We start from the raw sequence: 72,089 nt of genomic DNA, 5'->3' as shown, positions 1-72,089 counted from the left end.
TATTATCAAAATGTCATTTACATATGTATGTGGGAGAAGACTGATATAGGCTAAGCCTGTTGTCAAATCCCTTTGTATTATAAGATCTTGTACAATAAAATTTGTTGAAATTGAAATTTACCTGTAATAGGTAACAATATCAGAGGTTATTCAGATCAACTAACAGACAATTAGAACGCGTGAGAACATAGGAAATACCTAAATAAGGTTGTTGTATAAAATTATGTAATATTTCTACAAATGAAGATTAATTACACACACGTTCCGCGGGAGGAAATGTACATTGTAAATTTATTACATCTAACTGTACCTCATTAGAGGGACCGGTTAGGGATATCTATTTCCTGTTATATCCCGTATCTCAATGTGTATTCTACATTGTATCGGGGAAAGTGACAGATACGAAAACATCATCCGAGTCAGTAGTTTTCCTCTTTGTCATCTTCATAATGGGACATTAAAATGACCGATTTTGATCTGCTGCCCTCATGGCCAACCAGATATACAGGGACACCAGCAGAGGAAACAATGAAAACATGAGGTATATTGTTGTCACCAATTACTACAAGGACTCTACTGACCGATCCCTACCTTTTGAGGGTGATACGAAACCTAGCAATAGGCGGAGTCATGTAGGCGGTAAACCCGTAACTTTAATATCACCGATATCGATGCTGGCTGTCGGGAGGGCGAAATAACACTATAAAAGAAAGTAGAAAAAGATAATAAATTCAATAATTGATGAGAGATAATAAGTCCTATAATTTTCAAAAGGTACATGTAATATATTTTTTACATATGTAATTGTACTCATTCACGATAAAGGACAGGGATGTCCCACTATGTACTATAGCAGTATTTGGGTGTACAATGTATATAGATGAAGGGTGCAGAATAATTGAACCTTGATTAAGTGTTTGAGTAGTTCTTTAGTACTGCTACTTGGGATTATATTTAATCACAAAATAACGTTTATTTCTAGAGGTGAATAAACGGTTTATGAACATCTTTATGGTGTTTTGATTTTATTGCGTGCAGATCAATCCCCTCTCCTTCCCCAATTCCCCTTTCATTTGTGCCATCCCCCTGTCCCACCCCCTCCCACTTCTCCTCCCCCATCGCCCTTCCCCTCTCCCTTCCCCTCCCCCCTCGCCCCCTCGGCCTTCCCCTCTCCCTTCCCCTCCCCCCTCGCCCTCCCCCTCCTCTTCCCCATTCCACTTCCCCTCTCCCCTTCCCCCTCCTCACCACTTCCCCTTCCACCCTCCCCTTCCCCTCTCCCCATTCCACTTCCCCCCTCCCCTTCCCCCTCCACTTCCCCTCTCCCCTTCCCCCTCCACTTCCCCCTCCTCATCCACTTCCCCTCCCCCTCCGGCTATAATATCTACATGCACAATCATACCTCTTTTTACCGCACTCTGCGAAAGTAGGTAAGAATCTTACAGATAAATTAACTACACTCTCTCACATTCGTGTCTTATAGCTGTATCTACACTGTAAGTTAGTTAAACGGGGACACTTCGTACACCATGCACGTCGTTTCCAACCACATAAGGCTTGACCCGTCCCTATGACCCAGAATGACAATTTACCCTGATCTCGGGGTCGGACCCTAGGGTTTATTTTCCTTTTTTCGTGCCAAGCCCCTTTATTTCCGACACACAATACTGTCGCCTTATATATTATGGTAACTAAACTATTTCGGAGAAAAAAATCGTCATAGAATCGCAATAAGAAGAGGTTTATTTAAGATTTCTAATCAATGTAAGAGTAGTAAAACATTGTTATTACCCTGTAGCGGATCAGCCCTTAAAGTATTTCAAAAAGATGTGAAAGCTATTTCACAACTCTAGAGAAATCTGCCATATTGCACAACTCTTACGATGTAAGCGTTATATCCAGTAATTACTATCAGTCTAATTCACCCTTAACTGAACCCCCGGTCGTTCTGACGAAACATAATGTAACCTGTCTACGTCACTCTGTGGTTAAGTGCATTGCCCCAGCAGCCTTGCTGTGATTTCTATAGAGTTGTGAAAGAGCTTACAATCTAATACACACCGGCATCGACATTATAAGTTAGGCGATAAATAAATTGGTTGGTAATTGTTGTGAAAATATATATATCATACGAAAATGTTTTGTAATATTTCATTCAACAAAACCCGGAAATATACTTTAACTTATTTACTCCATACATCCATGTAACATTCATCTTTTGTTTCATAAAATAAAACATTTTTATTTGTATATTTGTAAAGCACAGACTTTGAAAATGGCGTATGTGGAAACATACATCCATTTTAGGCAATGCATGTTAAGCATAAATGATTCATGAACAAACAATTGTATTTTTCTCATAAAATTCTTTTCTCTATAGTCCTCACCTAATCTATTTTCGTCTTATCAGTTTTGTCCCATCGGAAATAAGTTCCACACCAGTCGTGGTGTAATGGACACTCACTGGGGAATGATTCGATATAGGCTCTTGGCTTGCTGTATGTTTTGTGTGATTCGATATAGGCTCTTGGCTTGCTGTATGTTTTGTGTGATTCGATATAGGTTCTTTGTCTGCTGTATGTTTTGAGAGATTCGATATTGGCGCTTGGCTTGCTGTGTGTTTTGTGTGATTCGATATAGGTTCTTGGTTTGCTGTAGGCGTTGAGTGATTCGATATAGGGTCTTGGCTTGCAATGTTTTGTGTGATTCGATATAGGGTCTTGGCCTGCTGTATGTTTTGAGTGATTCGATATTGGCGCTTTGCCTGCTGTATGTCTTGAGTGATTCGATATAGGCGCTTAGCTTGCTGTATGTTTTGTTTGATTCGATATAGGCGCTTAGCTTGCTGTATGTTTTGAGTGATTCGATATAGGCGCTTAGCTTGCTGTATGTTTTGAGTGATTCGATATAGGCGCTGGGCTTGCTGTATGTTTTGAGTGATTCGACATAGGCGCTTGGCTTGCTGTATGTTTTGAGTGATTCGATATGGGCGCTTGGCTTGCTGTATGTTTTGTTTGATTCGATATAGGCTCTTGGCTTGCTGTATGTTTTGTTTGATTCGATATAGGCGCTTGGTTTGCTGTAGGCGTTGAGTGATTCGATATAGGGTCTTGGCTTGCAATGTTTTGTGTGATTCGATATAGGGTCTTGGCCTGCTGTATGTTTTGAGTGATTCGATATTGGCGCTTTGCCTGCTGTATGTCTTGAGTGATTCGATATAGGCGCTTAGCTTGCTGTATGTTTTGTTTGATTCGATATAGGCGCTTAGCTTGCTGTATGTTTTGAGTGATTCGATATAGGCGCTTAGCTTGCTGTATGTTTTGAGTGATTCGATATAGGCGCTGGGCTTGCTGTATGTTTTGAGTGATTCGACATAGGCGCTTGGCTTGCTGTATGTTTTGAGTGATTCGATATGGGCGCTTGGCTTGCTGTATGTTTTGTTTGATTCGATATAGGCTCTTGGCTTGCTGTATGTTTTGTTTGATTCGATATAGGCGCTTAGCTTGCTGTATGTTTTGTTTGATTCGATATAGGCGCTTAGCTTGCTGTATGTTTTGTTTGATTCGATATAGGCTCTTGGCTTGCTGTATGTTTTGTGTGATTCGATATAGGCTCTTGGCTTGCTGTGTGTTTTGTGTGATTCGATATAGGTTCTTGGTTTGCTGTAGGCGTTGAGTGATTCGATATAGGATCTTGGCTTGCTGTATATATTGAGTGATTCGATATAGGCGCTTGGCTTGCTGTATGTTTTGTGTGATCGATATAGGGTCTTGGCTTGCAATGTTTTGTGTGATTCGATATAGGATCTTGGCTTGCAGTATATATTGAGTGATTCGATATAGGCGCTTGGCTTGCTGTATGTTTTGTGTGATCGATATAGGGTCTTGGTTTGCTGTAGGTGTTGTTTAATTCGATATAGGATCTTGGCTTGCAATGTTTTGTGTGATCGATATAAGATCTTGGTTTGCTGTAGGTGTTGTTTAATTCTATATAGGATCTTGATTTGCTGTAGGTGTTGTGTGGAATGTTTTCCTAAGGGTATGTTTCCTCTCTCATGGTAAAGTTGATGACTATCCTGTGCTCCCAATCGTCCACTTAGTATTAATATCAATAAGCTGCACACAGGAATCCTTGTCTTGGTGGCATGACTTTGGTGACATGACCTTGGTGACACGAATTTTGTGACATGACCTTTGTGAAATTACCTTCGTGACATGACCTCGCTGACATGACCTTTATTTCGAACGTTCATTACGTGAAGCTGTAAAGATCCATAGATAATATACAACCTGTTGTATTAAATTGTCCTCCTTTGTTACGAGTAATATATGTGTAATATTAATAATATAATTGTATGCTTGTAGTGTAACATGGATACAACAGTGTCTGTTATTATACATTTCCTTATTTTACACTATATAAATATAGACAATAGAAAATGCTATTTGAGCCACATCCTCCAAAAATTGTATTAACCAGGTAATAGTCAAAAGTGCTATTTACCCGGAATGAGCGCATTCATATTTTCAATTTTTTTTTCTTTGCCTTCATTATGGTTGGACAATGCATTTGTCATACCCCTTCGGATCGTCTCTACGGTCATCCCTTGTAATATGATGAAGACCGAAAGCGCTTTCCAAGACGAAGCAGACACAGTTTGTTTACTTATATCGTTCGAGTGAATGCTGCAGGAACATTTCAGAAAGTGGCTTCATCTACAAATTTCGATAATTAATCCGGATGAAGAAGCGTTGCAGAGGATTTCTCTGAAATAGACTGCGCTAAAATACAGCAAGTAAAGTTTTTGTTGATTTTGATTTTACATCATTAAAATTTGATCATTGAAACAGACTTTGCTTTTATTACTTGCACGTAGTCTTGAGGAAAATGGAATAATTTAAATGTGGGTATAATAAAACAATTATTGTATGGGTATTTCTGGAAATATCCCTTTTATTGTCCCCCTTGGCATTAACTATTACCCTCGGCTTCGTTTAGGGAAACAGTCAATTCTCGGGGGATAATAAAAGTGTTATGTTCCATCTCACACATACAATAACTGTATACTATACCACTGTGTGGACGTATTGTATGTGTGAATGTAATACTGTGATAGTATCATGAGTGTAATACTGTATATCACTGTAGGATGCCTATCATATTTGTTATTATAACAATGTATGATATTACGTATGAACAATGTATGGATATTGTTTATTATAACAATGTATGCTATTACGTATTAACAATGTATGGATATGTTATTATAACAATGTATGATATTACGTATGAACAGTGTATGGATATGTTATTATAACAATGTATGATGATATTACGTATGAACAGTGTATGGATATTGGTTATTATAACAATGTATGATATTACGTATTAACAGTGTATGGATATGTTATTATAACAAGGTATGATATTACGTATGAACAGTGTATGGATATTGGTTATTATAACAATGTATGATATTACGTATTAACAGTGTATGGATATGTTATTATAACAAGGTATGATATTACGTATGAACAGTGTATGGATATTGGTTATTATAAAAAGGTATGATATTACGTATGAACAGTGTATGGATATTGTTTATTATAACAATGTATGATATTACGTATGAACAGTGTATGGATATTGGTTATTATAACAATGTATGATATTACGTATTAACAGTGTATGGATATTGGTTATAATAACAATGTATGATATTACGTATTAACAGTGTATGGATATTGGTTATAATAACAATGTATGATATTACGTATTAACAATATATGGATATGTTATTATAACAATGTATGATATTACGTATGAACAGTGTATTAGAGTATTGTGTCATTGTATGAGGAATGGGGCCGCGGTGGCCGAGTGGTTAAGGTATACCGACACTTTAACACTACCCTCCACCTTTGGGTTGCGAGTTCGAAACCTACGTGGGGCAGTTGCCAGGTACTGACCGTAGGCCGGTGGTTTTTCTCCGGGTACTCCGGCTTTCCTCCACCTCCAATACCTGGCACGTCCTTAAATGACCCTGGCTGTTAATAGGACGTTAAACAAAAACAAACCAAAACCAATTGTATGAGGAGTGTAATTGTTTCCACTATGTTACTGTACGCTTAAATAAGAAGATGAGTGATTTACTGTCAATCATGTACTTTATGCTGACCACGTGTTGCACACGCGGGTAAGTGCTAATAAAATTCTCTTTGAATACTCTCTTAGTATAATTTTGCTGTTTTTTGCCAGCAGATTAAGCAGTGGTTATGAGTTATCTTTAATACTTTACGTAATTATCAATTAGGGTCCAATGAAACACATTTGACTGGTAAGAGTACTATTTGACATAATTACATTTTGAACGAATACGTCTATCTGTCCAGTTGTTCTCTTTCTAACATATAACCCCGATTTTATGGGGGCATTCAATGCCTCACCAAAGTCATTGTTCTTTCATCATTTATATTGGGGATTCACCAAGGTCAGGGTTCTTTCGCCATTGGCTGTAGAGGTCACGGTTCTTTCATAATCTAATTAAAACTAGATGTTCATTATCCACAACGTAAACTCCGTATAAAGTAGATAATGAAATTAGATTGGGTTCTTTCACCAAATCACTAAAAAATTATTAAAAAAAAATCATTGTGGTACATCTACTATTTCTGGGAGTTATAAGTCATAACCCGCTCTCATGATTTATAGATGTAGCATAATTATGTAAATTTGTCTTTTCTGAAGAATATTCCACAACTTTTTTTGTTTGTATACATCTTAAAAATCATAATACAATAACGCTGTATCTATCGGTAATACTTTGGCACAGACATGCTCTTTTTGACAATATATGCTTTTGCCTGGTTACTTGGCAAAAGCACAGTATTACCATTGTGTTGCTTGGTAAGTTTCCCTTGCTGAACACGAGTGAATAAAAGACAGCTCACACACTAGATTCTGAAGTCAAGGCTGCATCTTTTCATAAACCTAAATTTGTACCATTTTATCCGTGTATATGAGCCGTCTGGCTTTCCCTCATATATTGACAAGTATACATGGCCCACTGTTTGATGTTCTATCTTGGCTATTTAGGTCGAATTGGCTGTCTTTGTATCCTCCCTCCTCGGGCCGATGTTGTGTCTCTCGCTGTTTCACGAGTGTGTATAGTAAGTGTGTAAGTCACTAGCATGCTGTAAACAGAGATGAGGAATGGCCAATATCACAGCCTATTATCGTTTTGGCTGCTTTGCTCATCCACTGAAGGGATGAAGAAATCACAGCTATAAAATACAATCAATTTACATCAAAATGGCTTCTAATCGTACATCTCTACCATAACAAGCAGTGCGGTAGATTTGGCAATTGATAAAACCGGTCATTGCCCCTTAAACAAGAATAACTCTGCCAATTACGAAATAAATTGTTCACATTTGATGACAACGAATGTTGACGAAAATTATGGAAGTTGTGTGGAAAGTGGTTGAATATCGATATTTCTGTTTGCCAGACATTACCGCAAAATATGTACAGTAAAAACTATAGATCTTCATTCTTTATACATCATCTTAATCATAGTTATATGGTGTTATCGGGAAAAGATTCACAAGAAACATGATATATGTACGGGGAAATGTTTTTGCGGCATTTTATTTGTATTCGCAGCAGGACGTTCAATAACAAGCAACACGTAGGCCTTGTGCGCGGAATGTATTGACGAAGCCATATACATTTAGGATTCTAAGGGGTCTGGCATGTTTGCTAGATGGCTTACGTCGAAGTATTCACCGGACAGATCGCACACAGAATGTAGTGTGCACGTAAAGCGCATATATTGAGTATTAATGGTAGAAAGTGGAGCTAAAATATCTGCAGCATTGGTATTACTACGAATGACTAAATGATGATGGAATGATTGAACTGTTTATCTCCATGCCAATAAGCAAGCTCACAATGTTTGCCAAGTACTAGGAACACACAAGATATACTGGTTTAATGTCATTAAGTGACATTTTCATTCTCGGTGTGTAACGCCCCTATGCTGCCTTCTTTTGAGGGCATTTTGGTCAAAGGCAATAATGCCCTCAAAATCAGGCAATATCTCTAGTACGTCACACTCACATTTTACTTTGCTAATTTTAATATTCAACTGAATATTTCACCACCGGAAGGCCTGTCAGCGTCAGTAATTTCGTCTTCGTCCAACACAGCAATGACGTCACAATAGATTCAAGTTTAATCCAATCTCGCGCCAGATTTAGAGGAGCGGGCATGCAGCATGTATGTAGCCAATGAGAAGTCAGTATTACCTCATGTGATGACCTAAATAGTAATAGTATAATTTGTTGTATTGTATTATACCTCGCTGTTATTATTGGGATATTGTGATACATCCGTTCTGCCATTGCTATTACATGTACATGGATATACTCACCAGAGATATTACACAAATACATTGCACATGTAAAAATGAACGAACTCACTCACACACCCACAACCAACCCCGCCATCACACAAACATTAACACCCAACCAAACACACTGATTTGTCTATAAAACAAAATGTAGGAACCAGTATAGATAACACAGCTACGAAGTAGTAGTGATATATATAATTGTATAGACATTGTACGCGTGATGATTAGTTGACGTAATTACGCGAGCCCTCTGTCAATACAATTATAACTTCCGAGATCTTATTACTACATCCTCACAAACGTTTGTATTCACTGCAATTATCACTAAATTACCCGAGATGTATACTTTACATTCTAGACACACACAGTAGACACCAATCAGCTACGTACTTGTTGTTTTTCTTTAGTTATACGCTTTATCACCAAGTTATGATAGTCCCGAAAATCTATTAACCGTTAACATGGCAATATGCTGGATGACATATGCATACATACAACATGTATTTGTGTAATAGATTTGAAAGAAACGGAGCCAGACATACACGTAAACCGTATTGACTTGAGTCCGCGTCAGTTTCCCAAAGTGCCGGAGTGAGTCACCATAAGCTGGATTGTAGTGCGTGCGTGTCCTGGGATTATGTACATTTGCATCAAATACAGCGAAGATTTTGTTTATCCAAGTCTGCCGTTTGACTGGCGAATAAGACAATCGGGTAGATATAACGTTACACTACCCAAGTAAGGAGAGCAGTAAACCAATAATATAATAATTTACGTAACAGTAAGCCAATAGATAGTTCCTGTGTTGTAATAGAACAGACATTCGCGAACACGTGGTACAATAGAATAATTCCAGTCAGATAGGCAGAATTACAATTTTATTTTTTATAGATGGAAACAAAAAACAACATCTATATAATCACCAAGGAGAACGATAGCAATATACGGTATGCATTTAAGGAACACCGTCAAATGCTTCGGAATAGGAGCCATAAAATTAATATGAAGTACTATTCCAAGACACCGCGTGTTATAGTTAAGTGAGTAAAGAAGGGATCAGAAAGAAAGAAAGAAAAAGAGAGAAAGAAAGAAAGAAAAAGAAAAAGAAAGAGAGAAAAAGATAGAAAGAAAATTACGGCAAAATCTTACATTTACATTGATCATCACTACAGTCAAAAACAGGTTTTATCAATTTGATAATTTTCTTTATTGCATTTTTGCCAGTGAAATATAGAAATTTATCAAACTAATAAAACTTATATTTTCACTGCAGTGGAAATTTAAGTTTTTCGTTTTTGACCAATCAGAGCGAACTTTTGTATTCACCTCATTGAAATTTGCCGATTTTTCCAATCGAACCAATGATAGAAAAATTGGTTATTTTGCTGTATTTCTGAAATATTCAGACTAGTTTTTGACAAAATACTCACTTGACGTTAGCTTTTCATGCGCAGATTATCCGACAACAGAAGAAAACGCTTAAGTTGTGTTGATCAGTCCGTTCAAAATGGCAGAGTTGACGTCATGAATTATGTTACTGATTCCCGCACTTTTTGACACTATTAATTTTCCGTTGTTTTAGATTTTGTTTTTTAAGTATATAGAATGCAATGAAAAGAAAATTGAAAGGTTTCCTATTTACTATAACATATATTTTACTCGTATGACAGATTATTTTGATGTTTTTCACTCGTGCTTTAATTTGCACTCGTGAAAATATCGATATTCTGTCATACTAGTGAAATATATGTTATATTAAACGGGAAACCACTCAATATCTTCTATGTATTTCACAAGTAAAATAAATGTTAAGATAGAAAAGTTAGGAAAAATAAAATGGTTAAAATAAATGTAAACAATACAGTAAATATTACTCAATTAATTCGGTAAAAAATGGAGATTAGATCAATTAGAGTCAACATGTAATACAGGATGATTACCATTTAGACATGTTATGCATGGCAAGGAAAAACCTCGAAATCTATATTATGTTGGCGACATTGGGAAAATGGTCATGCAAGCCGCAATGATTCCTATATATAGGTATAGGTATAGGATTCTGACGTTTATGTCAGAAAAGTCATTAAAGCTTGCATATATTGGGTCATCAACCTCATAAGGTCGGTATGACGAGACATGGTTTACGTTATTTCTCTCCTAGTGGACGATTAAAACAAATCACGTGATTCCTACATTCCTTATTCGTCACGATGATCACATGACTGGCTCTGTGACACTAAATGACTGAGGTAAGACGTATTTGAACAATTGTATATCAGTACAATACTCTCTCGAAATGTTGTTCCACTTTTGTAAAGGAAATGAACCACAAATGCGTAAACACATAGGACCCACGATATTTATATTGTAATATCTACACACAAACATCGTCCGTTTTAATCAATGTTGACTTATAATGTGTAGTGCAAAATCGTATGAAACTTTATTTCTTCTAGGAAATTACACGAAAAATGTTAATTTTGTCTATTGAAAACGCCGGTACCATAAAAAAATCACCATAATTTCGCCATCATCCATGCTTTTTTTTATACAAATATTTTATTTCCCTATCATTCATGTTAACTCGATATGACCCAATAGCTGCACGTGCGCTGTGACCTAAGATGTCAACAAAGAACCACGGGGTCGTGATTATAGCAGGTTATTGACCATTTCGTTGGTGACAAAGCCCCGCTATCCGATTTTGCGTCTAAATATATCAATTTGATACTACCGAGTCACAACACAGGAAATTCTCGTGTGTAAGTAAGGAAAAATCTTTCATTCGGAAATGTTCAGCTAACAACGTGTCATATGTATTTTTCAGCAGATAGGTTACACGTTTCCGAAAAATCATACGTCAGGTGAAAATGTTTATCCATTGTTTCAAAGCACATTTTAGTATACGTTACACACGTGGTTATACATCTCAATTTATGCATGTCTAGATAGGCTAGCTATTTAGGTCAGTGCTTTGGCTTCTGGGATACCATCGATACATAATTGATTAGGTTCGATTTTCAGTTGGCTGAAAACTATCATCAATTACGGTAATGACAGCGAAAATAAATTACTTTAAAGTATATTTGTTATTCATTTATTTAACACGAGGATATTTTCTTGGAAACCGGACAACATTTTTACACATAATATCGTTGATATTACGACTTTAGTAAATTCGTATTTTTTAGTGTCCCTCCCCCTAATGCTGAATCCCTCCACTGTCCATCCTATAGTATCATTTCTTTAGTTTAAAGTTTCTATATGTTGTATGTAAACACTATAGAAGTTTAGCAACGTTCCTTTTATATCACTGCTTTCTTATGGGGAAAAGTAAGTTAGGGATTTTTTATGGTAATGACCATGAATAAACCGGAGCCTTGTGCCATCGTCTAACGAACTATTGCTAACGACATCTGCAATGACAATGACAATGTCAGTTGTTTATTCTCGTAAACAGTACAGTGCAGAGAATTAGAACATTAATAAATGCGAAATAATAACTCATTATACGCAATATACGGCAGCCTTTTACAAATTCATGTCAACTCCGTTTTCAGCGCGCTCCGACCACGTCATGTGCCATTTAAAAGGTTCCACTTGAGAGCTAGCGTTAGCTGAAAAGGCTGTAGTCTAGTGGGCAGGACATCTCGGTAACAATTTCATTAATTGCATATTAGATGATGCATCCAAGTAGTTTTTCAATAATTCATGAGGCTGATGAAAGTATTGGTTTTAGCATACAATACTGGGCTGATGCGTCACTACAAGGGCGACACACGAGCGCACGTTCTCTGTAGCATTAGTACGTAACAAAAATACATAAACGTCATTACACCAGTGACATGAGTTCAGGATTTTATACATTAGTGAGATTATAAATGTGTTATTTTACGACATTCTCCGTTTTTATTTGCTACGATTTCACTCCCTCTCAATACATTATGGTCAATAAAGAACCTCCATGATAGTGTCATTTCACTAAAATGCCATGTCTCAGGCACATATAGACATAGCCTCTGTCTGTGTCTGAGGGCCCGTTAGATTTCTCGTGCTTCCCGTTTAATGCTAAAGGTCAAGCAGGGATAACAAAATACTATTTTAATGACTTTCATACATCATATATGTATTAATTCTCAAAGGGATGAGCGTCCGACACAAATACCAAAAGTCAAACAATGTCAAGGGGCATAAGGAAGAAAGCCAAAATTAGTCGCCTCCTATCGTATGGTTTAACTAGGTTTGTTGAGATAGGATTTACTTAACAGATTAACGAGACAAGATCATCGTATGGTATAACTAGGTTTGTTGAGATAGGATTTACCTAACACATTAATTAGACAAGATCATCGTATGGTATAACTAGGTTTGTGGAGATAGGATTTACCTAACACATTAACGAGACAAGATCATCGTATGGTATAACTAGGTTTGTGGAGATAGGATTTACCTAACACATTAACGAGACAAGATCATCGTATGGTATAACTAGGTTTGTGGAGATAGGATTTACCTAACACATTAACCAGACAAGATCATCGTACGGTATAACTAGGTTTGTGGAGATAGGATTTACCTAACACATTAACGAGACAAGATCATCGTATGGTATAACTAGGTTTGTGGAGATAGGATTTACCTAACACATTAACGAGACAAGATCATCGTACGGTATAACTAGGTTTGTGGAGATAGGATTTACCTAACACATTAATTAGACAAGATCATCGTATGGTATAACTAGGTTTGTGGAGATAGGATTTACCTAACACATTAACGAGACAAGATCATCGTACGGTATAACTAGGTTTGTGGAGATAGGATTTACCTAACACATTAACGAGACAAGATCATCGTACGGTATAACTAAGTTTATGGAGATAGGATTTACCTAACACATAAATAAGACAAGGTTGGACTGGACTGGGTCGATCATCGGTGACCAGGTAGCTCAATTGGTAGAGCATCCGGCTAGTGTTCGGAGGTCCCGGGTTCGAACCCCGGTCTGGCCGCTACATTTTCTCCTCTCCTGTTACAGAAGTATGATATAACTAAGTCTGATGAGAAAGGGATTGTTAAACAGAAAACCCGATTGAGGTACTTACAGAATAAGATAATATTGTAAATAATAACACCATATTACCATTTACAAATCCGCATCAAGTTATATACATGTTACTTAAAAGATACAATTTACCGAATCTAATCGTCCCCATGTTTCCAATTAGCTGTTCAAATCACCCCTGTAAGAAGGTAACATTGTAGATTTATGATTGTTATTCTGCCCTCTACTTTGTCACATTGTTTATGGCCTTGTAACGTTTGGGGTTGTTCATTTCTCTCCACTTATAATTTCCATGCACTAAGAAACGCGTGGCTCTCAAAAACAGACAATTTTTCGGCATATCCGTATAATATTCTTTTGGCCCCGGGTATGACGCGACAGGTGGCGTTACTGGTCAAGATGAAGTATGTGATTGGTTAATGTAGCGGTAAATGCTAAATGCAGATATGCAGTTATCAACGAAACAAAGTTAAGATTGAATGCAAGCTGAATAAGGGGATGTATCTTTTCAAATGACACATTAATAAAATTATATTCCTGATTCAAATGCAGTCTTGTTTTCACCAAAAATGATTCAAATTGATATAATTTTGTTATCCGTGCTGAAACGCATTAGTTCATTGATTTATTTCGCCGGCAGATTTACATTATAACCACCAGAATTAAAACTATGCCATTTATCTTTTTTAAAGATATTTCTTGTTAACGTTTGCTCTTTACAAGAATAGAAGAGTGATCTCCCTTGAACCACGTATAGAGCTGTTTTAGCAGAGTTCCTTCCCTTCCCCCAAAGAATGATTAAAATGGCGAATCTCAACAGTGCCGTTATCTGTCGGGGAAAACTTTGATTAAACGTTTTGGGTGAAACCATGGTAAATTATATAATCATATTCTAATTAAAAGATTCAAACTTCAGAAAATTTATTTATGTCAAATACAACTGTGTGAAGCAATTTCCAGGCAGCTTACTATCAGATTCACAAAGCAATCGTCTCGTGTTTAGTAAGGTCATACATGTACAGTGTATCTGTATAGCAATGTATGTACGTTACAGGATCATAACAACATTGATTCAAACATCGCTTACTAATATAAGCGAGCATTTACTTTACATTTCCTCACAGAGATTTGCCTCTAAATGCATAGAAAACTGACAAAATTTACCAAATAAATCATATTTTTGGCATTGTTGATATGTTAAACATTTTTAGGGCTGTGGTGATTTTCAGGGCCTCCCTCCAGCATTTACAAAGACGGAACAGCTGTATGATGCTGTTCTATCTATTGTATACGAAGGTCACTACCGACCGGTCACTTTTATACTTTAAAATTTGATTATGGTACGCATTAACACATGTATGTACACGTACATATTATGTCTGGAGTTAAATGTGTATCGCGTAACACTTTTGTATAGCATCGTACATTTGTTCGTGGCCTAGTACACCAAAGCAAACTTGTATTTTCAAACCTGTTTTGGCAGTGAGTATAACGCGGTACACATTTCACAGTAAAAATAGTTCAATATTTACTACTCAAAAATGTGACTCGGTACACACTAAACAGTAAAGTTCAATATTTACTACGCAAACATGTGACGTGATGCACATTTAACAGTAAAAGGCGTTAAGTGGCACTACAGTACAGTTTTATTCACTTTTTCACGGTTTAATTTGGACATAAATCAGACTAGTGTATTGCGGTACACGTTAGCACACGTAACAATCTAAAAAGGCCATCTCTACCGGAACCACCCATTTATTCCTACTGTGGGACATATATCTACTGGTGGTCCTTCGGCCATTCCCGCGGTTTGTTGTTATCCTCCATGCCACGTCCAGATAGTATCGGAGTAACACTGTTGTATATGTACCATAAATATATAGTTGTCCTCATTGACATGTTTAGGGAGGCTGCTCTATCTTTCCTATGAATTCATAACATTCTTGAAAACACATGTAAGTACACAAACACGAAACGAAGGTTACAACAAATGGAAAACTGATGAACCAGATAAGGTTTGATGGTAGATCTGTCGGACAGTTTGGTTTGGTTTGGTTTATTTTGTTTAACGTCCTATTAACAGCTAAGGTCATTTAAGGACGGCCTCCCGTGCGTGCGACATGCATGCGTGTGGTGAGTGCGTATGTGTGTTTTGGGAGGCTGCGGTATGTTCGTGTTAAGTCTCCTTGTGATAGGCCGGAACTTTTGCCGATTTATAGTGCTACCTCACTGAAGCATACTGCCGAAGACACCCAGCAGCACACCCCACCCGGTCACATTATACTGACAACGGGTGAACCAGTCGTCCCACTCCAAATATGCTCAGCGCTAAGCAGGAGCAGCAACTACCATTTTTAAAGACTCTGGTATGTCTCGGCCAGGGAACAGAACCCAAAGCCTTCCTCACAGGGGCGAACGCTCAACTAAAGGCCAAAAGTGAGGCATTGTCAAGGGAGATATAGGAAGAAGAAAGTTGTTCAGAAAGAGAAAAGATAAGATCCCAAATTTAGTCGCCTCTTACGATCATGCAATGGGGGCAGCAGGTACAATTCTTACGCCCTACCTGCAGGGCAGTTGTCGGACAGAGCTAATTCACAAACTGATCATATTACAACGTAGTTTGTCGGTTTATTGGATAATTCTAAACATACGTCTTTTATATGACACCTTATTTATGGTATTGTACACGAAAGGGACCTGGTGAATTTGGAAGTTTTGTTATGGCGACCTGTAGTAGGTTGATTGATAATGGGACGCACTTTTTTTACACGTTGTATATTGAAGTCCCGTGCTGTCAAAAGGCCAGTCACGACTACAGGAAGTCAGTGAGTGTAATACAAATGGTCATTGTTTACATACATAGAAACCACAGCTGATTACAGTTGATGACGACATTGGAAACATTTCTATGTGACTCGGTACTTGTGTTGACCTAGTTTTTATTGCCGTCCGAAACTTTGTACTTGTACTGGCAACAATGATAGTGAGAAAGGGGTCATATTTATAGTGATGACGTACTCTACTGTATCTAACTCTCATTTTTAATTGGAAGGTGTCATATCGTCTGCCCTTTATACACGCCTCCGTAACGTAACTGTGGGTACATAAAAATCGTAAAAATTGTGGAGTACATCAATAGGATAGGGTATGGTTTGGTATTGTTTAACATCCTATCAACAGCTATGGTCATTTTAGGATGCCCTCTCCCCCCTAACATCCTATCAACAGCTATGGTCATTTACGGATGCCCCCCTCCCCTCTAACATCCTATCAACAGCTTTGGCTATTTAAGGATGCCCCCTCCCTGGTAACATCATATCAACAGCTATGGTTATTTAAGGATGCCCCCTCTCTCTAACATCATATCAACAGCTATGGTTATTTAAGGATGCCCCCTCCCCTCTAACATCCTATCAACAGCTATGGCTATTTAAGGATGCCCCCCTCCCTGGTAACATCCTATCAACAGCTATGGCTATTTAAGGATGTCCCCCTCCCCTCTAACATCATATCAACAGCTATGAATATTTAAGGATGCCCCCCTCCCCTCTAACATCCTATCCACAGCTATGACCATTTAAGGATGCCCCCTCCCCTCTAGCATCCTATCAACGGCTATGGTTATTTAAGGATGCCCCCCTCCCCTCTAACATCCTATCAACGGCTATGGTTATTTAAGGATGCCCCCTCCCCTCTAACATCCTATCAACAGCTATGGTCATTTAAGGATGCCCCATCCCCCTAACATTCTATCAACAGCTATGGTTATTTAAGGGTGCCCCCTCCCCCCTAACATCCTATCAACAGCTATGGTTATTGAAGGATGCCCCCTTCCCCTCTAACATCATATCAACGGCTATGGTTATTTAAGGATGCCCCCTCCCCCTAACATTCTATCAACAGCTATGGTCATTTAAGGATGCCCCCTCCCCCTAACATTCTATCAACAGCTATGGCTATTTAAGGATGCCCCCCCTCCCCTCTAACACCATATCAACAGCTATGGCTATTTAAGGATGCCCCTCCCCTCTAACATCCTATCAACGGCTATGGTTATTTAAGGATGCCCCTTCCCCTCTAACATCCTATCAACGGCTATGGTTATTTAAGGATGCCCCTCCCTCCTAACATCATATCAACAGCTATGGTTTTGTAAGGATGCCCCTCCCTCCTAACATCATATCAACAGCTATGGTTATTTAAGGATGCCCCTACCCTCTAACATCATATCAACGGCTATGGTTATTTAAGGATGCCCCCTCCCCCTAACATCATATCAACGGCTATGATTATTTAAGGATGCCCCCTCCCCCCTAACATCCTATCAACGGCTATGGTTATTTAAGGATGCCCCCCTCCCCTCTAACATCCTTTGGGTGTTATAGGCGTATGCTTAAATAACCATAGCCGTTGGTAGGATGTAAGGGGGGAGGGGGCATCCTAAGGACCCCATTGACGGGGTCCTTAGGATTGTAGAGAGATGACAAAATGTGATATGTTGAGAACGTGGTGGGGTTAGGCTGGGCCTGTTGAGTGAATCGGACAGTGAAACGGTAAGGAAATAACAAAAAGGAGATTGATGAAAGGAATACGAAGGAAACACGAGGAGGATATGGAGTAAAAAAAAATAGGTAGTGAGGGTGGCTGGATAGTTTTTTAATCGGAAACACGTGGAAAAGTTTTAGGATAAATTTTAAAAGGGAGGGGATGATATTTAGGTTACGAAAAATGAGCTTCCTTAAGGAAGGCGGACATGTACAAGCAATCACATATTGTTTCCATATTTACAACAACCTACGCAGCTTCCATTTATCAGTTTTTATAATACATATGTAGATAATTCAGAACTAAAACAAAAGAGAACACCGACATAATAACGAAACTATGATTCTAACACAAATCGATAATATCGACATGATAACAAATCAATTATCTCAAAATCGATAATACGAAAACAGTAAGCATTATGTGTTCTTGATCTTTCTTTTCTTGTGCTGTAATGCACTTTGTTCTCAAAGAAATGTATCTGAAATGATGAATAAACACAATCAAATGAGCCTTTATCCAGCGGATCAGAGAAAATGATCTTTTTAATACTGGAAAGCGTAAACATTAAAAAACATGTACAAACGCAAAAGTAGAACTAGAACTTGGAAGGATTGGTTAACGCAGAAACTCGAGAGTGATGAAGACGACAAACAAACAGGAATATTTAAGCATTGAACTGTTACCAAATGGTAGTATTCAGTCGATATGAATACAATTTGGGTGACAGATAATAGATGTTAGGGCGACATGAAATATTTATCTGTCACCCAAATTGTATTCATATCGACTGTATACTACTATTTGGTAACAGTTCAATGCTTATATTTACATTCATATTTTTTTAATTTACTGTAGCTTAAGGTAGACCGACCCTTCGGGTTTCCTCTGATAGATCTCCTTAATTTTATTTTTATTTCAATGTTAATTATGCTCTTATCACAAAAAGCACATAAAAAACATATGTCACCACATTCGTTTTACTATCAGGGCCACATAAAGATACGTATTAATTAATAGCTGAACCATATTTTCAAGGATTTTGGTAGATTTTATCTTTCCCCGATAATATTCACCTCAAGCATAAAAAGAAGTTTATATCCTATTTATATCATCAGTATGAGCAATATCATTCATAATTATCAAAAAAAGAGAAGATTCTTTGGGTGGTTAACAAAATATGGCTATTTTTATACGAAAAACCTGTTATTTTTAGTGAAAAATTTATTTTAAAAAATACACGTTTATTTTTTTCCTGAAAACATGAACAGAAAAATGACCCCCTTTTTTTGCTTAATTAAAAATTTCATATGTATGCTTTAAGAAAAAAAAATAAAAATAACACCTCACCATATTACTTTTCACACTATGGCCGTTTACTTTGCTGGTACCCCAAAACTTTTGCTTCAAGTATGGCTCAAATTACCAAATTAGAGCAGTTATTTTGGAATCTGAGATTGATGATTAATGTTTTTGTTAAATCTTTACCATTTTAATTTAAAAGAATGACACACAAAAAATGCTACAAACTAGAGGCCAAAATATAATAGGTGATTATACCCCCCTTTTTAAAAAATCTAAATCTAAACATGTAAACACATTGTAACATAAACTATGTATTACATCTAAACATCTATACATGAAAGTATATATGAAAATTCCTTAGACAGTATGTCTACAGAAAATTGAAATCCCATAGCCCAAGTCATTTTTCCATAGACCCATTTTGTAAACATATTGTTGAAAAGTAGCATTACTGTCACGCAAACGCTTGCATCATCCAGTAATAACACGCTATTATGTGTTAAAAAACTCTATTTTAAGCTCTGATTTCATATCATCATTTGTCAGAAAATATTGGAATGTTGTTTACATGAATTGTAATTTATGTCAGGACTCAAACTTTTCATAGCCATTGTGGCCAACACTAAGAAATTTTACATAGACCGACCAGGTTTTCTATAGCCTCTGGCCATCGGACCACCTTTACTTTCGAACACTGCAGACAGAATTGTTTATTGTTTGTCCTGATGTGAATTTCATTGTCTTTACTTTGCATTGTTGGATTCCAAATGATCGTGCACTTAATAATGGCATCAGTATTCTACTGCCATATTTCTTTGCTACTAACAACGTAAAAGGGCAGACGATACAACAATATTTTCATGATATATATAACAGGAAAGCGAATTTAGTGCCTCCACAAGGGGTTAAACCCGCGACCCTCTGCTTACTGCTCCGTCGCTCTACCGACTGACTTAATGGAAATTCCCCCAACTGAAATAACTATGTACCCTATTTACAATTAAAACCTGCCTCACTTTTCCTCACTTTTCAAACGAGTTCGCCCCGAACACACATTAACCCAGGTTTTATCCCCAACGAAGCCTCTCATTTTCATATAGCTTGCACTTGGAATGGTCAACCGATGTAACAGAAAAGCAAGTAGTGTGCCTCCACCGTCATCGAACCGCGACCCCAGGCTTTACTCACCGGGTTCAATCGTACTGACCGGGCGCCGGTGCTTACACCTGGGCATCGATGAATTTTACACCCGGGCAACGATAATTTCTAAAGAAAATGAACGCCGAAGACGGGATCGAAAGAACGGTTGGGAATTTTTTTCTCTTTTTTTTTGATGTGATAATGATGTCCTTCAAGGAAAATAACCCGACCACGGAACAAAATGACAAATTGGCTATAACTTGCAAGGATAACTGACAGGAAAAAAACACCTCTCATTTTTTGCTAATTCGCCCACATTGTAGGCGGGTATGACCAAATTATGCCGCAATCCACGAATTATGCAACATATACAGCAAAATCCGCGATCGAAATGACTGTAAATCTCACAGTTTATCGGAATTATATATTTTGACATTGTCAAGTCTTATTGGATTGATTGGTAATAGTTAAATAGGAAAATTAAACATTTCCGTATTTTACACCTGTGGCAACGAAGACGCTCTTGAGCTTAACACCCGGGCGCCGCAATTGGCTGACATGGTAGTGATGTAGAAATTACCAGAGTTGGCCTTTTGATGGTTTTTGTTTATGTATTTTTTGCATTTATGCAACTCGTTACAATTCATTCACGGACATGCCTCTTTAAAGGGTCCAAATTTGTGCTTGTCAATCCGTCATCCTTGATGATTGATTGATGGGGCTTAACGTCCTTGTTCCGGTTATAACCGAGCCTAGGACACTTCAATCCGTCATCCGTTTTTGTTATATGATCAATCCGTCATCCGTTTTTGTTATGATCTATTTATAAAACTGCTCGAACCTGGTAGAGAGCTCCCCATGGAGTGAAATCTCCAGCCTAGACCGATCACAAGAAACGTGTTTTATAAGCCTACAGTTAATTAAATACAATATTTATAATATATCCAGAATATGAGTAAAAAGGCACTTAACATCTACATCAATTTTACGGGTTTTAGGTTTTTGAAAAATTGTCGAATGTATAGATCTTTTATACCACCAATGCATGTTGCAAGTTTTGTGTTTACGTCCCATGCGTTTCCTCTTTTTTCTGATCTGTGTCTACCCGCGGTTGGAATATGGTTGACTACCTCGCATTCTGAATAACAATATATCACATGTAAAGTGCGCAAGGCCGAACTTACGTTCCGCTTACAATATACAATCTGACAGATGGAGTACATACTGAAGTAATTGTTGGTTGCCGCAAAGTGCACATGCTTTTAGAGCATCGGCTAAAGTCCCCAACTCCACTATGAAGTGTCCTCTTGTTCTACATTGCCATAAATTGGAAATGTACTAACCTCTTCCTGACTTGATATAAATTTTCTCCGCCGAGACTGTAACTAACGTTATATGGTCGTCACACATTGGCACATTATGTGATACATCGGCGCTGTCCTTGTTTTCAATGGACCATCTTTAATTTATGTTCTTACTTCATTGAAAGCATAAACCTTACCTAGTCTTTTAGTTTTACAAAACTGACCCCTTTACCTCTTGACCGCATCGTGCTGTAGGCCTAAACATTTATCTCCCAGCTGACTTGAAAATTAAACCAGATGTAACTATTCGTGAATATAATCAAGGGCCCGGATCGCCGGACGCCGGATCGCCGGACTCATGTCTGTGACGTCACAGAAGGGTCGGTCTACCTTAAGACGCGTTTGAATTTGCCGCTTCCCCTTTCACTGACGTCATCAAATTCAAATACCGGAACAGCCGAAACTTCCAGAAGGATTAATATAGTCCCTCATGTCGTTATTAATAGCAAACACATACAATGGTTTTGCACAAATTTGGCGTTATTTTCTATTTCATATACGTTTGTAGATATCGTCAAATTATTCACAATTGCATAATTTCTGACTGTTTAAAATCCAAGCCGTTTTTCGGCGCAGTGCTATACGGTTAACATTTAGAAGTGATGCGGCTTTTAATGGGTATTGCAAAGGACAGACTCGATTCCTCGGAAATACTTAAGTTTCTATCGACTGGATTTACGTTATTTTCAGAAGAATATCAGTTCTTAAATTCTAAATGAAAGTCGTCTTGACAGTAGGTGAAAACGATTCCAAAGATATTTCGTTCGAAACAGATTCAAGTCTAACCAGTCGCATCTTAGCAGACGATTTTCGACTTCACAGGGGCTTGATTTTGTAAGGTACAGTAGGCCTTTAACATCAGTGAATAACCACAAAACTAAAATCCAATATACATACACAAACGGAAACCATGTCGATGCTCCCGATTCTTCACAAGATTTTTATTTTATTTTTCTATAAATACAAATGTACTGGACTTTTAATGTTTTCGTGTCTTACATTTCTGAAAATTCGTGAACGAGCCCCTGTGAGTGTGACGACATTGACAATTCGATAATTCTTAGGTCAAGAACGGCGCTTATAGTTATTTTGTGTTGACCACATTTTGTTTTAATTATAAAATATTACTCTCCTAACTTGTGAAGTTGCTTTATTTTTTGTGTTATCATAAATGGATCATAAATGCTAGCATTCGAAATCTCTCCAGGCCGAATGTAACTGGGGACCATTGTTTTAGCTTATACCTGAAGCTGTATTCCTGCACTGACCGAATCACTGTAAATTATAGTATACAGTCTCATGAATACAATTTGGTTTACTAACGACATATAGGCAAATGCAACACAGAATATAAATTTAAGGTAGTAATTTGCCTTCGAAAAACAATTTGTTTGTCATACAGAACGAAGAAATGAACAATTAAAGGGTAGGAAAAAGAAGAAATAGAGCTGGAAAAATCACATGAAAGGGAAAAATAAGGGTACTTAACAAGGGAACAATGGAGGTCAACTTCCCTTTGAAAATAAGACTAATGGACAACGGAACGTTGGAGGGCAACTTCCTGTTAAAAATAAGACTAATGGACAACGGAACATTAGAGGTCAACTTCCTGTTGAAAGTAAGACTAATGAACAACGGAACATTGAAGGTCAACTTCCTGTTGAAAATAAGACTAATGGACAAGGGAACGTTGGAGGGCAACTTCCTGTTAAAAATAAGACTAATGGACAAGGGAACGTTGGAGGGCAACTTCCTGTTAAAAATAAGACTAATGGACAAGGGAACGTTGGAGGGCAACTTCCTGTTGAAAATAAGACTAATGAACATCGGAACATTGTAGGGCAACTTCCTGTTGAAAATAAGACTAATGGACAAGGGAACGTTGGAGGGCAACTTCCTGTTAAAAATAAGACTAATGGACAACGGAACGTTGGAGGGCAACTTCCTGTTGAAAATAAGACTAATGGACAAGGGAACGTTGGAGGGCAACTTTCTGTTAAAAATAAGACTAATGAACAACGGAACGTTGGAGGGCAACTTCCTGTTAAAAATAAGACTAATGGACAAGGGAACGTTGGAGGGCAACTTCCTGTTAAAAATAAGACTAATGAACAACGGAAGGTTGGAGGGCAACTTCCTGTTAAAAATAAGACTAATGAACAACGGAACGTTGGAGGGCAACGTCCTGTTGAAAATAAGACTAATGGACAAGGGAACGTTGGAGGGCAACTTCCTGTTGAAAATAAGACTAATGGACAAGGGGGCGTTGGAGGTCAACTTCCTGTTAAAAATAAGACTAATTGACAAGGGAACGTTGGAGGGCAACTTCCTGTTGAAAATAAGACTAATGAACAACGGAACATTGGAGGTCAACTTCCTGTTGAAAATAAGACTAATGGACAAGGGAACGTTGGAGGTCAACTTCCTGAGGAAAAGGAAAGAAAAGGAGACAGTAAATGGAGCCACATAATTAAAGGATTCCCGCGTATTTACGCTCAATTTTCGTTCCCGTGAAGATAATCTAATATCTAAATTTCCCAGCATTACTTAGTTTTGAGTTCTGCGTTAATATCGTAAAGTTTCTTGCTGTATTAAGTAATAAAATTAAAAGAGATTTTTCATAACTTTGACAATCCAGAAAAAAATGCAAAAAAATATATCTTTACAGGAAACAAAAATTGAGCGGAAAAACGCGGATACCAATCTTTTAGGATGGAAAAGAAATAAAAACAAAAAAAGAGACGAAGCCATTTCTATTGCGAAAATCGAAGGATACCATGAAGGGATTCACTTTTAACTTACATATTTTGCACGGTTATCTTATTTCAGCGCATTTTGCGTGAAAATCTTCCAATAAATTATGAATGCGCTAACTCTTCTTTACCCTAATCTTATCATAATCTGTTTAAACGTTAAAATCTTATTACGCTGAAATAAGTTGATTAATATTTTAACTAATTTTGTTTTTATTTAACAACAATTTGCAAAGCAAGTTATATCAACTTATACATGTAATAGTCGCTCTTGTTGCCTCCGATGGAACAGCTCAAGGAGTCTTACTGTCGGGGTACCCCGAGAAAACTGGTAAGACACGTGACCCCGTACATTTTCACGACCGATCGGGAAATCGTATCCTGGCCGCCTTAGTGAAATGTTGATGCATTATCGCTGAGCCACCCGACGACCTGCCGACAACGGTAAGGTGACCATTAATATGCGAATCCAAGTAGAATAAGGAAAGAAGTGTAGATGAAGAGTTAGGCGTTTTAAATATGTTAGACATTAATTTTATAGAGTATTATTGTGTAGTCGATCTTTCCCGGGTATAGTTTATCTAAGCGGTCAAGGTAAGGATACTGATCTCGGTAAAGTCAGTCAGTATCACGACTCAGTACAGTAGGTAACTGGTGTCGTAGTTACCGCAGATAACGTCATTACCACTGTTAGGCCACACACTACTTCATATCTGTTGATCGTCCCCATTTTGGGTTGCATGATCGCAATCGGAAATGCCCGAGGGTGACTCCGTCGCATCATTTTGTTATTGTATTTCAGAACCGATACCACTTCAAATATATCACCCCAAGACATAGAGCTTACATTATATACAACAAACTATAAGGCCATTTTAAATATACAAATTACATTTGAATTGATTTTACATTTGCTCCGCATTTCCCCATTGACACAATGCTAAGAGGCAGTTGCCACCATACGCCTATAACACCCAGTGCCTCAGGCTATAACACTCAGTGGGTCATGTGACATTAAAAAAGGCGGGATTTTTTTTGTTGGTTCAGTTTTTTTCAAAGTTGACGGAAATGGTAAGACAAGGAAAATATAAGTATTGAACAGTGGTTTTAATGTTGTTATTGTCGATATGGCAGCAAGATGTATGGTGGGCAAATGGCATGCGAACCCGTTAGGGTTTCCATGCTACATTAATATTAAAACCACTGTTAATTGCTTAAATGTTTAACGTCCTAAGTTTGTATCTGTGCGCGATTATACGATTACGTTGGTCGAGTTATTTTAAAGTTTAAGTAATTTTTTTAATTGGATCCTTAGGATATTTAGCATCTAGATCACAATATACGTGTCGATATGACGACTGATGGTCAAATGCCACCTTGGGTAGTTAATTGTTTCAATTGCTCATAAGACTAGGAGATATAGGATAAGGAGCGCGGACGCGTAACGTCAATTATTGTCCTCCGCAGATATAGGCAGTAAAACAATACTCCTATAGTCATCCAATCATTATTCCAGAAATTAGTATGAAATGGGCTAAATCTGAAATATCGAGACGTAAAACGTAATTCTAATAAAGTGTATCCTCACTTTTACCAACATTCGTCAGAGCCCAAAGTCTGCGATGACCGTGTCATATCGTACAGACGCCAAAGTTTGGTCTGTGTTAGGGAATCCAACAGGTGGCTTGGCGTGTCCTTATCTTATCGCACGCCCTACAAAGTTGTGGTGGCACTGAAGAATTAAAAATCCTGCCCTTTTTCGTAGTCGGCGTTGGTCCGTCTACAGTGTGTGGTGTACTGTGTGGATCCCTCTCAATTTTGCCGAACAAATATGTTGTCTTTTGTGTGTATATCTGTCCTGTGTTTAACGGGTGCCTTTGCTGTTAGCCCCGACAACAAACGAGACGACAGTGGATTTCAGCTGTTTGTTGGAACTCAGGCGCCTCAACTACCAAATAGTGGTGGAGTAGATTTAAGTATGTTTATTACTTCTAAATCATGTATGGCTGACCGATTGGTTAAGCATTAAGCGTACTTTTCTTTAAACATTTTGGTGCGAGGTGTAGCTTCTCCTTATGCTGACAATAACTCACGCGACACATTTTAAAACATTTTCATTTGGCCACGTTCTTGCTGACTGTGGTAAAGTGATAGCGTTGTTCCTCAGTATTCAGAGAAAATGATTTATATCTACAGCGATTCCATACATTCCATTTGAATATAAAGATAATATTTCTTATGTGAAGTTTTCGTTCCGTGTCTCTAAATTTCCAGTCCGGCAGTTATTCTTTAAGATTTGCTCTGTGATATTTGTAAGGATCTTTTCTTGATTATGAATGCTGACAACTTCACTGTTTCTGACATGGAGATCAGCCTTATTGAGCGTGCTAACAATTAATAATCTTTCTTGTTTACATTTGAAAACATATCTGTGGCCTAATATTGTGGGCTAGGAGGGCAATGAAGATTTGTTCAGTGGCAGAATACGCTTCGTGATACTGCTGTTCAGATATTCATTTTTTGATATGCAAAACAACTCGCTTAAGGCGAATTCGTAAGCTCCGCGATATATAAACGTATATTTATTCAGACACTTTATCCGAGTTCTCAGTTTTAGACGGACAGAACTAGATTCAGTATACAGTTATAATCAAACAAAAATGGTAATAAATGACAAAATTTAAATATAAAATGACCTTGGCATACGTCATGTTCGGTACAATACCGGATATGATGTATCCATCGTTATCTACAATGTCACTTATCAGTTCTGACAAGACTGATATCTATCCCAAGGTCTACCATGCACTTTTGATAGCTTGTATTTTTGCTATCACAAAATCTTATAGTGAACGTCCCTAACACAATTACAATCTTTGATATTTAGACAACACCACACTATCGTTGAATACTTTTGTTAATCATGCTTGGGTTATATACCGCCTTCCTATGTTGATATGTTTTCACAGAACTGTTAACTGTTTGTGGCCAGTGTTAACTTAATGTAGCGGTCTCAAAGCTGCATGTAATGTACCCCCATGTATAGTGCTGTCAAAACTGTGCTTGCTTGTCTAGCAGTCATCGTGATGTACATGTTTGTGAACATACTGGTTTCACGCTGTCGCTATCTCATGATCACGTGATCACCTATTGATCTCGCGTAAGATTTGTTTGATCATACAATCTCGCGTGAGTTGTATTTCGAAATTTTCTGCTTGGTTGGTGATACAAAAAGAAAGCAACGTCGAGAAACGATCGTGCCGTTTATACAAAAAAAGAATTTTCAGAAAAGGTGAGTTTTGGGGATAAACCGCCATATTTTTGAAGTTTTGTCTGCATGATTGTTGTCTAAGCGCATGTATAAATGGTGGTGGATTTTGTATTGTCCTGTATATAATGTCCACGAGAACTTGTACACATCACGTGCTTGTCATTGTGAAGATAGTGAACTTATGACGCCATAACATGACAATGAATAGGGAATCAATAAATGTTATGATGTTATACATACAGCTGTGCTTTGGTATTGCGATATAATGTACACAAATATTCTATGTAAAAGGATAGTGACACTACATAAGCAAATAGATGATTGCAACATATATGTACAAGAATTACTCATTAACATTTAAAACATATTTGCCAAAACTCCCGAGCAAGTGCCAGAAATCAGACCTTGATAAAGGTCCATGTTGTATGAGATTTATGAAGCACACAATACACACTATGGAGGCAGACAAATATAAACAAGACCACGTGTATCTACCCTTTAGATCGATTGATTTAACACATTAACGCAAGTAACAACGACATGTTCATTGTCTTAAGGAACTGTACAATTAAGATGTCCCGGGGTGTTTGTATTATACCAGATTATATGATCTTTGGTCTTTGTATTGAAACATATTTGTCGCACTATTAATGCTTCTCACACTCATGTAAATACAGTAATATGTATATTTAATTTAGATACACATTTGTCCAATGACAGATTGCGTAGATAAACAAGCAAACTGCGTGGCATTCGGCAAGCAGTCATGCCAGCCTCCCTATGACAAATGGGCCAAGGACAACTGTGCTAACTTCTGTGGATTCTGTCAAGGTAAGCCATGTGTTTTTAAACACTGCTTTGATTTTGCTGTATTGCAGGTAAAGTTTATCATTAATGTATAAACACTACATATATGAATATAATAACTTTTACAGTTGTATAAATATGTAGCATTTGTGAAAAAATCGTACATATGGACACTATTTCACCCGAGGAATCGCATTAACATCAAAGTCACCATTAAAACAGAAGGAGATGCGGATTTTTGTAGATTACTTGACTAAATAGAACAATTGTAATACACTGAACAATATTTTAAAACATGTTTTAAAATGTACTAAAAGGAGTCGCAACCGAATCATGGTATTCTAGATTTTCTTTCCATGGTGACAATTCTTGGTTATCGACGTTTGGTTATATTTGATACCCATTTAACCGATACACTTTATCACCGTTGAAGGTCCGACCACACCCGCGCCAGCCTGTGTGGATAAGATTCAGAACTGTGAGGCATATGGGCAAACCGTGTGTAATGATCCTCAGTACGGAACATGGGCTGTAGAAAACTGTCGTTATTTCTGTCGAAAATGTACAGGTAAATGATAAACATATACAGGTAAATGATGACAATAAACAAATAAATGATGACAATACACAGGTAAATGATGACAATACACAGATAAATGATGAAAATATACTGCTTAATAACGAAAATATACGGGTGAATTATGTAATATACAGGTAAAATACGAAGGAATAGAATGAAAATATAAAGGCATATTATGAAAATGTACAAATTAATTATGAAAATAAAAAGGTAAATAATGAAAATGTAAAGGTTGATGCAATGAAAAGGTCAAGAATGAAAATTTTCAAATAATATCACCAATTTAAAGCAGGTTAAGTTACCAAAAATCTATCACGAGTACATAGTTATGTATTTACATTCTGTGTTGTATTTGTCTATATGTCGTTAGTAACCCAAATTGTATTCATGAGACTGTATACTACAATTTACAGTGATTCGGTCAGTGTAGGAATACATTAAAACAATGACCGCCATTTACTTTCGGCCTGGAGAGCTTTCGAATGCTAGCATTTATTTACATAAGCCACCATAAAAAATTAAATCAACTTCATAAGTTATGTGACAAAATTTATCATAAAAAATTGTAGTCAACACAAAATTATTATAAGCGCTATTTTTGATCTATACGAAATAATCAAATTGTCAATGTCGTCACACTCACAGGGGCTCGTTTCCGAATTTTTAGAAATGTAAGTCACGACAACATTAAAAGTCCAGCATTTGTGAAAAAATGGTTTTCGGTTGATTATGAATATTGGATTTTAGTTTTGTGGTTATTCAGTGATGTCAAAGGCTTACCTTACTCAAAAATCGAGCCCTTGTGAAGTTGAACATCGTCTGCTAAGTTAGGACCTAGCGACACTGATGTGACCGGTTTGACTGGAATCTGTTTCGAACGAAATATCTATGGAATCGTTTTCACCTATTGTCAAGACGACTTTCATTTAGAATATTAGAGCTGTTATTCTTCTGAAAATAACGTAAATCCAGTTGATAGGAATACTTTTAAGTGTTTCCGAGGAATCAAGTCTATCAAGTGCTATACCCGTTTAACGCCACATCACTTCTAAATGATAACCGTATATCATTTGATTTTAAACAATCAGAAATTATGCAATTGTGAACAATTTGACGATATCTACACAGTACACACGAATATGAAATAAAGCCGAATATGTGCAAAAAAACATTTTATGTCTTATGTCTTATGTCTTAACTTAATGACGTAAGTGATAGGGGAAGCGGCAAATTTTAACGCGCCATAAGTTACAGTAAATAAAGAAATCTTTATGAATATAAATATAAGCATTGAACTGTTACCAGATAGTAGTATACAGTCGATATGAATACAATTTGGGTGACAGATAAATAGAAACATCAATGCTTAAATGGTTTACATTATTTTAGGAACAATGACATACAAAAAATCTATATCAAAGTTTAATTATCTGATTTTTTAACAGTTCAGCAACTCCAAGTAGCTGACTCCATGACAACTACAATCGCACCAGAACGTAAGTAGTGAACATGTAAACACGGTTTGGTCGTTTTGGTCACGTGATCTTTTATGTCATTAGCCTGGACAATGGTCCTATGTTGTGTCAATCGACCTACTCACAGAATTGTCCATGATGCTCCCTGCTGGATGTTCAACACTCAAAGGAAAACACAAAAAAAAACATAACTCGATTCAGTTTCAGTTAATCGGGAGGGATGCTAGGCAAATGTACATACAACATTAAATTTCTGTAGAAATGCGCTATTTACTGTCGATCTTGATTTGGTCCTATTCACGGTGACAAAGTCCTCAAACGACATTACATGTTAAAAGCACCTTTCCATATGAATTGCGGCAATAGTATATAATCATCAATAAAAACTGTCCCATGCAGCTTTTTCGTCTTCCATGGACTTGTCAGTAATGCGAGGTGCGGAACGTGTGGACATGTGGAAAATAGAATACATTGCATCTAAATGACAATAATACAATACTGGATTTTCATTGTTTATGAATGTACTTATCTTATACTTATTATTGTCACTGTGCACATCAAGCTGGAATATTATCTCTTGGTGAAAGGGAAATTAATTTGAATCCCATACTGAACTAAACATTTAGGTTAGCATGTTTCTGAAAGTGGTGAATCTGAAATTAAAAGTCCTTTTTGTTTGTGTAGGATGTGTGGACAAGGTGGACTGTAGACTATATGGCAAAAGTTCCTGTTCGGGTAACTTTAAGGGCTGGGCTAACGAAAACTGCATGAACTATTGTGGATTTTGTGTTGGTGAGTATTGTATCGCCTGATTACATTGTCCCAAACTCAACTTCTTTTCGTTTTTAATTGATCCAATACATATACATGTATATGATCAAATACATTTTAAACACTCTTTTAAAGTTCAAGTTATTACATAAACTCAAATTTTGTCAGAGCAACGTTGGTTGAAAACTATATCCAGCACAATTTGTTACTACATGAATTAAGAAATCAGGGATCCTTGCATGAACATTAAATTACTGATCATTATTAAGAAAAATATGAATATTTATACTCTATATAAACTTATTTGGATCAAACATTTGAAGACTTTAATCAGATTTCTCTTTGTACTTCGTTTCTGAGATCGCCATTCTGATATACCCTTTCCTAAATACCATTTATGATCCGCTCGTCAGATTATTTTTCACCTTGTAAGTTTGGAATACAAATTGTATTCGAAAAATAATGAGTATAGGAAGTAGTTCATAAGATAAATTTTCAGATATGTGAAATATTTATCCTGAGGAGTGACTAAGGATAAAGAAATTGTATGCAATTTCCACTTCTTGGTTTAGGTACTTCGTAACTTTAAATTTGCGTTGATATTTGTAGCATATGCGCCGCCATATTAGCTTCGCATATAACGCCCGTTCGATATCTTTCTGATGCTTTTATCATACATCTGGCAGAACAGGTTTATAGATTGATGGGTATACCTGTCAGTCCATAGGACATTAGGATTATTATTTTATTGGAGTGCAATAAGATTTCTGTCTGTAACAAAAAAGAAAGTTAAAATAAGATATGGTATAAAATTACTAATGCTAAGACTGTAAGATGGCTCATATCAACAGACCAAAATATGGGCAATATCGCTATTGTTTATCGTTACGGTATGGTTGAGGTATCTATGTCAGATATTATAGTGATAACATGATCTCGTCATGGAAAAGAATAAAGGCATTCTTTCAATGAATTAATTAGTTGATATACTTTTCTGTAGATATGTTAATTACATTTCCTGACGCCTTTGTGTAAAAATTGGAATAAAATCAATAGAATATAGGAAAACCAATACATTGCGGAGATATATACGTGTTCCTCTTATTTTCATATTCCTACACAGTACCAGAACTGATATTGATAAGTGAGGAATATGCAATATCAAGATAAAGTAATTCTATATTAATAGGATAAAAAGAAACCTTTAGGAGGAAAAGAAAAGAAAATTACTATAAAAAATTGTTTAAACTTAGTGATGCCAGTACCCTTGACCCAGGGTAAATACTTAAATTAAAAACCACAAACCAGGGTTCAGTGTAGATGTCGCTTTTATCCTTAGCTTTTGGGAAAAAAGAAATATCATAAAAGTTGGTTCATTGCTTTTAGATTTTTGAATTTATAAACATTGCATACCTAACTTGCTTTACAATCAATCTCCCTCATGCCATATTGACAGGCGTACCAACCCCGCCACCTGCATGTGTTGACAAAATCAACAACTGCGACCAGTATGATCCAGCGTCCTGTACTGATGCCCAGTTCCATATATGGGCCACTGACAACTGCAGGAAACACTGTAATCTGTGTAGCGGTGGTGCAGGTGAGCTTTACTCTCACGTGCTTATTTTTGCATTTTCAGTTGCTTACTTAGCCAGCTATTATCAATAGCATATTTTAGATAGAGTTAACACAAGGTTTTATTAACACAATAAAAGTATCGAGGAAAAATCAGTCATTCCAAGAACAGTTAAAATTGTGAAACTGTTATTGAATGACTTATATAGACTGTATGCTGTTTACACCATGATTTACGTGTTACAAGGACTGCATGTCATTCGTATATTGTTGTGGGGGTAGTTGAACGTATAGTTAGTGTATCATATTTATTTATGTATATTGTCGTGCCGGGTTTCCATTGTTCTACGGGAAGCTGAACGTATAGTTAGTGTATCATATTTATTTATGTAAATTGTTGTGCGGGGTGTCCAATGCTCTAAGGGTAGTTGGACGAATAATTTGTAAATCATATTTATTTATGTATATTGTTGTGCGGGGTGCCCATTGCTCTAATGGTAGTTGGACGAATAATTTGTGAACCATATTTATTTATGTATATTGTTGTACGGGGTATCCATTGCTCTAAGGGTAGTTTGACGAATACTTTGTGAACCATATTTATTTATGTATATTGTTGTACCTTGTCCATTGCCTTAAGGGTAGTTGGACGAATAGTTAGTGAATCATTTTTATTTATAAACATTTTTCATTGTATGATTTGTATGTCACAGTACGGTTTGTGAATCGTTCCATAGTTGTTATGTGTTTGTAGTGTGCATTGTTGCAAATAAATAAATATATATATATATAAATAAACAAATACAAATTAACCAAGATATATATATATACAGTATGATTTGTGTATACTCTTTGTTAAGTGTTAATAATATTTATGCCAAAACGATTGTTGTTATAATCATGACAGAACCAATCTTGGTATTGTTAAATGGATTGTCATTATTTTTTTTTATCTTATATAGTTTTTATATTTTAAAGTAAAATGTTTTGTTATGACGGCATACTGCTTTAGGTTATATGTTGGCATGTTATTTGTATGATTTATTTTTTAGCCTGTTCGCAAGCTGCTTTACCGTTAAATCTTCATTCAAAAAGTTGATTCAGTCGCCAGAATATGCAAAATGATTCTTATATAACAATCGCGCTTGCTGATCTTTTCAATACATGTATTTGCAAGTCTTAATATTGCTCAATGAATGCTGAAGAGTCCATATAATCTTTTAAACCTGGGGTATTTGTCTTTCTTTCAAATTGAATGAAGTGAATTAGGATTCATTATAACGTTAATCTCTCTTGATGCTTGTTTGACAATATAATAGCTGAGCGCATAGGTATTGCGGTATGTACACATAATGATTGGACGTTTCTTCTAACTAGTTCTAACACCACAGATCGGTAAGCATGAGACGAGAACATCCCATTAATGTCTGATAAACCAAAGCTTTTTCTGCTGTTAATAATGTAATCAGTGTATTATCTTATGCTTACGTATTGCGAACAAATGACATCTCGTGTTTAATCGCTCACAAACCTTTCCTTGATCACATTTACAACCCATTTATAAAGTGTTCATTTGCATGATGAATACGTACCTTATATACAATTTCAATTAGAATTCAAATAAATCATCTTTACTAGGTTTTTGAAAATCGGTTGTATTTTCTGTCTAATACCCTCCGTAAAAGTTTCACTGCTTGACTATCAATTAATCCAATATGAGTTAGATAATAAGATGTATTTTGTTATTTGTCGCCTAATGTAGATCTATGCTTTGGATGGTGAGACTTCTTTGCTTTATTTCGCGCAATCCTCATTTAAAACGTAGAAAAATATTTGATATTCGCCTGCTTGTTCAATATGCAGCTTGTCCATAAAGGTAAGATTGCTTTGTGCTTCACTAAATACAATGATCATTCTTTATTTCTGTCCGTTTTCAATGGTATCATTTTACTCTGTAAACGATTTCAAATCATTAGAAAATAAATTGATTCTTAATATCTTTAACGATTTTCCGAACAAACAATGCAATTCCCTTATAAATAAATAACACGGGTTGATTCAGGAGAAATAATCTTAATGTTTTTTTTCCAGGTTCTGCAGGTGTAACGCCGTCTTTACAGAATCCGGTTCCAGCAACATCGATGCCAGGTCAACTCCCTATCTCATGATCGGCGGCGATTACGCTGCTTGTTTTGCCGCTTTGTGGTGCTGCTTTATCGTGGTGCTGCTTTGTGGTACTGCTTTGTGGTGGTGCTGCTTTGTGGTGCTGCTTTATCGTGGTGGTGCCGCTTTGTGGTGCTGCTTTATCATGGTGCTGCTTTGTGGTGCTGCTTTATCGTGGTGCTGCTTTGTGGTGCTGCTTTATCGTGGTGCTGCTTTGTGGTGCTGCTTTATCGTGGTGCTGCTTTGTGGGGCTGCTTTATCGTGGTGCTGCTTTGTGGTGCTGCTTTGTGGTGGTGCCGCTTTGTGGTGCTGCTTTTTGTAATGGTGGCACTTTGTGGTCCTGGTTTGTTATGATGCCACTTTGTGGTGCTGCTTTGTGGAGGTATTCACTTTGTGGTGCTTCTTTGTGGCTGTGCCGCTTTCTGATACTGCATGGCCACCTCAAGTGCTTTTACTTCGTAATACTGTCAGTCACGATGATTGGCTATGTTCTTTAGCCTCTAGACATTATAACGATATCATTATTTCGCTGTCCGATGTGTAATGACGATGCCAGATGCTGCTGCTGAGGATCCTGTTTGATCATTTATTGCTTTCAGAAGTTGCATGTTATGACAAATGCTTTATCTACCTATCAGACAGTCGTTTTTGATAATTAGATCATGTGATAGCTCGTTAATTTGCATCACCACACCAAACAGTACCAGCCATCTCGCTTCCTTAGTGGTATTTATATGGTTCTTGGTAAGCTTAAGACGACAAGCTTTATTGTAATGCTTCCTAATCTTGCTTGGGGATATTTGCACGCTAAGATTTATTTAATATTAAATAATTTTGCTTCCTTCGCCACTTTGTATGCCTATTGACAGTCTACACGCCTCCGTTTAGCATTAAATAAACTCGCTTGGTTTGTAACATTATTTTCCTTATGCAAATCTCTGTATCAATTAGGGGCCGCGGTGGCCGAGTAGTTAAGGTGTACCGACACTTTATCACTAGCCCTCCACCACTGGGTGGCGAGTTCGAAACCTACGTGGGGCAATTGCCAGGTACTGACCGTAGGCCGGTGGTTTTTCTCCGGGTACTCCGGCTTTCCTCCACCTCCAAAACCTGGCACGTCCTTAAATGACCCTGGCTGTTAATAGGACGTTAAACAAAACAAACTAAACTGTATTAATTATGATAAATGTCATTTTGTCACGTTTATTCTATCAGCCTAGATTACACCTCATCATCAACTTTCCTTTTATTAGTGTTATTAATATTTAACACAATGCTGGTTACTGTTAATAGTAGAATCAATGTCAAACACATCTGTTGCCATAAGTTTGTCGTATTTTTGCAAATATGAAGCATTAATAAAAACTTTATCATCTGCAATTGCCTTTCTTATAAATCTTATATGATAATACATCGATATCGTGTAAATATAGTTAACTATTGCTTAGTTACAAACACATGTATAACTATATATACATATATATCCTATGTTGACTCGAGTATATTGGTTTGAGATCAATACCATTGTCCATATCATTTTTCTTTTTGATCTGTCCTGTAGGTAGTGCGTAAAATTGTACCTTTTTACCCGATTGCATGATCTACCACGCAACTGATATTTTCTCTTCTTTCTATTCTATCTCCCTTGACATATCAGTCATCATATACATTTTCGCAATATTCATTTTGACATTTTTTAACTTAGATACTTTACATTTAAATTGACAACATCACGTGAATGGCATAATGTTGTTGATTTAAAGAAGTGAATTAAAAATTAATCTGCCAATGTAATCCTCGTTATATATGTTATTTCGAATACAACGATTCAAATTTAACTCATTAACCATCAATTTAAACCACTTTAATATGTTGTGTATATGTTGTTTACAGATTAATTATCTTTGTAACCTTTGTTATCAAATAGTATACGTACAAACGTAATTTTGAAATCCGAAAAAACAGCAATTTTAGAACACATGAAACATAGAATTGGTTATATTCTATTCCTAACTATACTATAAAGCTGCGGATTAATACCGCCTTCATAAATTTGTATTAAACATTACTTGATTTGTAGCTGGTTTTAAGACCAATTATTTTACACTTAAAATAAAGGATTTTTTTTCATACGTCTCCATAGGATATTCATGTTAGTCAAGAACTTTTCATTTCAGCGATCTCGAACGTCAAGCTACGCTTTATTTATAGATGTCGCTGTGAAAACAAATTTGATCAGGCAAACTAACACGAGTCATGTGGATCATTTGATCAACTAAAGATCTTCATAGTGGTATTTGTCCTTATAACGACCAAAAACAACATACACAAATCTACACAACTGTATGTGTTTATCGCTACTGGTAGCCTATTTATAAAATTGTATTCATAAAAGTGGTCGTTGCTTTACAATAATATTTCAAATGCATATTTCTGATTCTTTTTAGGATATGCCGTGCCCAATTTTCCGGGGAAGCGAAATATTCCACCTCTACGATGTAAGATGCATTTATACGCTGCGTTCGACACAAACAAACACTAGCATATGATAATGAAATATGTACACTACAGTGATTTTTTTTTAAATGAATCGTGGTTGCCTTAAAGTACTTTAATATTAGATATCCACTTTGATAAACATGCTAGACCGATAAAAAATTTAAATTAATTCATAAATATTGCCTTATTTGTTTTTCATGAGAGGGCAAAAGACAAATGTAATTCAATATATTCATAATATATAAGAGAGATGGTTATGTACATTAACTGACAGTGGGTTTCATTTCAAAAGGTGCAAAACCCTCACCATAAACTTGTTGTCAACGTGTTAAATAATTAACATATACCCAAAAGCACAAATTCACACTTCATCCACATAGCATAAAGAATAGGCATAGCAATAGAAAACATGGGGAATTCATAAAACTATTGACTTTTCTCAATACTTTCTGGCATTTGTTAATGTGCAGATACACTGACACGATTACCTGAGCATTCTGTCCGGCAGTTTATATAAAGAAGTCATGTTATCCATTATTTGATTCCAGCGGTGAAGAGGCAGGCCGGAACCGGAGCAGAACCAAATGGATTAATGACAGAAAAGCCCCCTACCACCCTAACCTCCACTGAGAGTCCTCCGTCCACTAAAGCCCCAACAACTCTGGAGCCACCTCCTGCACTTCCTGTTCCCGAGCACGAGGGTACTGGCGCAGAAATTGTTGAACCAGGTATGTTATCTCGCCTACAATTTAATCAACCACGCTATCAAATGATTTAGGTTTATAATGAACAGTTGATAATGATAATGGCCAACGTCATAGTTCATTTGTTTGGTTTGAAAGAATGCCAAATTGACCCTTACCTTTCTCAGCCGACCACAATCAATGCTTTTGGTAATCGTCAATGGAAACAAGTTTTATAAAGTACAATGTTGAATCCATTCGACACAATGCAAAGCATATAGCGTATATTGGTATTTACATGCATAAAGTAAGGCGCTAATTAATTAACAGTGATATTCTGACCTCTTATTGTAGCGTTTCCACCAAAGCCTATTAAAACAACGACAGAAAAGGGACCGGCCCCTCCTTCTACAACTACCATCGAGGCACCACCTCCAACGACAACCGAAAATCCCCCTGACACCCCCACTTCGACAGAAATGGGCCCTACCACTACTGAAATGGCACCTGACAATAACACAACTGAAAACATGACAGATTCGACAACACCTTCACCAAGTAGCTCAGACAACACAACCGACTCTGCGATTTCAACTCCTTCAGCTTCAAGCGGACCAGATATGACAACCGACTCCGGAGTACCAACTCAATCTCCAAGTGGAACAGATATGACAACTGACTCAGGAGTACCAACTCAATCTCCAGGTGGAACAGATATGACAACTGATTCAGGAGTACCAACTCAATCTCCAGGTGGAACAGATATGACAACTGACTCAGGAGTACCAACGCAACCTCCAAGTGGAACAGATATGACAACTGACTCAGGAGTACCAACTCAATCTCCAAATGGAACAGATATGACAACTGACTCAGGAGTACCAACTCAACCTCCAAGTGGAACAGATATGACAACTGACTCGGGAGTACCAACTCAACCTCCAAGTGGAACAGATATGACAACTGACTCAGGAGTACCAACTCAATCTCCAAATGGAACAGATATGACAACTGATTCAGGAGTACCAACTCAACCTCCAAGTGGAACCGATATGACAACTGATTCAGGAGTACCAACTCAATCTCCAGTTGGAACAGATATGACAACTGATTCAGGAGTACCAACTCAATCTCCAAGTGGACCAGATACGACCACTGACTCAGGAGTACCAACTCAATCACCAGGTGGAACAGGTATGACAACTGATTCAGGAGTACCAACTCAATCTCCAAGTGGACCAGATACGACAACTGACTCAGGAGTACCAACTCAATCTCCAGTTGGAACAGATATGACAACTGACTCAGGAGTACCAACTCAACCTCCAAGTGGAACAGATACCACAACTGACTCAGGAGTACCAACTCCATCTCCAGGTGGAACAGATATGACAACTGACTCAGGAGTACCAACTCAATCACCAGGTGGAACAGGTATGACAACTGATTCAGGAGTACCAACTCAATCTCCAAGTGGACCAGATACGACAACTGACTCAGGAGTACCAACTCAATCTCCAGTTGGAACAGATATGACAACTGACTCAGGAGTACCAACTCAACCTCCAAGTGGAACAGATATGACAACTGACTCAGGAGTACCAACTCAACCTCCAAGTGGACCAGATACGACAACTGATTCAGGAGTACCAACGAAATTGCCAGGTGGAACAGATATGACAACTGACTCAGGAGTACCAACTCAATCTCCAGTTGGAACAGATATGACAACTGACTCAGGAGTACCAACTCAACCTCAAAGTGGAACCGATATGACAACTGACTCAGGAGTACCAACTCAATCTCCAAGTGGACCAGATACGACAATGGATTCAGGATTACCAACGCCTTCAAATGGACCAGGTATTGCCACCGATTTAGGACTGCCAACTTAATCAGTTTCAAAGAGGTAGTGAGTTAGCTATTTATGTGTTCAGATGTTCAAGTATTTACTAGGGTTCAAGCTTTCTGTTATTTGTTTATTGAAGTTATTCGATTTCACGTATCGAACTGTTGCAAGAATAATCTCAAAACAGAGAATAAGCACTTGTACAATTCTCTTTTTTATTAGTGTTTTTTTTTTGTTTCCGGTATAATATTAGTTACTACAACCGAGCTACCTGGTTCAGGGTCTACAGAAGTGCCATCAGGAGGAAGTACAGAGAAGCCGGCGACCGGAACAACAGAAGAACCCGCTACAGGACCAACACAAATTCCCGACACAACTTCTCCCTCTGCAACACCATTAGGCCCTGTCACAATTGCACCTTCTGCAACTACGGCAGCTGTAACTGCTCCATCAGGTAATTTTACCAAGAATATTAATTGCCAGATAACAGTTGTTACTGAATAATCAATGAATTATTTCGTTATGTTTATAATGTAAATTGTACTGTTGATATTCATGCTTGCCCCTGTTTTCCCTTTCCTCGCTCCTCCACTACTGATTAAGTATCGATCTTTGTTTGGTATTTCCCATTTTCAAAGATATAGTTATTTAGAATTAAGATGGTTGCGTAATATTTGATTCATTCGACACATTCTTTCTTGTGACGAGTTTTTGGCACGTTTGTGGAAGGTTGAACTACTTAAAGAACAGTGTCGGAGCTACAATGCATTTATTTTCATATATTCATGTGCTTGGAGTGAGATACTTATTCATGCAATTATGAAATCTATTATAGTTCAAATTATTAAACCATTTAACTGGTAAACTGATTTCATAAACATATTAAAATCACCCATGCATTTTCAACTGTGAGATTCACTTTCACAATAAAAAGTTACTAATCACAGCTAACGCAAATGGTGGTCATCATTAAGTACGCGTTAATAGAGATGAGAATATATCAATGGAGGAAATATTCCATTGTAATTTATTATCCTGACTATGTGCTACGAAAATGGGTTGGACAATATGGCAAGTGTAAAATTATCAAACGTACAGTTGTGAATAAAAAAAAATAAACCGCCTATAGTCATCTGATGGTAGAAATAATGGTTATGTTCATTTTCGTACAATCTATTGCAGAATAATGTAAATAAATACAGGCAGTATGGTGTTCCGTTAGGGCCAAATTTCCAATATCGCACCTTCAACCTAAACGCGAAGGAGCGAAGGAGCGAAAACACGATGGCGAAGGTGCGAAGTTCGCCATCTTGTTTTTGCTCCTTCGCTCTTTCGTCCATTCGCCATCGTGTTTTCATATTGGTAATTTAGCCCTGACGGAACACCATAAAGCAGGAAGCTATAGCAATGCAGAGTGTTATTGGAAAGTATTAGTAAAATATTAGTTTATAAGTTACATTAAGTTAGAAAGGTTGGTTCCTTATATCGGGAATACAGTCTTGGTATTTTGTAACATACATGTACTTGTTCATACATACGATTATGTCCAGCATTAAAGGGCGGCATAGGCACCATACAATTCTGGGGCAAAATAAACTTTTTATCAAAACTAAAAGCCTTCTAATGTACACATACATATAATCAATACAAGACCTCCGATATCACATATATATGATAAGGATAATACTTGAAGAATGAAAGTTTGATTAAAGAATGGAGGAAGAAATCAGTTCATTACATATCATATCATCATCTTTTTGATGATTAATATTTACCTGCAACATATATCTCATCTGGGTTTTAAATATTGCTATTTCAGGTGTAACTGAAGGTAAGTGATCAATTTTGGTCACAGTTGATATATTTCAGTATGATAACTATTTATAGATATCGTTTTCGTTATCACGGAATGAAATTTCATATTATTGATTATCGATTTATGAAGATAAATTAATTGTCACGATGATCTCTTGATACGCAGTGTTCCTAAGTCTGTCGCCTATACACGTTCAATGTAACAATTTATGCAACTCGTATGTGTAAAAATATAATTTGAAGGGGATTTAGATCCAGTCAGTAAGTATATGTGACGTCATTTGATATATGATATAACAATCCATACGATAAAGCAAAGGCAGTGAGGATTCAGAACAATTACGTAACTATGGCGTCATTTTGCGATACATATTTATCACTGTCACGGCAAGGCTTTTTACTGTGTGAAAGATTGCTTGCTTATCAATCACAGAAATGAATTTGATTAAAAGACTCTTTTCTTTCATGAACATACATGGAAATGGGTGAAAATAAAGCACGCATTCATTGAAGAAAGTCAAAGTTAAAATGAATAAAAGGCAGCTAAGTATTTAGTTTAATTTATGCAGAGGAAACACTATACAAGAATTATTTCATATTTTACATACTTATTCCTTTACGTTTCTCAAAGGTTATGTCCTTTGTTATAATTAAGTCGCTATCCATCTATTTCATGGGAGTTATGTCCCTTGGGGTTAGATCAAGGTGCCCCCTGATTGGATTGGCCAATTGGCCTAAGGGGGTCCCAAGTCAATCCTCATCATTAGGCAGCCATCTTTAAAATTTGCAGGATCAGCTTTTGAGTGACCAAACTTCAATTTCAAACTCGCACCCACCGCCTCCCTTTGGCTTATTGCTTTAAATGAATCAAAGTGATATTTAAGGTGTATTTGTTTATGAGTTATGTTATCAAACAATCTTTTGGTGGTTTTTATTTGGTTAAACCCACAGCGGCTTATCATTCTATATTTAGTCTAAGTGATATTTTCAATGTATTTGGTATATATGAGTAATTTCACCTTATGCTCTTTGTATTATCACTTTTTTAGTAATTAATAAATGTTTTGTCACTCTCTGTGATGGAGGCCTTATTCATTTAATACAGTTGTTTCTTGTGAGTGTGTAGATGCACAAATGTAACTATAATAATTAAACGCTTTTTAGATTTTAATTATTGTCAATATTTGTCAATAGATACAACCTAACAAGCGTTTAATTGTAAATTAATGCAGATAAAGAAGTGATGATGCGGTTGTCAGATACGTGTATCTATGACGTCATTTGATCTGTGACAACACAGATCGTAATGATGACATAATGGAACATCGACGCATTTTCAATCCTTTGTAAAGTATAATGTAATTTAATAGAAGATTTTCTCCTTTTACTTTTTATCCGTTTAAATATGAATGTTTCTATGTATTTACCATGTATTTTGTTGAATTTCTAGTCTGTGAAGATAAACTTCCAAACTGTCGACAATATGGATTCGACAAAGTCTGTTCTCCTGGACCATACAGGCCATGGGCTGAAGTAAGATGTAGGAAATTCTGCGGCTTCTGTGGAGGTAACAGCTCTTTAAAACCAAATATTACATCTACGACCGACTTAGAATTTAACAAATACAGCAATAATCTATTTCTATGTCGAACAATAAACATGGACTAAATAGCATCCACGTCAAATTATAAACATTTTATATACCACAACAGCGTCAAATTATAAACATTTTATATACCACAACAGCGCCGAATCATAAACATTTCATATACCACCACAGCGTCGAATTATAAACATTTAATATACCACCACAGCGTCAAAACATAAATATTTAATATACCACCACAACGTCAAAATATAAACATTTAATATACCACAACAGCGTCAAAACATAAACATTTAATATACCAGCACAACGTCAAAACATAAACATTTAATATACCACCACAACGTCAAAATATAAACATTTAATATACCACCACAGCGTCAAAACATAAACATTTAATATACCAGCACAACGTCAAAATATAAACATTTAATATACCACCACAGCGTCAAAACATAAACATTTAATATACCACCACAACGTCAAAACATTAACATTTCATTACCACCACAACGTCAAAACATAAACATTTCATTACCACCACAACGTCAAAATATAAACATTTAATATACCACCACAACGTCAAAACATAAACATTTTATATACCACAACAGCGTCAAATTATAAACATTTTATATACCACAACAGCGCCGAATTATAAACATTTCATATACCACCACAGCGTCGAATTATAAGCATTTAATATACCACCACAGCGTCAAAACATAAACATTTAATATACCACCACAACGTCAAAATATAAACATTTAATATACCACAACAGCGTCAAAACATAAACATTTCATTACCACCACAGCGTCAAAACATAACCATTTAATTACCACCACAACGTCAAAACATAACCATTTAATTACCACCACAACGTCAAAACATAACCATTTAATTACCACCACAGCGTCAAAACATAAACATTTAATATACCACAACAACGTCAAAATATAAACATTTAATATACCACCACAGCGTCAAAACATAAACATTTAATATACCAGCACAACGTCAAAATATAAACATTTAATATACCACCACAACGTCAAAACATAAACATTTCATTACCACCCCAGTGTCAAAACATAAACATTTCATTACCACCACAACGTCAAAACATAAGCATTTAATATACCACCACAGCGTCAAAATCTAAACATTAAATATACCACAACAGCGTCAAAACATAAACATTTAATACCAAAACGTCGAAACATAAACATTTCATTACCACCACAACGTCAAAACATAAACATTTCATTACCAACACAGCGTCAAAATATAAACATTTAATTACTACCACAGCGTCAAAACATAAACATTTAATATACCACCACAACGTCAAAATATAAACATTTAATTACCACCACAACGTCAAAACATAAAGATTTAATATACCACCACAGCGTAAAAACATAAACATTTCATTACCATCACAGCGTCAAAACATAAACATTTCATTACCACCACATCGTCAAAACATAAACATTTCATATACCACCACATCGTCAAAACATAAACATTTCATATACCACCACAACGTAAAAACATCAAGCTTTTGATATACCACAACGTCAAGATATAAACATTTAATAAACCAAGCGTCAACAGATATAAACAAAACATACGTCAACATTCTTAGACAAAACATCCTACATCGTAAACATTCTTCAATAAAACATTCCAGATGATGCCAGTATTTTAGAGTTGTATTTGCACAAGCGGAATATCAACTTAAAATATCTAGAAAACAGACAAGGCATAATGAACAAAATGAAAGAAAGATAGGCAAGTAACCAATTTAAATAGTCTATGCCAAAAATATACATACAAAGGGCATTATCATGTCACGTGCTGCAAAACATTCAACAAACAATGTCACCTGATTTACCATTGATTAAGCTATTGAAACAGGTTTATTTAAACATATATTTTCGTGTTACAGCTCCAACGACGCCTCCACCATGCCAGGATGTCCTTCCCAACTGTGCTGAATATAACGACGATTTGTGTTCTAATCCGATCTTTAAGATTTTCCGAGAGGATAACTGTCGGGCCTTCTGTAAACTCTGTGACAGTAAGTAAATTTACGTGTCTTTGTTTTGTTTTTGTTTGCTTTTGTTAACTTGTCGATATGCTTCAGGATGCAGTATATACATTTATAATAAGTCAGAAGGATAAGTAAATTGCATACCAAACAAGTAAATTGCATACCAAAATGAAAAATTGACCAAAGAAGTCAATTAAGTCTAAACTATGGTGAACATATGACATTAATACATTGAATATGCTATGGTAATTGCCGTATCTTTTTAAATCATGACACCATTAATATATAGAGGATATCTAACAGTGTCTTCAGTAATACCAAATATATTTCACGAGTGGGGCTAATATTTTGATATTTTTCACGAGTGCGCAGCCCCTGTCCAGGTCCTGACATATATGTCGGGCTTTCTGATTGGTCAATTATTGTGGTATTTTCTAATCATTAATTTGATTGGTCGAATCAGCAAAAAGTGATATTCTTCACTAGTGAAAAATATCACTTTTATAAAATGAATAATTTTTGATATTTCACTGGTAAAAATGTAATAAACAACCATCTATGACGTCACATTGATGCGTACTGTTACTGTGCAGTATGTACCTGAACAGCTTATATGGTAAAGAACAAACTTAAAAAAACATATGTAGAAGTCTTTCTAAATAAGGTAATTATATGGAATGCGAGAAATGTTGTACGGCAGTGCCAAAGTGACGTTACTAATGTGGCATGGTTATTTGGTATGTTATAGATCCTTTAGCGCCACCCACCACTCAACCTGTCAGCACAACACCTGACGCCATTATGCAAAGTAAGTGCCCATGTTATTATCAAATTGCACAAAGGAACTCGTTATTCTGATTTGTGATTTCCCCTTATTTCTCTTTCAGAATTAAGAAAAATGGTGCATTTGGAATGTATTTTTTGTCGGTTCAGTTAATCTATTTTTTTTTCAAACATGCCAAACATAAATTTAACATAGCAACATAAATGACGAAGAAAGACAACTTTATGACTCGCGCCCTGTCCGGGCCTCTGACTCACGATCGGCTAATCGCCTAGCCAAAAATACCCACATCTCATACCGCCACGCCCCACCCACGTCCAGTGACGGTTAGCCCGATACCCTCACACGATCATAGTGAAATCTCGTTTGTTAGATGATATGAATACCTGGACCGTAATGTATATATAAACATGGGTTCATAACATATATTCAACACAGTACAACTACGACAGGCAATTCTAATCTTCACTTCGGATCAACAACATATAATTCATATATGGTACATTGTGCTTATAATTAGATATATAAATACATACATGTACATAATTTTAAAATACAAGGATTACTTTGGTTGAAAGGCACTTGGTAGTAAAAGTCATCAGGCACAGGAGGGTTTACCGACGTATTCCTCTTGCCTTTCAATACAATCATAATGCATTCCTACGTTCCTAATAAAATAAAAATAAAACAACTGTTACTAATTTGCGGCCATTAATGTTCCTAATGAAAAATACCCGTCTCGTGCCGGGCTTCGAACTAGCGACCTTTCGCTCTCAATGCTAACGTCCTACCACTAGGCTAAAGGGAACGCTAGTCTGAACTTGTAAGGTGACCTCATACTCTCTACTTTACAGAAGTACTTTGATACATGCGTTTTCTTAACCGGCTAAAATGCCGTTATAACTATAGCTCACGACATTATAAGAAAATATCAAAATATATTATTTTCAGGTTTAAAAAATAACTGCAGAAACATCCGAACTGACTGTGACTACTTCCAAGACACTTCATGTTTCAATGAATACGAGAGCTGGGCGAGACGTAACTGCGCCCTCCGCTGTGGGTACTGCCCAGGTATGTCAAAACCTTATGCAATGGACACGCTCTAAATTTTGAGATTCCGAATCCAATCATCAAAAAGAATGATCCCGCATCATCAATATTAATCAAAAACGTTCATAAATAGAAGATGAATTATTGGGAATATTGCTATTGGTTGAGTCAAAGAATGAATAAACTAGAGTACGAATTTGATAAATCGGTAATAAATATATCATCAGTAATATCTGTTACCTGGATTCGGATATGCCTCATCCCATTATTTTCATAAATATCACACTGTCTTCTGCCGGGAATAAGACCTCATCAATATCTGTCTACTGTCGGAAATTAAGATATATCTTAATTAAAATTCAATTAAAGAAATCTCATATCCAGAACGAAAACATTGTATCTCACAATCTCTTACAAGAAATATTTTTTAATTGGCATTCATTTTATAGTCGAATTCAATATTTGCAACATGTATCAGAGAGAAAGTCACACCTGAAGGTGACGAAGGTTTTACAAATGCCTTCCGAAAAAGGGTATTATTAGGACACTAAAGTTAATCAGATCTGCTATTCCCAGGTTTTTAGCTAACCAAGATGCATTGGCACACTTTATCAAGTGAAAGGAAAACCGTCCCCGATCAGTAATTATGAAAATGATATTGACAATGTTAACAAACTACGATGGGAAGGGTTTATCCCAGAGAGTTATTTGATGATGATATATCCCTTTATACGACAGGTAAAGAGGAACCATGCCAGGATACAGACCCTCTTTGTAGCGAATATGGTGCTGACCTGTGTACAGGATATGAAGGGTTTGCCAGGGATAAGTGTAGGAAGTTCTGCAATTTATGTGGAAGTAAGTAGCTACAATACTCTATATATTTGTACAGCTAAAACATACTCCATATACAAGTAATATACACTGTGCACGACATCATTAACTTAAATGGAGGTGAGATACCATACTGACATCAAACTCGCCTTCTACTGCCCCGATCGGACGTGATAAGGTACACAGTAGCCTATCCGACGACGTGAGTTTTCTCCGGGTATTCTGTTTTCATCCCTGTCAACAAGAGCAGCTACTATGTAAATCTAGGGACACATCGGCCGCTTCATCGAACCATCCCACCAGGGAATATAGTATAAATGCAATACCTGATGTTCTTACAAGCCTAATCAATCCACAGATCTCGAAATCTTTGGTAGTTAACGTATATCAGGGAAATTGTCAAAGTTAGAGAAAACAGGGATTTTATGTGGCTATCGGGAAACGGGAAATCAGTAAATCATTCAGCCTAGTTATGATGAAATAATAGAATAGAGTCGGCATCAAAGAGTCCGTAGACAATATAAATTGTAGGCGTAAACATGGAACTGAGTGTAAAGTACTCTCGATAATTCATTTGTTACATAGAATACCAATGTGAAAGGTATATGAGCTCTTCACAAAAACATCCTCTGTAATAATTTATGTATCCATGTAATGTGTAATAAAACAACGTATTGAACGTTCTTTCACCTTGAATATTAAATGAGAAATATGGTTATTGTATATTGAGAACTAGTAGGTTATCCGCGGGATACAATTGTCAATATCTCCTGAATTACCAATGTGACAGTGGAAACTAAATAAATGTTAGTTTAAAAAAAAATTAAGTACCTTGAGTGTCATTTCCTTGAAACCGAACAAAAATATATTTAAAGGGTAACCATTGGAAAGGTACGATGCGATTAAGACCAGGGCCCAGTTGTTCAAAAGGTGATTAGGCTGTTAACATTTTAACAACATTTTCCAAATCCTGATATAATAATTTATGGTTGAATTAGCTTGATAAAACTTTATGAACTCTGTAATTCTGAATTCACTTCCAACTGGCATAATTTTAAGATGATATACTCACAGGTTTTGCAACAAATGAGAAATGAAATTTCCACTAATCACGTGATTAAGCTAATCACCTTTTGAACAACTGGGCCCTGATGTCCCGGAGGGCAAGCGTTCTTTGCTTCGTCGACGACACTCTCCATACAAATCTGTCAAATCGGGATGACGTCACTTTCTCAAAATGAGAAATTAGTTTGGTGATGACAAATTCACCATGTAAACATATCTTGTCGTGAAGCCAATGCGTAGATCTGTTTATGTATACCATTGTTTATTTTGTCGTTATTAGATCCCGTACCGCCATCCAGTATTCCTGGGTCCTCAAATAGCACAGGCACAGGTTTGTACAGCTACTATTAAACTAATCCCTGTTGTCCTACCAATATCGGTTTCCTTCATGCCATTCTGTTTCATTTACCTTTTTTTTCACTCAGAACTGAGAATATATGTTTGTTTTCGACTTTCAGCTTGCAGAAATTATATTTTTTCATTAAACATGTTTTTCTCTCTTTTACACTCATTTAAATGGACACACATTCGCATGTAACAAAAAAACTATATAAAAAAAAAAACACCAAAAAACCCAACTGATGCTGACACTCATCTTACACACTTTATAATACATGTACACCTAGCTTTTACAAGGACAACAAATTGATATACATTATTTAGACGGAGACAAGAACACGAAACCAAACCACCATACCGAACACATTCTATTTATACTTATAATGAATGTTTCATTTACCTAAGCTGAATAGAACAGTTGTTTGTTTGTTTCTCTGTTCCTCTCGTGTTACTTCGTTTCCTCCCATACAACTTTTTTCCTCTCCTGTTACTTCACGTTTCCTCCCATACAACTCTTTTCCTCTCCTGTTACTTCACGTTTCCTCCCATACAACTCTGTTTCTCTCCTGTTACTTCACGTTTCCTCCCATACAACTCTTTTCCTCTCCTGTTACTTCACGTTTCCTCCCATACAACTCTTTTCCTCTCCTGTTACTTCACGTTTCCTCCCATACAACTCTTTTCCTCTCCTGTTACTTCACGTTTCCTCCCATACAACTTTTTTCCTCTCGTGTTACTTCACGTTTCCTTCCATACAACTCTGTTTCTCTCCTGTTACTTCACGTTTCCTCTCCTACAACTCTGTTTCTCTCCTGTTACTTCACGTTTCTCCCATACAAATCTGTTCCTCTCCTGTTACTTCACGTTTTCTCCCATACAACTCTGTTTCTCTCCTGTTACTTCACGTTTCCTCCCATACAACTCTTTTCCTCTCCTGTTACTTCACGTTTCCTCTCCTACAACTCTGTTCCTCTCATGTTACTTCACGTTTCCTCCCATACAACTCTTTTCCTCTCCTGTTAATTCACGTTTCCTCCCATACAACTCTTTTCCTCTCGTGTTACTTCACGTTTCCTCCCATACAACTTTTTTCCTCTCGTGTTACTTCACGTTTCCTCCCATACAACTCTGTTTCTCTCCTGTTACTTCACGTTTCCTCTCCTACAACTCTGTTCCTCTCCTGTTACTTCACGTTTCCTCCCATACAAATCTGTTCCTCTCCTGTTACTTCACGTTTCCTCCCATACAACTCTTTTCCTCTCCTGTTCCTTCACGTTTCCTCCCATACAACTCTTTTCCTCTCGTGTTACTTCACGTTTCCTCCCATACAACTTTTTTCCTCTCGTGTTACTTCACGTTTCCTCCCATACAACTCTGTTTCTCTCCTGTTACTTCACGTTTCCTCTCCTACAACTCTGTTCCTCTCCTGTTACTTCACGTTTCCTCCCATACAACTCTTTTCCTCTCCTGTTACTTCACGTTTCCTCCCATACAAATCTGTTCCTCTCCTGTTACTTCACGTTTCCTCCCATACAAATCTGTTCCTCTCCTGTTACTTCACGTTTCCTCCCATACAACTTTTTTCCTCTCGTGTTACTTCACGTTTCCTCCCATACAACTCTGTTTCTCTCCTGTTACTTCACGTTTCCTCTCCTACAACTCTGTTCCTCTCCTGTTACTTCACGTTTCCTCCCATACAACTCTTTTCCTCTCCTGTTACTTCACGTTTCCTCCCATACAAATCTGTTCCTCTCCTGTTACTTCACGTTTCCTCCCATACAAATCTGTTCCTCTCCTGTTACTTCACGTTTCCTCCCATACAAATCTGTTCCTCTCCTGTTACTTCACGTTTTCTCCCATACAAATCTGTTCCTCTCCTGTTACTTCACGTTTCTCCCATACAACTCTGTTTCTCTCCTGTTACTTCACGTTTCTCCCATACAACTCTGTTTCTCTCCTGTTACTTCACGTTTCCTCCCATACAACTCTTTTCCTCTCCTGTTACTTCACGTTTCTCCCATACAACTCTGTTCCTCTCCTGTTACTTCACGTTTTCTCCCATACAACTCTGTTTCTCTCCTGTTACTTCACGTTTTCTCCCATACAACTCTGTTTCTCTCCTGTTACTTCACGTTTTCTCCCATACAACTTTTTTCCTCCCCTGTTCCTTCACGTTTTCTCCCATACAACTCTTTTCCTCTCCTGTTACTTCACGTTTCCTCCCATACAACTCTGTTCCTCTATCGATACTTTTCGTTTCATCCTATATCACCCTCTTTCCGTCCGTTCAGTAGATACACATTAAGATGTCTGTGAAATGGGTTTTTCTTGTTTTTTTCTCTCTTTTTTCTTCTTTTTTTATGTATTCGATGGTTTCTTTTTTCTTCAAAACAGCGAGGCCGTTCCCCCCTTCAGGACAGCCGAATCTAAAACCAACATCTGCAAACAACTTGACTGCAGCATCACAGATTTTGTCACACACATACGAGGGCCCACCTTCGGACATACCAGGTAAATCTGTCGCAGTTTATATCGATACTCTGAAGTTTTACGCAGTTGACCATATATCGTAGTATTTAATTCATACAATAACAAACAACAACAAAAAACAGGAAATGAAATTGGAATTCTCATCAAAAATCGATAAAACGAGTGCAGAACAAAGTAAAGATTTCCTTGGATGCCCTGAAATACATTGTAATACAAGGAGAGTAAGACCAGGTGTTCTGGAAAGGTAAGCGTCTTCTGCTTTACCGACACCATCAAGGTCAAATCCCGGTTACGCCACATCATCAGAATAAGCATTGGTGGTATAAATTGAATCACAGGGTACACCGACAGACCATGGCCATTTCAGACTTCATTTGAAACAGATAATAAAATATTTCCCAAAGAAAGGCGAAGTCGACCATAAAATGTCTCCATTGTAAGTGTCAACCTGCATCTCTTGTAATTCAAACTTGTAAGTCCGTCAGAAGTTGACATATGTTACGGAAACCGCGATGTTAGGAACGCATCTCCGAATATCGAGTTTACTGGGTCATGTCAACACGTTAACAGTACGAGCACACATATATGTTGTAACATGCATCACTGTATAATATATTCTATAGTTAATATGTCTGCTCTTGTATTACGAAATTGAAAAACTGAAACAGCGGATAAAAGCGAGTCATTTCAAGTAACCTATCAAACGAAATAGATATTTGACTATATCAAACTTTAAAAAAAGAAAGCGTTTTCTAGAATAACTGAAAACGAATATGCTATTCAATTTTAAGCTTATTATCATGGAACATTATTTCCTTTGAAATGTGCGTTTCTAGTAAGTTTGGACCGTGTGGAATAGCAAACATGCACAAATCGCGAATCAATCACTATTTTTTTTAAGATTTGAATTTCGCTTTCCCTGACAGGATTCTGCCAATACAAGGATCAATATCTGAACCTGACACAGACGTACAAAGACGGATGTGACGTCAGATGCACGTGTCTGGATAACATAAGGAACACAGTTGTGTGCACAGATGTGTAAGTATAATGTTATTTACAATTTTGTTTGTAGTTATATTAAAGCCACATACTCACGAAGAAACACATATCAATTTTTACATTAAGAGCTTTTTACAATTTTCGAACTTGATACATACCTAACAGATTATCGTGAATCAGAAACTGAAAGAAAATGTGTATTTATGAAAGTATACGGGAAATTCCCAAAAATAATAACTGTGGCTGCCGGACCAAGTTTCTCTGAAAATTAGTCCCACAATGCAACGGCGGATTTTACAGTCCATATAAAATGGCGGAACGCCGCAAGCGTGGAACTGCGAAAACGCAGACAGATTGTGCCAAACAAAAAAGACACAAAAGTGTGTGGAATCGGCAAAACCTGAGTATTTCCTTAAGAAAGGAAATGACTCGTTGGAACTTAACGAGAGAAGAAAAAGGAATAGACTCGAATTCCGATTTTTCCGGACGTCTATTGGATTGCTGGTTAGCTTTTGAACATTGTCAACTTCACCGATCTAAGATTTCATCGATATTTGGTTGTATGCATATTGCTACATTTTAAAATTTAATATTTAAATGTAAACTATGATTGTTTATTTTGTTCAGTTACCTGGGTATTACACGAATATTCTGTTAATATGTTTAAATGAAAGCACTATTAGGCAAAGTTCATGTATGCTCGATATGTAAACAACGGCCATGTGTGTAGTTTATGTGCAGTGCACGTTGTTATAGCCTCGTTCTGGGCTCCGTGACAAATCTCACTATAAATATAAATGCGGCGAGTTATTTTGATACACTGACGTCTCAAGGACTCCCCCGGTCAAGCGTCCAGGCCAGTGGTCATTTTAATGTTGGGAGAGCGTGAATGAGCATCTTGGATTGCCATTAATACACGTGTGCAACTAGAATTTTAGGTTGTTCGGGAGTATGTGGCTTTAATAATTCCAATTGTGTGACGGTTCAAAGATTTCAGCAACCTGCATCTGTCACGGAAATCGTAAATCTGGGAACAAGGCCATGACTATTATATGTACTTGGATATTTGAACACCGTATGCAGGGAAGGAAGGGATGCTACTATCTAGCAATGGCAAATTAACAATTGGGAAATTGAAAACATCACCCTAATCGTACAGTTTAGTTGTAAACTATCCCGTCTGGTTACATTGGAATTATATATCGTATCAAATATGAATTAAAAACATACTTTTTAACACGTCACGAAAATTACTTTTATTATTGACAAGCACAACACCCCCTGATCCCACTGTACTGTTGTGGTGACTCTCTGGTCCACATTATTATCTTATACCGGTAAGACTACTGTTCAGAGTAGAGCGACCTCTTACACACCTTCTATGCTAAGCAATCCACCCCAAATTGGTTTAAAAAAAATGAATATATTGTGCTCATACTTAAAACATAGGAGACATACATGTAACTAGTAAAAATATCCATTTTTTGTTTTCAAAATTAACGTTTTTTTAACCTAAAAAGAATGAAGTGTTTCCCTTATAATAGAACAATGAGTGAAATGGGCCGCCGGGTAAGTTATTATCAAGTTGTTGGGTTTATAGCCAAGTGTCAAAATCTTCCACATGGTTGTCGTACGGATTACATATATGATATGTAACAGTAGTATTTACATCTGATAAACTAAGGAACGTCATATATTTCACACTTGTATTCATCTTACACAGGTGTCCCACGTGGACCTCCACACCTTCAGAGTGTCATCTTGAGAAAGTGGCCGGTGAATGCTGTGATCGACTTATCTGTAGTGGTGATATACTGCCGGGCGTTCCCCAGGTCAACCCAACACAAGTCCCAGTCAACCCCACGTAGAAGACGTGGTGCATCCTGTACATTTATAAACCTTTTCATACCCATATTTGTAGTTACACCAATAGATAATAAAATTAAAGATGGGAAAGGTTTTGTCTTTATATTTGCCATTAAAGACACTTAATAAGATATTGTTATACGGTAAACGAAATGCTTACTAAGTCAATAAATCGAAGGCGGTATAGAATAAGAAAAAAAAATGAACGAGTTGTAAAATAAAACAAGATTTTTATCTGGAGAGTAGTTGTTTGTTTATTGTTAATATCGGTCATGTAAATTTAGATAAAATATGAGTAAAGATTCGATATCAAAATGGGAACCATATTTATGACACAATGAATCCACAAAATCAAGGCGTGCACCACACAAAGATATATATATATATAAATCCTGAAGACGGATATAAAACTCCACCTTAATCTTCATCAACTTCCGACTCTAGATTAAGAAGATATCCAGGATATTGTTGAAGAAAGAACTTTTTTTTTACACATTAGGTGGTATGGATTCGTCTTATTATTTTTATCTGTAAAATCCGCCCATGTACATAAAAGAATACCTTGAAATACGATATAATATGGTGTAATATATATCATGAATTATTCATGGATAACTTCTTTCTTTTGTGGTTCTAAGCTTGTTTCGTGCAAGCTGGTCTTTCGTGAGTACCTGTTATGGTAGAGCAATATTATAGATATTTCAACTAAACAACAGAAGGTATGGACATTATAAAGTTTGGTTTGTTTTTGTTTAACGTCCTGTTAACAGCCAGCGTCATTTAAGGACGTGCCAGGTTTTTGGAGGTGGAGGAAAGCCGGAGTACCCGGAGAAAAACCACCGGCCTACGGTCAGTACCTGGCAACTGCCCCACGTAGGTTTCGAACTCGCAACCCAGAGATGGAGGGCTAGTGTTAAAGTGTCGGGACACCTTAACCACTCGGCCACCGCGGCCCCATACATAATAAAGAAAGTAATATATATATGTATATAATAAAATATATAAAACGAGGGCAAAATGCAACCAAAAATATAGATTTGCATGGAGACCCATGAAAGATCACAAGGAGACTAAGACCAGGTGTTCGGGTAGGGTAAACGTCCTCTACTCCAACGACACCCGCCATACAAATCTAGGTAAAATTTACGACACCCGCCATACAAATATAGGTCAAATCGACAACACTTGCCATGAAAATCCAGGTCAAATCGGCGACACTTGCCATACAAATCTAGGTCAATAGACGACAGCCGCCATACAAATCTTGGTCAAATCGACGACACTTGCCATACAAATCTAGGTCAATAGACGACAGCCGCCGTACAAATCTAAGTCAAATTGACGACACCCGCCATACAAATCTATGTCAAATTGACGACACTTGCCATACAAATCTAGGTCAAATCGACGACACCCGCCATACAAATCTAAGTGAAATTGACGATACCCGCCATACAAATCTAAGTCAAATTGACGACACCCGCCATACAAATCTAGGTCGGGTCTAGACACATTCTCAAACTGAGAACTAGGATGGTGACTACGGAACCACTAGGTAGATTAGTTATTTTCATTACCGTTGCACTTATCCATCTTAATGTTTACGAAGATTTCCTGACAGTATAATATAATTTTGTACTTCTGTCATCTTTGTTGATTAAAATAAAGCTCTCCATAACTTATGTAAGATTTCTTTAAAACAAGCCAGCTTATAAATATATGCTTTGCTTTCTGAAGATAAGTCTTTGTGTGTTCTCCATGTTTTATCAGATATGCTACGTGTATCGTGTAGGCACTTGGAGTTATCGCTCTTAGTACTTTGTACACATATCCGATGACCTATCGAAATGTAATATTGAACTAGCGCATGTAACAAAGGGAGGAGTTTGTTCAGCACCGAGTTGAGAAAGAAAATGACCAATAACAAAAAGATGATAATTTGTGAACTAATGTAGGGTCAGTTTGCGCTTTTGGCAAAGTTGCTTTGAGGGGCATGTATCACTGGTCAGTTTGCGCTTTTGGCAAAGTTGCTTTGAGGGGCATGTATCACTAACCATTAAATACGACCTTAGCATTTTACACACAATTAATTATAAATACAGTATATGAATCATGTTAGAAGGGTAGATATAATTACAACGTAAGCCTTATTTAATGCTAAATGTAAATCTATTTAACGTATTTTGTTTCCTTTACGTTGTGCCTCTAATTGGTGTAAATTTATATACAAAATGTTACCGCCTACGTTTTACATTTCAGAATAAAAGTACAAAAGAAATATTTTGTAGGAACGATTTAAATCTGCAACGAACAGGTGTTTCAATTTCAGCCCAGCGTTTGAAGTGTTGCAGATTTAAATGTAACAGAATGAGGTGAAATACGATTCACCACATTGCTCAAAGTACGCGCAGCACGAGAATAAGTATCGGTCGAGCACGTGCAGCACGGGTATAATTGTGTTTAAAGTAGATAGTGGTACAATTTTTACTGCGTTTGTATACTTAATAAGTGTGTATGCGGTAGGGAAGGAGAGGTAATCATTTCCTTCAACTGGTGCCAAAAATATTGTCGTCATGCATGACTGCTATAGCGATATCACCAAGTACTTTGGTAATACTTGCGGAGTACTTTAATACAGGACGCGTGTATTCATTAAGGCTTTTGTTTAAACATATGTATGATACGAAACATCGATGTGGCAATGTATATCACCAGTGCCACATACGCACGCCATCAACTGTCAATATTCAGACCATCGTGTCTTGGTAAAAAAATGGCGGGTTATCTCAGAAACAACAGAGTACAAAACCGTAATTCTAAAAAAACTCTAAATCGACAAAGGAAGGACAAATACATAATTTGTACTTTGAACCATGAAAAGGTACAAGAATAACAGAGACATGTGGCCAGTACATTAATTACCTTTATTAATAACATGTACATTGTATCGAACCTAAGGCATGTTAACGTATAGGAATCTGTAGCTTATCACTTCCGCCTTCGAGATGGTGGATCGATACATATAACGTCTTAAAATGAGATGATTTTATCGACAGGAAAGGGTTATTGATTATTTTAATTTGGTGTTTCTTTGTATGAAACTGTCTTTGTCAAAATAAAACAAAAACATCAATGATTGGGAAAAGAAACAAAAAACAACAACAACAAAAGAAGGAAAGAAAGAAAGAAAACAAGAAAGAAAACAAGAAAGAATCATTCGTGCTGATAACAGTGTTCGAAGTAAAATCAGGTCAGATAGTTTGGTATCCCTATTAAAACCACCAAGCGGGGTCAGTGACCTATCCTCTCCCATATGTTAATATTGAATGTTAAACTGTCTATATTTTCGTGTGTAGGGGATTAGACTTGTTTATGCACTGGCTGAAGACTACATCTCATTTCTCTATCTATGACCTCATTCATATCATTTAAACACATATGCTTACCTTGGAATGCTAACAATGATCATATTGTTTCACACGTGTCTCATAAGGATGATCGGCTGCAAAATAAGTGTATGTCACTGGAATACAATGTACCAAGGTGGACACAACACAAGATACCGAAATATTTGACGAAATGAGCCAGTAATAATATTGAACTGTTTGTGGTTTACATGTATATGTAAGAAAAGTAATTCATTGATTTACACAGAGTAGAAAAGTGAAAAGTACGGAAGCCAGTTAAGGTCACAGCGAAAAATTCTATTATTATTACGACATAGTTAGGTCGTTATTACAAGATACCAGGTCGTTATTACGACATAGCTAGGTCGTTATTACAAGATACCAGGTCGTTATTACGACATAGCTAGGTCGTTATTACAAGATACCAGGTCGTTATTACGAAAAGTAACTCGGTGTGAAATAATACTCACTTATCACTTTGTCATTTTATAAAACTTGCATGCTGTGATATTTCCGTGTTTTTTGTTATATCTCTGTATTTTACTCATGTTTAGTAGCAGAAATAGCTCTACAGAGCTAATGTTGTTTGTTTAACATAAACGACTCTAAATACATCTTCTTGTAACTTGTATCTTATAAACACACACTAGTATATTTATCATTACTGTCCGGCTGTCCGAATGAAGACAATTACATGTAGTAAAGACCACTGTCTAACCCTTACTGACCAAATGGATATACATATGTAATTAGTGATGTGTAACATGGATGGATTATTGTGTGTGACATCACAGGACGACTGGTCACCATTTTCTATATCAGAGTTACGTCCATTCGTTTCTCACTCCACGGTCCTCTGGTCCGCCACAATCACAATCCACTGGATCCTCTGAGGTTGGAGTGATAGCAGGAGTTGTACTAGTATTCTCCATATCTTGTAGAGACATGCTGTCTGAGCGAGAATAAAACTTACCAAGATCTCTGGTAATATAGCTTTCCGGAAGAATTGTTCTGAGGCTGTAAGCATATACTTCCACATAACCGAATCGCCTTCTAGTCATAGAACTGTCAATATTAATGTCCCTTTCAGTCCATACCACGAAATCGACAAAATCAACACCGCAGACAAAGATTTGTGTTTGGACTTGGAACATGTAATCACGGTCTTTTTAGAAGAAATATGTGGCCATTTTCATCACTGGAAAGGCATGTCCTCAGCCTATCGGAAGTGTATTCGGGAACTGTAGAGTTTTGGGCACAGTATGGACGGCGACCTACTTTTGTATCATTGCGCGCGCGTGGCTATCCTACACCGGAAGCGAGGTAATACACACACAGCAAGCATGGGTGTATTTACCTGGACAGACCAGTATGATACCGGTAGGGATGAGAGAAATTTCAGTTCTACAACTCCAGATCAACAACAATCGCACGTAATAAGTGCATCAGGTGTTGTACCAACATGGATGAATGGATGACAAATCCTGATTAAGACATTTCAAAATGTCCATGTGATGGCTGCATTTTCACACAGAACATGCGCCTAGTAGTGTTCCCATATTCACATCCCCACTTTGTTGAAGCTACTGTAAAGCGAGCTGACTCTGGGTAGCACACTTTTTTTCACAAGAGACTTTGAAAGCTGTACCACAGCTTTGACATTTGGTTTGGTTTGTTTTTGTTTAACGTCCTATTTACAGCCAGGGTCATTTAAGGACGTGTCAGGTTTTGGAGGTGGAGGAAAGTCGGAGTATCCGGAGAAAAACCACCGGCCTACGGTCAGTACCTGACAACTGCCCCACGTAGGTTTCGAACTCGCAACCCAGAGGTGGAAGGCTAGCGCTAAAGTGTTGGGACACCTTAACCACTCGACCACCGCGGCCCCCAGCTTTAACAATGACTGTTCTTTAGTCGCTTGTTTTACACTCGTAGCCTGTTGAGGAGTAACCTCAACTGTAACCGTTTCACATTTTCCCAGGAGATCATTGTAAGACAATTTAGCATTCTCACTGTCATATAAGTCTGTTAAAACACGGGGGGACTTGTTTGCAAGTGATGTTGGCTTAAAAGCATTAAACTGTTCCGGCACATCTCTCAGGACAGCTGCTTTTGATTCAGCTACATTACGTTTTGCAAGGAGGGACTCTATCTCTTCATGTGTTTGGGTTGGCACACATTTCATTCGACGTTTACCAGTGTTTAATGGTACACTGGCACATACTAATGTGTCCAGTCTCTCTCTTTTTTTGACTTAGCTGAGGTAAAGTCAATCTCATTTACTGGCAAATATGTCACTTCTCTTGACTTGGCGGGAAGTTTCCAGTAAGCTGCTTCTTGTCTCACAGTTTTTTTTTTGTATCTTATTCTTAGAGTTAGGTCAATGTAAAAAAGCAAGGTTCACACGTGAGTACATGTTTCTCCAAGTCCTGTCATACAGTCACAGTGAGCACGCACCACTTTACCTGTTTTCTCTGCAATCAGTCAGGGTTTCAAGGGTGTTCCATGTAGGCGTTGCGAATGCAGAACCTGAATATAAAAAAAATGGAACATCAAAATACAAGCAAATGATATTCATATATTGTACACAAATTTGATGGCTGCAGTACACAAATTAAAACATTAATGCACACAAATTTTTATTAAAAAAAAAACCCCAGTTATTATAATACATACCTTTCCTAAATTGAATGTTTTGTAACTAATCAGAGACGTGTATACCAGAGAGACTGGAAACAGTCTATATCTCTTACCAAATATCACGCACGCCCGGAAGTATCGGAGTGATCGTTCTTAAACCCAGGTGACACCGATTTTGCCGCCATATTTGCTGCATCGCCTCGTAGCGTTTCGAAATACACTGGGATTTAAAGCTTATTTTTGTGACGAAGTAGAACGAAATTAAACGCATGTAACACGTTTAATTTCTAGTTTGGTGTAACCCTAACAAATCTGTATATAGTTTGCGTTATTTTATTGGTGTTATGAGAGGTAAATTTGTCTTCAAATCAAGGTCGATAATAAAATTACAAAAACTCGTATCGTCCTGTGGGTCAAAATTTTCAAAACGGTCCAGGATACTCTATTTTTTCTAGTGAAGTGAAGTTATATTTGTTGAATGCTATATTTTCTATAACATTTCATACATGGTACATTGTTGTTCTTAATTTCAAATCGGTCAGACGTTTAGAAAATACTTTATTTGATATCAGAAATCGGACACTTTCACGTGATGAGGAAGATACACTTATAGCATGTTTTTCAAGCTGTGGGTAAAAATTACCCAAACGGTCCAGGATACTCTATTTTGTTTAGTGAAGTGAAGTTTTATCTGATGAATGATACATTTTCTTTGACATTTCAATACATTGTTGTTCTTAATATCAAATCGGTCAAGCTTAGAAAATACTTTATCTTATATTAGAAAACAGGGCATTTTCACGTGATGAGGAAGACAAAAATTAACACGCTACTAAGCGATGTAGCAAAATGACCAAAACGGTTCTAAATACTGTTGTTTCTAGTTAGGTGAAGTTTTATCTTTTGAATGATATATTTTCCTTGACATTTCATATATGGATGTTCTTAATTGCAAACAGATTATTACAAATACACCATTTTATATATTAGAAAATGGATACTTTTAAAAACAGTACTTCACAATTTACCATAAAATTGATTCATTGTGACTGCACCTTAGTGCAAATGCGTCTGCTTGTTGCGTCCGGTGTCACCCGGTATGTACTTCAATTGGCCACCTCCAGCTAGATGTCACCATATTAACCCTCTTGATCAAACACTAGGTTCAGTGTTAAGCGCAGTGTTCCTATTTTGTACAGTATGAACGTTTGGTTTCGTCAGTCCAGGTGGAAAAGCCCCTGCCGAATACTTTCGCATATAGTTGGACAGATAATAACGGATGGCAAGTGGCAAAATCAGATCAATAACTATTTCCGGTTTGTGACTTATATAAAAAAGATATAGCCTATAGAAAAATTGACTGACGGATCTAAATTGTGTACATATATTGTAAATCGTGTAACGTTATTACGGCGAGATGATCTCGTATAGTTAAACCTAAAACACCAAATTATGGAAATCATATATGTATTAAAATTAATACAATACAAGAAGAGAAACGACAAGTGGACAGGAAAGACTGATCATTAAGACCAAGATAGTGAGATATATATAGTGCATAAAGACAGTGAGGAAAGACTGTGAATGAAGACCAAGACAGCGAAGTGGTTCCGGGCTGGGACTTGATCACCCCAGTCGGCTCACCTCTGGAGGTTGTAGTGGACAGCGACGAAACGACCTAGGAAAGAGGATCCACCTGAAGACGGAATCATGAAGCATCTAATCCAGCAAGATGTGTACAGGTATAAAATATTGTAAATACAATACTCAGCTTGTATTTAATGAAACGTTGGTAATGCAGTCTCTCATACAATTTCATGGTTGTAATTTTCATAATTCTATCCTATCGCCACCCTCGTTATACCGCCATAACTGCCATGGACGAAATGTGGCGATATAACTAGGGTAGACTGTATTGGTTAACCCACGAGTAATTTGAAACCAAGGAAAAAAGTAACCAGGACTTTTTTTGAACTGTAGCTTAGAATTTATGGTAATATATCTACAAACCTCAATTATTTCTTCTCTAATCGTTATATCATTTAATTTGCATGGCTGTAAAAGTGCAAGTGCAGCTATTTCCAATCGGCCGTCGTCATTAGAACTGGCAACTATATCTTAGGGCGTATTACTCAGACATTTTTTTTAGTTTGACGACAATTTTCAAGAGTTCGTTGAATATAACTGATTTCTCCCCAATACGCTATCGAGTGAAATCGAACTTGCTACTGTTTAATTGCGAGTGCTTGAAACCCTAATGAATTGACAATTTGATGATTATTTGCTCAAATCCAATATTGACTGTTCTGAGGCGGAGATACTTGATCTCCGCAGAAAGACCTCTTAAACACAAAACAATTTGATTACATCTGCATGTTGACGATTAACGAAACCATAAGTCACGAATACACCAGTCCATTTTAACCAGTAAATATTACAATTCCCATCTACATTTATAAGTATCCACGGTTGATTACGGTGCATTACGCCATGCTGCACTTAAAAGTGCAGCGTAGCTAAGTGCAATCAACCATGGATATCCGACGATTCACCTAACTATAGCCTTACATGTTTCATGATAAAAGATTGAAGGAGAAGATTAGACTATCGGATGTCTACTAAAACTACAAATACGTTATAGCAGATATGTTTGTGAGGGATTTTATTTCGCTATATTTGCGATAATCTTAAATATCACGCGAAAAAAATACACAAAAAATTACAGAGAACTTTTTGAATATACAGGCAAATATATAGACGTCTTAATGATAAAAGATTACAAGGCGTAGTTGCACGGAATTTGACACTCGCGAACTCGATCAACATCAGAAAAACTTCCTCATTTTACTTTGTAAGGTACCTATCATTTACTTCTCTGTAAGGTAGTTACACTATACTGGAAGACAGGCATAAGAAGGATTATTTCAACATTTCACTTATATCCGTTTTTTACAGCATATATGTATATCTACGTTTCTATAGACTACTGTCACCATTGAAATTGATAATTATATCAAAGATCTTACATTGTCGACAGTTTATACACTGCTTCTCCCAAAATGCATAAAATGGCAAACAGCAAATGATAATTAGGGCGTTCTGATAGCAATCCCTTAAACACCAAACATTGTATACATATGGACGATAAACATTTCTTTCATTTAATGGGTTATTTGCTTTTAATTTTAAAAATAAACATTGAAGATCAAACTTTTGATTGATGGTTATGACATAAAGCTTTTAACATTTGGTATTGCATTAAAATGTACCACAGCATATTCTGATTTTCAGTCGATCATAGTCACTATTTGTCGGCGATGTAGCACATATATCTTTTATCTGCACCATTGCCAATCCAATTATAAAAAAACTGCTCTAAATTCAAGCTTTATTGAGTGAGAACTTGTAGAAATCCGATGCTTTATTTTGTCTCCTTGTGTGGTGCCTTTTCTTGTCTTTCATAGTTTTGTCTCCTTGTGTGGTGCCTTTTCTTGTTTTTCATTGTTTTGACCCCTTGTGTGGTGCCTTTTCTTATCTTTTAATGTTTTGTCCCCTTGTGTGGTGCCTTTTCTTATCTTTTAATGTTTTGACCCCTTGTGTGGGTGCCTTTTCTTGTCTTTCATCATTTTGTCCCCTTGTGTGGTGCCTTTTCTTGTCTTTCATCACTTTGTCTCCTTGTGTGGTGCCTTTTCTTGTTTTTCATTGTTTTGACCCCTTGTGTGGTGCCTTTTCTTATCTTTTAATGTTTTGTCCCCTTGTGTGGTGCCTTTCTTTATCTTTAATGTTTTGACCCCTTGTGTGGTGCCTTTTCTTGTCTTTCATCATTTTGTCCCCTTGTGTGGTGCCTTTTCTTGTCTTTCATCATTTTGTCTCCTTGTGTGGTGTTTTTTCTTGTCTTTCATCATTTTGTCTCCTTGTGTGGTGCCCTTTCTTGTTTTTCATTGTTTTGACCCCTTGTGTGGTGCCTTTTCTTGTCTTTCATCATTTTGTCTCCTTGTGTGGTGCCTTTCTTGTCTTTCATCATTTTGTCTCCTTGTGTGGTGCCTTTTTTTGTCTTTCAATGTTTTGTCCCCCAAGTTGTTGATGCCGTTTTATACATTATCGATTAATTTCCAATTTCCTCAATTTTTTTCAATCTTTCGTCATTTTTCTGCTTCGTTTAAATTGCGTAATAGTCAAATATTGCTTTTTCAAATGAATAGTGTTGAGGAATGCATACTCATCTCCTTTTTGCAAGCCAGGAAATTTGAAATATAATTAAAATAGTGGTTGTAGTGTTGCTTAAATAACGGGTTTAATTGCATCAACAACAATCGGTATTTCGACGGAATATGACAAGTAATTAAGCAATATGATCTGTACAAATATAACGAGGTCGCCTCAAGTCAGCTCTATCATCGTGGGGACCATCTCCTGGTTTATTAACCACATGTATTGGTTATATACTTACTCGCACGGGAAATCAGAATACAACAACATGGTTATATAGTTAAGGAAGATGTCATGTTTGGCAGATTAAAATGCTTATGACATCCTTTGTACAATTTTTCTGGTATCTCATTCACCTTTTTAGATAAATTGATGTTTCCAAATACCATAAGTTGTTTATTTAGATACTATTGTGGAATGTACTTTGTATTGTTATATATGCTGATGGTTGGTAATGTCAATGGAGTGTCACGTGGTTATTTCATTGAGTTGGTATAGTGTACATAACAAACTGTGCATACAGTATTGTACACTTTACATTGCATTAATAAAATCATAAAAAGAAAAGAAAAAGAAACGATACTAGTACTTCTACCTTTGAATACTACTACATGGTGACATTGTGATGGTAAATTTAGGGTAAATCACTACTACATGGTGACATTGTGATGGTAAATTTAGGGTAAATCACTACTACATGGTGACATTGTGATGGTAAATTTAGGGTAAATCACTACTACATGGTGACATTGTGGTGGTAAATTTAGGGTAAATCACTACGACATGGTGACATTGTGATGGTAAATTTAGGGTAAATCACTACTACATGGTGACATTGTGATGGTAAATTTAGGGTAAATCACTACTACATGGTGACATTGTGGTGGTAAATTTAGGGTAAATCACTACTACATGGTGACATTGAGTACGGTTAGGGTAAATTACTACTACATGGTGACATTGTGATGGTAAATTTAGGGTAAATCACTACCATATGGTGACATTGTGGTGGTAAATTTAGGGTAAATCACTACTACATGGTGACATTGTGATGGTAAATTTAGGGTAAATCACTACTACATGGTGACATTGTGGTGGTAAATTTAGGGTAAATCACTACTACATGGTGACATTGTGATGGTAAATTTAGGGTAAATCACTACTACATGGTGACATTGTGGTGGTAAATTTAGGGTAAATTAATACCACATGGTGACATTGTGATGGTAAATTTAGGGTAAATCACTACTACATGGTGACATTGTGGTGGTAAATTTAGGGTAAATCACTACTACATGGTGATATTGTGGTGGTAAATTTAGGGTAAATCACTACCACATGGTGACATTGTGGTGGTAAATTTAGGGTAAATCACTACTACATGGTGACATTGTGATGGTAAATTTAGGGTAAATCACTACTACATGGTGACATTGTGATGGTAAATTTAGGGTAAATCACTACTACATGGTGACATTGTGGTGGTAAATTTAGGGTAAATTACTACCACATGGTGACATTGTGGTGATAAATTTAGGGTAAATCACTACTACATGGTGACATTGTGGTGGTAAATTTAGGGTAAATCACTACTACATGGTGACATTGTGGTGGTAAATTTAGGGTAAATCACTACTACATGGTGACATTGTGGTGGTAAATTTAGGGTAAATCACTACTACATGGTGACATTGTGGTGGTAAATTTAGGGTAAATTAATACCACATGGTGACATTGTGATGGTAAATTTAGGGTAAATCACTACTACATGGTGACATTGTGGTGGTAAATTTAGGGTAAATCACTACTACATGGTGATATTGTGGTGGTAAATTTAGGGTAAATCACTACTACATGGTGACATTGTGGTGGTAAATTTAGGGTAAATCACTACTACATGGTGACATTGTGATGGTAAATTTAGGGTAAATCACTACTACATGGTGACATTGTGATGGTAAATTTAGGGTAAATCACTACTACATGGTGACATTGTGGTGGTAAATTTAGGGTAAATTACTACCACATGGTGACATTGTGGTGATAAATTTAGGGTAAATCACTACTACATGTTGACATTGTGGTGGTAAATTTAGGGTAAATCACTACTACATGGTGACATTGTGGTGGTAAATTTAGGGTAAATCACTACGACATGGTGACATTGTGATGGTAAATTTAGGGTAAATCACTACTACATGGTGACATTGTGGTGGTAAATTTAGGGTAAATCACTACTACATGGTGACATTGTGGTGGTAAATTTAGGGTAAATCACTACTACATGGTGACATTGTGATGGTAAATTTAGGGTAAATCACTACTACATAGTGACATTGTGGTGGTAAATTTAGGGTAAATCACTACTACATGGTGACATTGTGATGGTAAATTAAGGGGAAATCACTACTACATGGTGACATTGTGGTGGTAAATTTAGGGTAAATCACTACCACATGGTGACATTGTGATGGTAAATTTAGGTAAATCACTACTACATGGTGACATTGTGATGGTAAATTTAGGGTAAATCACTACTACATGATGACATTGTGGTGGTAAATTTAGGGTAAATCACTACTACATGGTGACATTGTGGTGGTAAATTTAGGGTAAATCACTACTACATGGTGACATTGTGGTGGTAAATTTAGGGTAAATCACTACTACATGGTGACATTGTGGTGGTAAATTTAGGGTAAATCACTACCACATGGTGACATTGTGGTGGTAAATTTAGGGTAAATCACTACTACATGGTGACATTGTGGTGGTAAATTTAGGGTAAATCACTACTACATGGTGACATTGTGGTGGTAAATTTAGGGTAAATCACTACTACATGGTGACATTGTGGTGGTAAATTTAGGGTAAATCACTACTACATGGTGACATTGTGATGGTAAATTTTGGGTAAATCACTACTACATGGTGACATTGTGATGGTAAATTTAGGGTATATCACTACTACATGGTGACATTGTGGTGGTAAATTTAGGGTAAATTACTACTACATGGTGACATTGTGATGGTAAATTTAGGGTAAATCACTGCTACATGGTGACATTGTGGTGGTAAATTTAGGGTAAATCACTACTACATGGTGACATTGTGATGGTAAATTTAGGGTAAATCACTACTAAATGGTGACATTGTGGTGGTAAATTTAGGGTAAATCACTACTACATGGTGACATTGTGGTGGTAAATTTAGGGTAAATTACTACCACATGGTGACATTGAGTTTGGTTTTAAGATTGCAATAGTACAAGGTTACTTACCGAGATGACATCAAATAGTACTTCCGTTTACACAGGACTTAACCTTCAATTGTACATGTGAGTATGCATTTTTTAACGGGAAAAAAACGGACGGTGATATTTAACAAATATATTAGTCTAGTTTTCCTCATGGTTGTCACAGAGAACATGGAAACATACACGATTCATGCGTATTTATTCAGAATAATCAAGGGTCTTCATTTAAATCAACCAGTTTCAACGAAAAATATAGTTTTGGGGAAAATCTACTTAGAAATCTTAGACATTGTTCAACTGTCAATGGGCCGAACTCAATTAAAATACAGTGTTTTCATTGGACCTATAGCGCTTTGTACTCTACATTGTTTTTTTTTCCAGAATGCAAAAATACAAGATATATCGTACATTGTAACTGGTCCCGATTATATCGTACATTGGAACTGGTCCCGATTATATCGTACATTGTAACTGGTCCCGATTATATCGTACATTGGAACTAGTCCCGATTATATCGTACATTGGAACTGGTCCCGATTATATCGTACATTGGAACTGGTCCCGATTATATCGTACACTGTAACTGGTCCCGATTATATCGTACATTGTAACTGGTCCCGATTATATCGTACATTGTAACTGGTCCCGATTATATCGTACATTGGAACTGGTCCCGATTATATCGTACATTGTAACTGGTCCCGATTATATCGTACATTGGAACTGGTCCCGATTATATCGTACACTGTAACTGGTCCCGATTATATCGTACATTGTAACTAGTCCCGATTATATCGTACATTGTAACTAGTCCCGATTATATCGTACATTGGAACTGGTCCCGATTATATCGTACATTGTAACTGGTCCCGATTATATCGTACATTGTAACTGGTCCCGATTATATCGTACATTGGAACTAGTCCCGATTATATCGTACATTGGAACTGGTCCCGATTATATCGTACATTGGAACTGGTCCCGATTATATCGTACATTGTAACTGGTCCCGATTATATCGTACATTGTAACTAGTCCCGATTATATCGTACATTGTAACTAGTCCCGATTATATCGTACATTGGAACTGGTCCCGATTATATCGTACATTGTAACTGGTCCCGATTATATCGTACATTGTAACTGGTCCCGATTATATCGTACATTGTAACTAGTCCCGATTATATCTTACATTGGAACTGGTCCCCATTATATCGTACATTGTAACTGGTCCCGATTATATCGTACATTGGAACTGGTCCCGATTATATCGTACATTGTAACTGGTCCCGATTATATCGTACATTGGAACTGGTCCCGATTATATCGTACATTGTAACTGGTCCCGATTATATCGTACATTGGAACTGGTCCCGATTTACTGTTCATCAGTAAGACTCCATATGGCCGTCTCCTATTTACATGTTCAGCATTGCCAGAGATTTAAATGTATTGTACACTCGACATTTCACCTGTTCTATCTTGTAGTGGAATCTTACAACGCATACTGATATACAATTCAATGAACATATTTATTTTTAAACAATTCAAACACACATGTAACAATGCGTTTATTATCATTTACCTGGCATGTCAAGTAGAATAGATTACCCATTGAAAACACGTGGCATGTGCACGTGATTAACAAACCTAACAAAAGGTTGAGTTACGAGAGAGGAAGTGAAGCTAGGATCAGGTTAATGTCTCCTCATACACAGTTTACGAAGAGATGATGTCTTCAGCATCCCTGTCCGCTGGTAAATCTCACTGAAATGCAAACATTACCGGCTCATAAAATGTACCTAACGTAAATTATTTGATTTCAACATACATGAATCCTAATGCGAGTTTTTAATGTACAGATGTACATATGTTTCGGCAATCATATAAACAAAATAGACAGACACTGGGGACAAGGATATCGAAACTATATAGAACGTAAATAAGTTGTATTACTCTCTAGAACGGAAGATATTGTTACTCTCTAGAAAAGAAGATATTGTATAACTTATGTTGAGTAAGCTGACTGAATTTCATTTCATAAAAAATGGAAAAGAGAAATGGAAATCTGTTCTAGAAATGGATGATGATTTTAAAGGACATGATATATATACTATTACATTAAACTGTTCAATGGAAACAAATTTTCAAACTTTGAACATAAATCAGGATTCCCCAACGATCATATCTTATGTAAATGTAAGTATGTAGGAACAGAGGGGCTGGCCCAAAAGGGGGAATTTTGTTGAAATTTTGCTTTCAGTTTTACAATATCTTTATTCAAAATTCATTCAAATATACATACATTTTTATAATTTGGGATCGGGAAACAAGCTTAATGTTTATATTTATTCCTTAAGTACATACAAAAGCAAATTAATCTTCGTATCTGGACACACCTTGTTTACAATATGGGATAAAAATAATAAGTAAACAAATAACATATACATGTGGTGAAAAGAATAAATTGTAATATATCTTATTCATGACGCATTGGATAATGATCCATATCGTCGAGTACATGCTACATACTAGTACTTAGTGATGCTCGCATAAACAGTTAGAACAATATATTAGTGTTATATGATAATACAAATATTGTCCTACTTGAGACAAAAGATACAATGGAATCTTTAGCTAAAACGTTTACATAGTTTCATATAATTTTGGACAGCTAAAAATGTTTCTTCAATTTTCTGTTTAGTGTAACCATCATTTCCCCAGAGAAGAGTCGTTTCGGTACTATTTATATCTAATTGAAGTATGGTATTCTGTCTGATTGTTGTATGATTACTTCAAGACAGTAGGAAATGAAAATTACTTTCAACCAATCCACAACTATATAATGGACTTTTATAAATTTCTGAGATATAAATTCTGCTTTAAATTTCTACACTTTAGTCTTAACTATGTATGTAAAATTTTAGGTATCGATTTCAAATATTAAAATATTTTGGGGCTATTACTTTATCTTTTTCTAAGACTTTTTTTTTTATCGCCCTGACAGACGGATTTTCACGAATGTCTACAGGTAGTCTGTTCCACGGTAGTATTGAGGAACTTAGAAAAGAGTCTTTATAGAAATGAGTTGTAGAGTTAATTGTAAACTATTTGAATTTCTTGTAAAATGACTGTGACTTTCTGATACTTTACCCGGGACTAAATTGGCCAAATAGAGTTTGGTTGAGGTACATTTAGTGAAACTATAAGATTTCATGATTTTCCCGTCGTAAATTTTTTTCCAAGCCCTCGTCTTTATACAGTAAACTTATACTTGACATTTTAGTAGCACCTGTTACTCGCAGTTTCAGTCTGCATGTTTTCTAAATTTTGACTTAAATAATTTGGTAAGTTATCCCACACAAAATCAGAATATTCCAATAAAGGTCTAATGAAAGCAAAACTA

The 72,089-nt window shown here is 36.7% G+C and overlaps 1 protein-coding gene across 8 annotated transcripts; it reads left to right on the top strand.

Annotated features, from left to right (window-relative positions):
* The first annotated feature begins 26,346 nt into the window (after positions 1 to 26,346).
* LOC117339108 (mucin-2-like) lies at positions 26,347 to 55,414 on the top strand. Of its 8 annotated transcripts, none has more exons than XM_033900498.1 (23): positions 26,347 to 26,564; positions 28,580 to 28,690; positions 29,100 to 29,234; positions 30,692 to 30,742; positions 31,406 to 31,513; positions 32,949 to 33,092; positions 34,445 to 34,462; positions 35,159 to 35,215; positions 37,678 to 37,728; positions 38,278 to 38,457; positions 38,767 to 39,702; positions 40,087 to 40,275; positions 40,515 to 40,715; positions 42,081 to 42,092; positions 43,527 to 43,643; positions 45,637 to 45,768; positions 46,490 to 46,549; positions 47,477 to 47,599; positions 48,317 to 48,436; positions 49,758 to 49,808; positions 52,211 to 52,327; positions 53,233 to 53,347; positions 55,032 to 55,414. In XM_033900498.1, exons 1-23 carry the CDS (start codon positions 26,420 to 26,422, stop codon positions 55,174 to 55,176), a joined length of 3,318 nt encoding a protein of 1,105 aa, XP_033756389.1. In that variant the 5' UTR covers positions 26,347 to 26,419; the 3' UTR covers positions 55,177 to 55,414. The 8 variants fall into 8 exon arrangements, with proteins under 8 accessions (XP_033756389.1, XP_033756388.1, XP_033756387.1 ...); XM_033900497.1 differs by having other exon boundaries at positions 38,767 to 39,741; positions 40,078 to 40,275; XM_033900496.1 differs by having other exon boundaries at positions 38,767 to 39,789; positions 40,078 to 40,275.
* Positions 55,415 to 72,089: the final 16,675 nt, after the last annotated feature.

Source organism: Pecten maximus, chromosome 12, assembly GCF_902652985.1.
Source record: "Pecten maximus chromosome 12, xPecMax1.1, whole genome shotgun sequence".
Classification (NCBI taxonomy): domain Eukaryota; kingdom Metazoa; phylum Mollusca; class Bivalvia; order Pectinida; family Pectinidae; genus Pecten; species Pecten maximus.
Note: the sequence above shows the minus strand (reverse complement) of the source record. Positions and strands in the feature narration are given on the sequence as shown.

Bases quoted from the DNA above. Each gene is read 5' to 3' on its own strand.
- LOC117339108 (XM_033900492.1), top strand. From the start codon at position 26,420: ATGTTGTCTTTTGTGTGTATATCTGTCCTGTGTTTAACGGGTGCCTTT. The intron at 43,644-45,636 runs GTAACAGCTCTT...TTCGTGTTACAG, and splicing joins ATTCTGCGGCTTCTGTGGAG to CTCCAACGACGCCTCCACCA. The intron at 45,769-46,489 runs GTAAGTAAATTT...GGTATGTTATAG, and splicing joins CTTCTGTAAACTCTGTGACA to ATCCTTTAGCGCCACCCACC.